The sequence below is a fragment of the Erinaceus europaeus genome, chromosome 11 (genome assembly GCF_950295315.1).
Source record: "Erinaceus europaeus chromosome 11, mEriEur2.1, whole genome shotgun sequence".
NCBI classification, from domain to species: Eukaryota; Metazoa; Chordata; class Mammalia; order Eulipotyphla; family Erinaceidae; genus Erinaceus; species Erinaceus europaeus.
This window is the reverse complement of record NC_080172.1, coordinates 12,740,230-12,812,318: the sequence shown is the minus strand read 5'-3', so window position 1 is coordinate 12,812,318 and position 72,089 is coordinate 12,740,230. Positions and strand designations below refer to the sequence as shown.

At 36.6% G+C, this 72,089-nt stretch overlaps 1 long non-coding RNA gene and 1 pseudogene across 1 annotated transcript; both read left to right on the top strand.

Annotated features, from left to right (window-relative positions):
• The first annotated feature begins 20,331 nt into the window (after positions 1-20,331).
• LOC132541302 (uncharacterized) lies at positions 20,332-37,785 on the top strand. The gene is made up of 3 exons (XR_009552464.1): positions 20,332-20,488; positions 24,182-24,285; positions 37,554-37,785. It is a non-coding gene; the product is annotated as an uncharacterized LOC132541302 (long non-coding RNA).
• Positions 30,468-30,604, top strand: LOC132541650 (U6atac minor spliceosomal RNA; annotated as a pseudogene).
• Positions 37,786-72,089: the final 34,304 nt, after the last annotated feature.

Below are 72,089 nucleotides of genomic sequence, written 5' to 3'. Positions count from 1 at the left end.
GCACCACTGCCAAGCCCCCAGTGTAACTTAAAAAAAAAAATTTTATACTAGTTTATTTACTTTTCTATAAATATATTACTTATATTTTTGTTTTAAGTCAGATATTGAATTTTAAAATTATGTAGCCAATGGAATTGTCGAACACATTTTACTTAACGAATGATTTTGTTATAGATTGAAATTTTTATTAAATTATATACAAGTATGTTTTAGAGATTACTAAAATCATAATTTATTTTTTCTCATTGAGTTTCTGTATAATAAAAATGAATTAACAGTTTGGAAAAAATAAAATGATAACAGCCCAAGTATTGATTCCAAGAACTTTAAGCAAGTTCATATTCATAACTTTGTATTTGTCTAGTGAGGAAATCAGTGTGCTCTGAAGGAAATATTTCTTTTTGACCAGTATTACTGGATGCATATGCAGATTGTAATATTGACTGAGAAGGTAGGATTATGTCCTAAAAGTCTAGTTAGGAGTCTAAGTCATCAACTATGTTGGCTAGTTATTAATATCTAAAAAGTGAAATCTATATGACATAAGGAAAGAGTACTACCAAAGCAAAAGGCACGATAGATTACTGAAAATCAGTTTTTGACCAAATGGTTTGCCATATTATCTCATTTAATTCTTACAAAAAGCTCAGAGAGTTAACACCATTTACTTCCATCACTTGGAGAAAATGCCACATCTGGAGCTGATAGGTTTGGCAAGTAATGTCTTAATAATCAAATAGGAAATGTATTAAATACACATGGATCTTTATATATCCATGTTATTAATTGTTACATAGTCTATAAATATGTAGATTTCTTATTGCATTTTTAATGTCAGTGACAGAATTTTTTTAAATTAAGATTTTTGTATGGAAGCTTATTTTTATTTATTAGTTATTATTATTATTATCATTTTTACAATTTTCAGTAAAGCTGCTATTTTCTAGTATGGATGAACTTCAGCTTATGTACCTTTCTGGGAGGAAGTAGATGAACATAGCTCAAATAAACAAGTAAAACAACAAACTCTTTTGTAATAAAAAATTATTTAGAAACTGAATATCATGCCAAAACTCACCCAGTTAGGTAGGTAGTATTTAGAATCTCTTTTTAATTAACTTTTCTTTAGTACTTAGTGAAGTTATTTTCAAATATGTCAAAGAAGTTTTCCTATTTTATGTTTCATTTGCTATTACAAATATGGACTTTTTCAGATAGAAATCCAAATGAAAAGTCAGAAAGAATGAAAGATCACAGTGCCAATTTTCTTTCACTTCATTGGGGGCCAGGCTCAACTTTGAGTCACACACATCGCAGAGCAGCACATGGTGGTTGAGTGCACAGGTTACCATGTGCAGAGCCAAATTTAAACCCCTGGTTCCCACGTGCAAGGTGGAAGTTTCTTGAGTGCTGAAACAGTGCTTCCGGTGTCTCTGTTTCACTTCCTCTCTACCTCTTCCAGCCTCAATTTATCTCTGTCCTATCAAATAAAAAGAAAAGGGTGTGTGTGGGGGGGAGGGGGATGGCCACCAGGAGTGTTAGATTTGTGCCCCAGTGAGAACCCTGGTGGAAAAAAAAAAAAAAACCAAAACATTTGATGGACTCAAATTTAAACAAAAATTTCAAATGAATTGGTTGATACTGAAGACTGGGAATCTTGGACTAGAGATCATGCTCATAGTTTCAAAAGGGCAACACAAAGTTGTATCAGTGATCTATGTCTTAGGAGCTCACTCTTCATATCACCTACAGGTGATTTACAGATTAAATCAGAGAAAACAAATACTTTCTTACTACATGGGTTTAGAACACTTGTTGAGCTTCACTATTTTAACTCAGTTGTATGGCACACAACTAAGACTTTGTGGCCTTGAAAAGAGCTTTTGGTAGGGCTCGGTGATGGTACAGTTGGTGAAGAGCACACCTTACAGTGTGCAAGAACCCAGGTTCAAGCCCCTGTTCCTAAACTGCAGCGGAAAAACTTCACAAGCCCTGAAGCATTGCTTCAGGGTTCTCTCTCTCCCTCCATTCTCTCCTTTCCCTCTCTATCTCTCTCTGCCTCTATCCAAAATCAGTCAACCAATCAATCACTCTATCAATAACTAACCAACTAACTCACTAAATGTTTGAACAAAACCCTTCTGTGATCTCTCTGAAAACATTTGTGCAATGGACATCTTGGAAAATAAGTTATTCTACTTTAACTGTGTCTTCACGATGGGATCAAGGTGGAAAGATATTTCATTTTTGGTGAAGTTTGATGAAAAAACTTTGATATATATTTTCAACTCTTTGGATCAGAGCTAAGTGACTAACACAAGGATTGGCTCTGAGAATACATCATCTGTTCAGTTTGATGGTGCAAATAATATCTGGAATAGATACACTCAGTCTTTTCTAGAGTTACAGCATTTTCTTTGTTGTCACAGTTCAAGGCTACATGTGTTGTATTTTTTCTCAAGACAAATGAAATAATTTTTTTGGAAGTATAAAGACTTAAAATATTTGTATAAATTGTTTTAATATCTTATTAATTAATTTATTTATATAGAAAGATGCAGGGAGAGAGACACAGAGAAACATCGGAGCACAGCTCAGCTCTGGCTTACGGTGGTGCAGGGGATTGAACCTGGGACTTTGGAGCCTCATGCATGAAAGTCCGTTTGCATAACCATTATAAAGATTTTTCATAGTACCATATAACATTGGGACAAATTAAAGGGTTGAAAAATAAAACATTCGAATAATGACTTAGAAACTAAGCTGACAATAAAAGTTATAATAAATTGCTTCTTAATAAATTCTGAATTTAGCAATCCTATTTTTAATATGGTGGCAAGTAACACCTTTATAATCAAATAGTATTTCATATACTACTATGAAATGTATTAAATGCACATGAAAATTTATATATTGTAGTATTGTTACATGGTCTCAGTAGTTGTCACTCAGTAGTTCAAAAGACTAAATTATTACTGAAAGATTATTATGAGGATAATATTATCAATACCTATTTAAATGATCTCAGGACAAATGTCAGAGCAAGTATAATAGTAATTTCAGATAACAAATATGTATTTATTTGTATGCTCAAATACCTTCTTATTTAGAAACAAGAACTCTCTAAATTGATTCTATTTTTACTTAAAATTTCTTTCTTTACTTATTATTTTTTTAATATTTATTTTATTTATTTATTCCCTTTTGTTGCCCTTGTTGTTTTATTGTTGTAGTTATTATTGTTGTTGTCATTGTTGGATAGGACGGAGAGAAATGGAGAGAGGAGGGGAAGACAGAGAGGAGGAGAGAAAGATAGACACCTGTAGACCTGCTTCACCGCCTGTGAAGCGACTCCCCTGCAGGTGGGGAGCCGGGGTTCGAACCGGGATCCTTATGCCGGTCCTTGTGCTTTGTGCCACCTGCGCTTAACCCGCTGCGCTACAGCCCGACTCCCCTCTTTACTTATTTTTAAATATTTTTTTAATTTTAATGAGAGAGATACAAATAGAAAGATACACAGAGTTCTGGCTTACAGTGGTGCTGGTGACTGAACTTGGGACCTCAGAGCCTCAATTTTTTGCATAACTATTATGCTGTCTCCCCAGCCCCTAGATTTATTTATTTTATAAGGTAAAGATAAAGATAGAGATAGAGAGAGAGAGAGAGAGAGAGAGAGAGGCAAGTGTACCACTCTGGCATACATAATATTGGCAATCTAATAGAATGCCCTAAAGAAGGGACCATAAATTTTCCAATCAAATATTGTTACTTAGGCCTGTTTTTGACTGACTGATTTTTTCCCTCCTCAGTCTTTGCCTTTTGTGTGGCATCTACATTGTATTATTAAAAATAGAAAATTCTCCATTTTTCATTATAACATTAACAAAATAAGATTCATCAAAATTAAAGCTACATGTATCTTGGTTAAAAAATAGTTTCTCAGGGAGTCGGGTTAGGTAGCGCAGCGGGTTAAGCGCAGGTGGCGCAAAGCGCAAGGACCCGCGGAAGAATCCCAGTTCGAGCCCCCAGCACCCCACCTGAAGGGGAGTCACTTCACAGGCAGTGAAGCAGGTCTGCAGGTGAGAGCTCCCCCCTTCTGTCTTCTCTCTCCATTTCTCTCTGTCCTATGCAACAACGATGACAACAATAACAACTACAATGAAAAAACAACAAAGGTAACAAAAGGGAATAAATAAACAAATATTAAAAAAATAGTTTCTCCCCCCAAAACAAAAATGTGAACAACCTACCACCCCCTACAGTACTGAGATACCGTGACAAATACATGCTATTCAAGTTATGTTCCCAGTTACCCCATCTCAATCTTCAGTGACCATGTGAACCTGTAGAGGTCAGGCAGGAGTGGACTGAGGATATTTTATTTGAAGAGCAAATTAAGAAGATCTAAACAGTGAAGCAATGCTCTGTGGAATTAATGAAAGCATTTGCATGAAGAAGCAGCAAAGAAAAATATGAAATTCATAAAAACTCTGCACAGCAGTTTTAGAGACTTGATAAAATATAAAATATCTTTAACCCTTTTGCTGTTCTTGCAAACGCCTGCAATTCAAGAAGTTTATTATTCTGGGCTAAAGTATTTTAAACCTCAATAACTGAATGTTTCCTTAGGGATACCTTCAGGCAAACTATATATTGATTTTCTCAGAATGTACTGTATTTTTCATTAGTACCAAGGTTTGGTGGGTATCTAGTCATTTGTTCATCAAATTCATCTGAAAATTAAAATGGACTACTCTATTTTGGCTGTGGAGTCTTCAGAGCATGGGCACTTTTTTTTTTCCTATTAGACGCTACCAGGATAAACAATTTTTGACATTCATCTTGTCCCAAGTAAATGCGGCCATTTACTTGGGACAATAGCATTCCCCATTTGTCACTTGAGCTTGACGTCAGATTTGTTATAGCCAAGATCATACTGTTTTACTTATTTTGTACACACACACACACACACACACACACACACACACACACACACACACACACACTGCAGTGCTGGAGACTGAACTGAGTATTCTTTATACCAAACAGGGTGCTTAGCAGTAGGGCTTGTATGATTCTGAGTTCAGGAATTTTTCATTCATACTATACCAACTCAATCACAAACAGAGCATTTACTTAAAATTGCTAAGCCCTTTAAAATATAAACCCAAACAGTTTAGAGTGTAGATGTACAGAATTCTGCAAATAGTGATTTTTCCACATACTCCATACAGCTCTGTTATAAACATTTTACTGTCTCCCCCTCTTTTCATTAACCTCGTTTTAAAAAATTTATTTATTTTCCCTTTTGTTGCCCTTGTTTTTTATTGTTGTTGTAGATATTATTGTTGTTATTGATGTCGTCGTTGTTAGATAGGACAGAGATAAATGGAGAGAGGAGGGGAAGAGAAAGATAGACACCTGCAGACCTGCTTCACCGCTTGTGAAGCCCCTGCAGGTGGGGAGCCAGGGGCTTGAACCGGGATCCGTTTGCCGGACCTTGCGATTTGCGCCACCTGCGCTTAACCAGTTTCGCTACCGCCCGACTCCCAGCTTCATTTTTCTTTTTTTTGTTTTTTCTCTAATCTCAGGATAAACTCCCCCTGATCTAGTCCTTTAAAAACTGGTGATTTATTTTTCACCTACTGATTGTGGTTTCTAAATGCTACTTTCCATGGGAACTTAAAGAAATGGGTAATTCCAGAAATATGCTTCATGATAATATAATAGCAGGCTGCTGGAGACCACTGAGATCATGTCGGTTATGTTGGAACGCCACAGGGCCCTGTTGCAGGGCTCTCATTGGTCATATTTGGGATAAACTGAGCATCAAACAGATATATTAAAACCTATGTGTAGGTGACAGTGGCCTCCTTCCACTAGTCATCTTTCAAGAATACCAGGAAATGTACTCAATTTTAAAATCAGCTTAAACAGATGACTTTTTAATAATTAATTATTTTTAGATGTTTTACTCATTTTATTTTAATAATTATATATATATATATATATATACAGAGAGAGAGAGACAGAGAGAGAGAGAGAGAGACAGAGAGAGAGAAGAGCACACTGCTTAGCTGTGGCTTATGGGGATTGGGGATTGAACCTGGGACCTCAGAGCCTCAGGCATGGAAGTCTTCTGTGTAACTATTATGCTGTTTCCCTAGCCTTTTTATAATGAACTTTTTAAAAAGAGGCAGAGGTAAACTGAGAGGGAAGGGGGAGATAGGGAGAAAGTGAGGGAGAGAGAAAGACACCTGCAGCAGTGCTTCACTACTTTTCCCTACAGGTGTGGACTTGGGGCTTGAACTTCGATTCTTGTGCATGCATGGTAACATATACTCTCTACTGAGTACATCACTACCTAGTTCCTAGGAAATCTACTCGTTATTCTGAAAATTGGTAAGTAAAAAGGAGGGGTTGAGAAAAGAAAGTTATGTCTTACCTATAAGGATTGTAAATCAGGATATCCAAAGAATATAGAAAATTTTCAACTAATATGTCCAGAAGGAATGATAGAATATCCCTTCTTTTAGGTCCATAATAAAATAGTGCATTTAAGTAATGATAGTTAATCATTGAAGAGACCAAACTGAGAATACCTGAATGCATTGATGAATTTAGTATCATTTAGAGACAACCATGTATTGTATTCTCATGACAGTCTCATCATACCTGGCTTTAGAATATTTCAAGTGTCACTAGTTGAATGTGTGTGTGTTCTAATTGTAAGCACTAGATTCTTAGATTTCAAGAAAAAAAATCACAATAATTTTGTAATAATAATTAAATGTTAAAATTTGAATATCTGGGCTAGATAAGTTATATCAATATAATTATTGTCATTGTTTCTTTTGTCTTTGTTTGCCTTTTAAAATGTGGCTTGCATTATAGTTCTCATTTATTCACAATTAAATCTTAAGTGACCAGAATAGTGTTCGACACATTGTCGTCACAGAGTAAATCTACTTGTGCAACTGAAGTTTTTATTAATTAAACTTATTTAGCTGTTTTACAGAATATCATCTACTGAGAAATTTCAGTTCCAAGTTGAGAGGAGCAACAGAAAGTGAAAATTGTGCGTAGAGACCATAAGTCTTAAGCAAGCACAATATTTGAGGAGGGCAGTGCAGCGTGAGTAGGAGACAGTTGTAACAAAAGAGGGAAGTTTGTTATTTCTTTTTTATTTCCTTTTAAAATTTTTATATTTATTTTCCCTTTTTTGTTGCCCTTTTTTTTATTGTTGTTGTTATTGATGTCATTGATGTCCTTGTTAGCTAGGACAGAAAAGGAGAGAGGAGGAGAAGACAGAGAGGGGGAGAGAAAGACACCTACCTGCAGACCAGCTTCACCGCCTGTGAAGCTACTCCCCTTGCAGGTGGGGATTCTTAACGCTGCTGCACTAACTACCGCCTGACTCCCAAGTTTGTTGTTTCTGATTTTGATCTCAATGACTATTCTCAGTCAGGGAGGCTCAATGAGGTTGATGAGGACAAAATAAAGGTGTTGATCAAGTTAAACCCACGTTACAAGACCTGAGAGATGGCAGAAACACTGAACATCTATCATTTGAGTGCTTGTTCACGACCACTTGAAGAAGCTAGGATACGTAAGCAAACTCAGTGTTTGCGTTCCTCAGGAACTCAAAGAAGTTCATTTGATGTGCATATAAACATTTGTGATATGTTCATTAGATATGAGGAAAACCAGCCCCCCCCCCCTTTTTTTGACGTGACTGATAACCTGTGATAAGAAGTGGATTGTTTACAACAATGTGATGTTCAGATGGTTTTGGTCTCGAATGACATGGAAAGCAGACATTCTCCTGTTTTAAGTGAAGCTCTCAGTATAGTGGGATTTTAAAGGTGTGTTTTCTGAGCTCCTTGGAAGAAACCAAGCAATCACTTCAAATGTATACTGTTGGCAATTGAGTCTTGGGAGTCGGGCCATAGTGCAGCGGGCTAAGTGCACATAGGGCAAAGTGCAAGGACCCGCCTAAGAATCCCGGTTGGAGCCACTGGTTCCCCACCTGGAGGAGGGTCGCTTCACAAGCGGTGAAACCAGTCAACAGGTGTCTGTTTCTCTCTCCTAATCTCCGTCTTCCCCTCGTTTCTTCATTTCTCTCTGTCCTATCCAACATCAACGACATCAGTAATAATAACAATAATAGCAACAACAATAACAATAACCACAACAAGGGCAACAAAAGAGAAAAATATAGCTTCCAGGAGCAGTGGATTTGTGGTACAGGCACAGAGCCCCAGCAATAACCCTGGAGGCAAATACATAAATAAATAAATAAATAAAATAAAATCTCCTTATTGTGTTTTCCCTTGCTTCACTTCTAACCTTTTAATTATGGCCTCTGCTTTAGATCCATTTCCAAAGTATTAAAATATAACCACTATAAAAGACCGATCTTAACAGAACTGTAATTAACAGCATGGCCCTGACTATCTCTGGCTATTCAGGTCTTACCATTTTTTTTTTGTTCACTTCATGTCAGTGGTTACCCAAATTTCTCTTTCAATGGACTCTTTAAGCATCTGTCTCATTACTTTGGTCATTATCATCAACATACTTTAAAAAGTATGTTTAAGGGAGCGCAAGAACCAGCGTAAGGATCCCGGTTTGAGGCTCCCCACCTGCAGCGGAGTCGCTTCACAGGCAGTGAAGCTGGTCTGCAGGTGTCTATCTTTCTCTCTCCCTCTCTGTCTCCCCTTCCTCTCTCCATTACTCTCTGTCCTATCCAACAATAATAACAACAACAATAAACAAGGGCAACAAACGGGAAAAATAAATATTAAAAATATATACTAAAAAAGAAAAAAGGGAATAAATAAATAAATTTAAAAAAACTATGTTTATAAAATGAGATGAATAAAAAATGAAAAATAAAACTGTTAAGCTAGAGGGTTTATAGGTGACTATTTGCAGAATATTCTTAAATATCGTATCAACAGTAAACAATACATTCATATATACATAAATAGATAGCAGATTAAGAATAGCAACCACACTAAACTTTCTGAGCTAGTGTTATTTTAAAGGCATATTTCACTGGCCATCCTTGGTAATCAGATCATTAATTCTGAAAACTAATCACTAAAGAACAAGAATTGAAAAGAAACATTCTATTTTTATAACCTCAGAAATTTAAAAATACCTGTTTTCTTCCACCAAATATTTAGAAACTTCCCTTTCCTACATTTGTTGTACTCCAGGTTTATTTCATGTCTATCACAGTTGTGTTGTTGACAATGTCGGTGTTCTAGGGACTTTACAGAATGAATTCTGTAGTATCTCAAGACTTTATCAGATTAAGGGGACAGCACAATGATTATGTAAAAAGCCTTTCTTTCTTTCTTTCATTCTTTCTTTCTTTCTTTCTTTCTTTCTTTCTTTCTTTCTTTCTTTTAAATTTTATTTATAAAAAGGAAACACTGACAAAAACCATAGGATAAGAGGGATACAACTCCACACAATTCCCACCACCAGAACTCTGTATCCCATTTATCCCCTCACCTGATAGCTTTCCTATTCTTTATCCCTCGGGGAGTATGGGCCCAGGGTCATTATGGGGTGCAGAGGTGGGAAGTCTGGCTTTTGTAATTGCTTCTCTGTTGAGCATAGGCATTGACAGGTAGACCCATACTCCCAGCCTGTCTTTCTCTTTCCCTAGTGGGGCAGGGTTCTGGAGAAATGGGCTCCAGGACACATTGGTGGGAATCATCTGTCTAGGGAAGTCTGGTTGGCATTATGTTAGCATCTGTAACTTGGTGGCTGAAAAAAGAGTTAACATATAAAGCCAAAAAAATTGTTGACTAGTCATGAACCTAAAGGCTGGAAAAGCTCATATGAAGACTTGGGGTGGGGACTCCATTTTACAAATAATTAGTAGCCTATTTTAGTTATATTCCAAGGAGCCCATGACTATACTAGTTTTTTTTTTTTTTCCCTGAGCCTGACATCTGATATGCAGGTGGATCCAAGTTATTGTTTGGGGAGATGATGTCATGACTGGAAAAAGAGACCAGAAATTAGGGTCTCCTGGCCTCTTGTGCTGTTATTTTATTTATTTATTTTATTATTAATTAATTAATTAATTACCAGAGCACTGCTCAGCTCTGGTTTATGGTGGTGTGGAGTACTGAACCTGGGACTTCTGTAGTTATTTTTAGATGAAAGAATACAATGATTTCCTTTAGAGACAATGAATTAGTAGGCTAAAAGAGGCAAACTGGGCCAGGTGGTGGTACACCTGGTTGAGCATAAGGACCCAGGTTCAAGTCCCTGGTCACCAGCTGCAGGAAGAAACTTTGTTACGTGGTGAAGCAGGGCTGCAGGTGTCTCTCTCTCTCTCTATCTTCCCCTTCCTTCTCATTTTTTTTTCCATCCTATCAAACGCAATTTAAAAAGAGGAGGACTAAATATGAAAAGTGAACCTTCCTTCTGTCCCCCCTTTTTTTGTTGCTATTATCCACTAGATTACTTAGAAAGCTGATGTCATCTTAATAATAGAAGAACTCCTTAGCTTCTTACAGGCCAATGCACTTTAGTTTAAATTCACAAGAACTTAGAGATCTTAAAAGAATAATTTTGGGCTGCACAAGTCCAAGGTTCCAGGGAATTTATAAATGTGTACTCTTGCAGACGTGAAATGCTAATACCGCCATCCACAAAAATCAAATCCAGGTTTAGATAAATTCTGACCCAGAGCACGTGCTTCCCTTCTTCCTTGCTCTTGTTACTGGTTTGGGATCTAATCTCAACGAGAGTTCTAAGCAGATTTCTTCCAGGGCACACTGCTTTCTCTGAAAGGAAAAGACAGGATCTTATTCTATACTTTTTTCCTGTCTTTGATGTAAATGCACTCACGCTCACCCAACATATTTCCTTGAAATAGTCATTTCTTGACAGAGATCATTAGCATATATAACATGCATGATTGACTCTGCCCTGTTTTATATACAACATGTATTCTTAAATTACTAGATTTCTCCCCAATTTTTTGTATAGTTAATGGGCATTTATATTTACTAACTTACTGTGTTTATAATCCTTCATGACTCTGAGTTCCAGAGTTTCCTCTTAGGTGCCTAAAGTGAATATTTGAGTGTTTCCTTTTTGTTTTCCTGTCTAGAAATTTGCTCAATCTTCATTTTTTCAGAGAACTTTTTCCCCTGAATTAGTAGCTATTTTATTGTATTCTTTGAAGACATATTTTTTGCTTATTTTCTTTGAGAAATAATGGCAGTTTATTTTTGTTCTTTTAAAAAATTTCTTTATTGGGAGATTAATGGTTTACAGTCGACAGTAAAATACAAGAGTTTGTACATGTGTAACATTTCTCAGTTTTCCACATAACAATTCAACCCCCACTAGGTCCTCCTTTGTTATCCTGTTCCAGATCCGAACCCACCCTGCAACCCAGAGTCTTTTACTTTGGTGCAATACACCAACTCCAGTCCAAGTTCTGCGTAGTGTTTTCCTTTCTGATCTTGTTTTTCAACTCTGTTTATGAGTGAGATCATCCCATATTTATCCTTCTGTTTCTGACTCATTTTTGCCTTTTTAAGAGGTAGTCTTTCATCCCTCTTGCTTTTTTTTTCTTAGTGATTCAGTAATGATTAACAAGATTGTAAGTTAACAGGGGTATAATTCCACATAGTTCCCACCACCAGAATGCGTGTGCCTTCATCTCTATTGGAAACTTCCCTATTCTTTATCCTTCTGGGAGTATGGGACAGAATATTTTCTTTAAAAAAAACAAACATTGGATTTATTTATTTATTTTTTTACCAGAGCACTGCTCATCTCCGGGTGAGGCCAGTGCTGGGGATTGAATCTGGGACCTTGGAGCCTGAGGCATGAGAGTCTCTTTGCAGAACCATTATGCTGTCTCCCCAGCCCTGGACAGAATTTTTTAGAGGGTGCAGAAGGTGCAAGGTCTGGCTTCTGTAATTGCTTCTTCACTGGACATGGACATTGGCAGGTCAACAGAAACTTAGCAATAATAACAACAAAGATCCCACTCATTGTTTTAAGATGTTTGTCCAGGGGAGAATGAGAGGACTGCACTTCCATACCTGAGGTTACAGGTTCAATTCCCAGCACCTTTACCAGAGCTGAATAGTGTTCTGATCTCTCTCTCTCAAATGAGTAATCTTAAATAAAGAAGATACTCACTTCTCTAGATTTCCAGAAGAGCTATCATGTTCCTGTTTTCTTTTCTTTTTTTTTCTTTTCCTCTTTTTTTATTGTTGTAGTTATTATTGTTGTTGTTGTCATTGTTGGATAGGACAGAGAGAAATGTAGAGAGGAGGGGAAGACAGAGAAAGGGAGAGAAAGATAGACACCTGCAGCCCTGCTTCACCACTTGTGAAGCAACTCCCCTGCAGGTGGGGAGCTGGGGGCCTGAACCAGGATCCTTATGCTGGTCCTTGTGCTTGGTGCCTTGTGCGCTTAATCCGCTGCGCTACCGCTCAACTCCCCATGTTCTTGTTTTCAATGCGTTTTCCTCACATTTCTCAGATGAACTATTTGCTCCTATGTCTTGTGCTGAGATGAGAGTTGTTTTAATTTTTTTATTGTTCCATTTATAATGGTTTTTAGTCATTCACTTACTGTTACAGATCTCACTAGATGACAATGTTTCTATTACAGAAGCCTTATATTATTTATCTTTTACTGTATCAGTGTTTCTGATGCTTACTATTGATAATATTCAATACACAGTGTTGAAAGAATAAAAGAATCAATAAATGGATAGATAAATGAATGGTTTTTAGTACTTTTGTTAACCTTTACTGAACAAGCTTTTACTGTGTTTATGGTATATTTTGTTTGTTTGTTGTTTTTACAGCTACTATGCACTCAAATATATTAAATAAAAATATGGTCTTCGATCTAAATAAGTAACTCTTACATTTAATTTCGCTGGAAGTTCAATCTGAGTATTCCATGTATTAGTAAAACATTATGGGGAGTTCACTTATGTTTGTCTAAGTTGGAAAAACCGAACTTGAATGCTACAAGAAAGCAAAAGTTAGGGTTAATTAATATAATTTTTTATGAACTTGTGAACATAGGCATTTTTATTTCTAATTTACTTCAATAGCTCTTCTTCCCTCCTTAGTAGACATTTTTCATCAGATGGACAGCTGTCAACATGCAAGCAACATTTAAAAATACTTTTTACTCATTTGACTGTAGTGAAGTCTGAAGCCAGATAGTGACTTATTACTTGGATATCCTCATTTTCTGTTCCTTTCTCCCTCCTGTCCTTGACATGCTTACCTAGTCTACCGTCCTTGTCCTCTTGTACCCACTTACAAGGGTTTGGCTTTGTGAATAAGTGTGTGGTTATGCATTTTGCTCAATTGCATGTTACTATTTCTCCTCCTCCTCTTCTCCTTGTTCTTCACCTTCTTTTTTTAAAAAGTAATTTATTATTTTAACTTGATTTGATTTGATTTGATAGGACAGAGAGAAATTTAGAGGGAAGAGGGAGATAGCGAGGGACAGTGACAGAGAGACACCTGGAGACCTGCTTCACCATTTGTGAAACTTCCTCCCTGCAGGTGGGGAGCAGGTGGGGAGCAGGGCTGCAGGAGCACATTCCTTTACTAAACCACAATCGTCTGTAGAGAGAGGCCAGAACACTGCATGGATTCACACAGTGCTGGGAATAGAACCTGGGGCCTCAGACTTGCAAAGCATACACTTTATCCACTGACACTCCCTGACCACTAAAGGTATCTTTTTGTTTGTTTGATTTGCTTTGCTGATTCTTAGACATGTGATTTTTTTCCTCCTTCTGTGGACAGTACAAGTGCAAATAGATTTATCTGATTCTTGTTACTGTTAGATAGAATGTGTTACAAAGTAAAAGGAGTAATTCATTACTATTAATTGAAAACTTCAATACTTTAATATCTATCATTTAGTCCATTTTAGAAGTAAGACACTTTGTCTAAAAAGAGTGTTTTGTTTTAATCTTACACATGCCAAAACTTTTCAGTAACATTTCTATAGAGATACTTAAATCTTTCTTTCTTTTTTTCCCCCCTTGGATAACAAAGCCATTACACACCAGAGATTAGAAGCTACCGAACTTCGCTTTTCTAAAGTTCTCTCAGGCATTAACATTCTGAGGCCATTTTCTTCTGACAAAGACTAATAAGAAGAGAAAATGGCATACCCTGGATCTATCTGAATGATAAAGATAGAAGTGGGAAATGAGTAAAAAACAAACCTACCTGTTCTCATTGCTATAGTGCTAAAACTGTCATCAATTACAACCACTCACCACATTCTAAATGGAAGACTTTGCTAGTAACTTCTCTTCAACACTCAGTCTCTTTTAATCTAGGACATATGTGAAATATATATGGAAATATATTGATAGTGCTTACAGATGGCCTTCTCTTCACTTATAAAAGTATGTACTGAAAAAGAAATGATGTCAGCATATAGTAGCAAGGTTCCTATAAGGTAGTCATTTCTGTTTTATTGCCTTTCATCTTCTGGGAAACTAGTAAATATTTCAGACAGATTTAACTTCCATGGTTATCTATATATAGATTTTTTTTTTTTGCTTTTGTTCCATGTGCAAAAATGTCACTCTGTTTCCTCCCTGCCCTTTGCCTACGACCTGTTGTTTACTCAAATGTTTTGTTTTTTTTTATTAAACCAAAGAACTGTACAACTCTGTATTATGATGGTTCTTTGGAACCGCCTTTGAAGACTTAGCCACAAAAATCTCTTGTGTGTATCGCACCAAAGTAAAAGACTCTGGGGTGGGTGAGAGTACAGGTCCTAGACAAGGATGACAAAAAAAAAAAAAAAGAAAGAAAGAAAAGAAAAAAAGAAAGAAAGAAAGGGATGACAGAGGACCTAGTGGGAGTTGTATTGTTATGTGGAAAACTGGGAAATGTTATGCATGTACAAACTATTGTATTTACTGTGATTATAAATCCCCTAATAAAGAAAAAAAAAATCTCTTGCACTACTGATGGAGCTATCTCCATGGCTCCTTGTGTTTGTTTATTTATTTATTTCTATTTGACTTGACTCATTTCTCTCCTTTTTATTTCCTTTCTTTGTTCATTCTCAGCAAGTAATTATTGGGTTTATGCTGCCCTAGATTTATTTTTGGAGGAAACAGAGTGACATTTTTGCATTTTGAACTACTACTGCTTGTAGCTAGAAGTTGGGAGGAGGAATTCAAAGAGATAAGACGCTACATATTCTCTTCATATATCATGACATTCTCATAATTTTTATTTTTTATTGAATTTGACTCTTATGTGTATACATCTGTGAGCAAAATTTAATTGCATAAGTGAAGAATTTTTTTTTTTTACAAATGTTACGAAGGAGCATCTCTAGTGTTTTAGGTTTTGGCTGAAAATAGATAGCTATTAAAAAAAATTAATATCGTGGCCCCGGAGGTGGCACAATGGATAAGGCACTGGACTCTCAAGCATGAGGTCTTGAGTTCAATCCCTGGCAGCACATGTATCAGAGCGATGTCTGGTTCTTTCTCTCTCCTATCATTTCTCATAAATAAATAAAATCTATTTTTTTTAAAAAAAGCTAATATCATTGAGACTTCTTAGTCATCAAGTAGGCACAACTGTTATGTGAAAACTAAAGCTGTTTACATACCTTGACCAAATTAAGCTTTGATTAATTTACTTTATTAATTAAAACATTTATTCTTCTGCCATTCTATTTTTCAAAAAATAACAGAATTGTATAAAAAATTAGCTTTAATGATGGATTGGTTTTCCTCTTATCGGATGACCTTGATATTAAGGCTAGATCGAGGCAAGTACTGGAAATAAAAGCATAGTGCAGAAATATTTTCTTGGTGACTGCTAACAAAATGAAGTCATTTTTCAGAGTTAATTAATTGTTTTTAGATCGAATAGGTGAAAACTGTTGATTGAGAAACTGCATTCAGAAATTCCCTGAGGAAGTGTTAAGAAGGCTCTTTTTTTTTTTTTTAATTTTAGTACTGCCTTGGTAGATGTTAGCTTTTATACAGTTAATATGATAATCAGATCCTTAGTGATCCTTAGGGCTTGGAGCCCTGTGAGAATTCAGTGAAAAAAGATGGGATTTACTATAGAAATCATTTAGAATGTTTTATTTTATTCTCAGTCTTCTGCTTTTAGAGAAAAATGTAGAAAATAGAAATTTATTTAAAACTGAAATTAAATATTTTTGTCCTGTTCTATGGAATCATTGATTTGCTCTTTCCATTTTTAAAAAAGGAATTAAAAAAAATATTTATTTTGGGAGTTGGGCGGTAGCGCAGAGGGTTAAGCCAAGTTGCGCAAAGCACAAGGACCTGCCTAAGAACCCCCGGCTCCCCACCTGCAGGGGAGTCGCTGCACAAGCGGTGAAGCAGGTCTGTAGGGGTCTATCTTTCTCTCCCCCTCTCTGTCTTCCCCATCTCTCTCTGTTTCTCTCTGTCCTATCCAACAATGACGACATCAATAACAATAACTACAACAATAAGATAACAATAAAATAAAAAATAACAAGGGCAACAAAAGGGAATAAATGAGTAAGTATTGAAAAATGACATCACTATTATAAAATTATTTATTTTACTGGATAAAAACAGAGAGAAATCGAGAGGGGGAGGCAAGACAGAGAAGAGAGACATCTGCAACACTGCTTCACCATTCAAGAAGATTCCCCCCTGCAGGTGGGGACTGGGGACTTGAACCCAAGTCCTTGAGTACTGTAACATGCATGGTCTACCAGTTTTGCCACAATCCAGTTCTCCCTTAACTTGAAATCATTTTAGATTTATTGTAAGAAAAGCAACTAGTTGTTTTTCTGCAAGAAAATATAATAAAATGTACTTTTTTCATTGCCACCACTTTTATATCTGAGGTTTGCTGCCTATAGAAGGAAACCACTGCTCCTGGTAGATGATTTTTCCATCCCCCCTTGCTTTTTTTTTTTTAATATTTATTTATTTATTCCCTTTTGTTTCCCTTGTTGTTGTATTGTAGTTATTACTGATGTCGTCCTTGTGGATAGGACAGAGAGAAATGGAGAGAGGAGAGGAAGACAGAGAGGGGGAGAGAAAGACACCTGCAGACCTGCTTCACCGCCTGTGAGGTGACTCCCCTGCAGGTGGGGAGCCAGGGCTCCAAGCAGGATCCTTCCGCAGGTCCTTGCTCTTTGCGCCACCACCCGACTCCCTCCCTTTTGCTTTTTATTTGGTAAGACAGAGAAATTGAGAGTGGAGACCAGAACACTGCTCAGCTCTGGCTTATGGTGATGCTGGGGACTGAACCTGAGACCTCAGAGCCTCAAGCATGAGAGTCTTTTGCATAGCTATTATGCTATCTTCCCAGACCCTGAGAGAAACTTAAGATATGATACTGTTTAGTGCTCAACAGGGGAGCCCATTGTGGGATAGTAGACAAATCTTGTTGTTTTTAAACACCAACTGAAACTTTAAAAAAAATGTCTTTATTGGGGGAATAATGGTTTACAGTTAACAGTAAAATACAACCGTAGAGTACTTTAGTGTTGGTATGCTTCTAGTTCTGCTTCTGGGATCCCTTCTGTTACATTGCTTGACGTTGTGGTCTATTTACATGGTCATTCTGTTACATTGGTTTGGTCTCACTCCCCCTGCCTCCGGGAGATTTTGGTTTAGTCTTTGCCTTTTCTGGCTTATTGTTTCTCCCTGCCCCCTATCCTACATACTTCCTGGGTTCCTGACTCTGCCCACCAGAGGAGAAAAAGGCAGGACAGGATCTTATTATGATTAGGTGGTTGGACTGCTTGCCCGCTCATAAATAAAGATTAAGCTGCGTTCTCAGCTCAGCCATGAGTTTCTGGTTGTCTCTGTCTCCTGCCGGCGAAGCTAGCCCGGCATACTGGCACCCTGAACTTTGACTGACACTTTAGGACAGGCAAGCTAGCTTGTCTGGAAAGACCGAGCTTGCTAATGCATGTGTCTCAGGTTTGAGCTTAGTCCCTGCCATACTGGGGTGAGTTTTGATACTATGATATTCTCTCTCTCTCCTGTTCTCTGTCTCTTTCTACTTGAAAAAGTAGATCCAGAGTGGAGAAGCTTTGTTGATCACCAAAACAACAACAAAACAAAAGACAAAACCATAAAAACCCTTAGTCAACAGTTAATGGGACCAAAGTAATATCCAAAAATTTTGTTCTTTCATGATCTCTAACAACAATAGAGATAGTAGTATTTGTTTACTTATTTTTTGAGAGAAGTGCTCTGCTATGTCAGAAGTAGTGCTAGGATTCTTATACGTGTGAAGTCCTGTGCTCTCTACCTGCTAAGTTTTCTTTCCTTTCACTCTGCTTCTTTCTATTGCTGATAGGTGAAAATATTTCAGTTAAAAAAAATCTATTATTACAGTGTCAATTTAGTGATCATTTACTTAGAATGACTGTAACATTCTTTATTTTCATGGGATCTGGAAATACACTAAGACATCATGAATTGTTTAGAATGCTTACTTGCGAATATAAAATTTCCTCCAGTTTTTAAATAAATCAGACCATTTGGTGAACTTTGAGTGTGGAAATAACTTTCTCTGATTATTTCTCTAATTTTAGCATTTTAAATGATTGTCATTTTAGAAGTATTCCAGAATTAATACATAGAATATCTGATGGCATGTATGTAGTGACTACATATACCTTTCTAGTAATTTCCAAATGAAAAAGTAATTATATATATGCATATACATTATACTTGTAGATTTGCTTGATCATTTTAAGAGTGACTATAATGCATATAGCTTTAATATAACTGAAAATTCATTGGAGTTTTTAACACAGGAACCGATGAATAACCAAATAGCCTCTAGTCATAGCTTTTCTGTCTGTGAGCATAGAGTTTAGCAAACTTTCTATGTGAGAATATGAAGCTTCTCATGGAGAGAATTTTTTTTTTTTTGCTAGCTACTTGTATCCCCATAGTGATAGCAGGTATTAAATTGAAGCTAGAAAGAAATTCCTTACTTTCATATGATCTTCAAATAATTTAAAACCAACTAAATTCTTTTCAAGCTTAAACTTCATATGTTCCAATAACCCTTGGCTCCTTTTTGAATCTTGTTATCACAGGGTATGTTATTTAGGCAATTCTTTCATTTAAGCCATAAAATAAAATGTACTACTGCGATAGCACAGATACTGCGTGCCTATGGATTTAACATGAGCCAGTCTTCTCTCACCTAACACCATTGTTGGAATGGAGTTCCCACTGAATTACAAAAGCTGAGAGATGTATTTTATATAAAAGTCTGTTACTATTTCCACTATGCAGGAAATGGTTTGCAATCTCACTGTATTCTAAGAGAGAGGGACCTACTAGTTCCCATCAAGTCACGTTTAGTTAACTAGCGACAGACTTGAATATCAATGATAGGTCTGAATTGTGGCCTGTGCCTATACTATAAAACAAAGTCAAGTAAGACATCTGGAAATTTGATTTGCACAAATGTGTTCTCCCTTCCCCCCACTCAAAGTCAATGATACAATTCTCTATAATATTTTGGGGTACATCCTGTATTATTGATTTTTTATAGAAATTTATAGTAATAATCCACTAGTACTATTTTTAAGTAGTTTTTTGTTTTGTTTTTAATTTTTTAAAAATATTTTTATATTTATTTTTATTTATTTATTCCCTTTTGTTGCCCTTGATGTTTTATTGTTGTAGTTATTATTGTTGTCATTGTTGTTGGATAGGACAGAGAGAAATGGAGAGGGGAGGGGGAAGACAGAGGGAGAGAAAGATAGACACCTGTAGACCTGTTTCACCGCTTGTGAAGCGACACCCCTGCAGGTGGGGAGCCAGGGCTTGAACCAGGATCCTTATGCGGGTCCTTGTGCTTAGCACCACCTGCGCTTAACCCGCTGCGCTACAGCCCGACTCCCTTGTTTTTAATTTTTATTATATTTATTTATTGGATAGAGACAGAGAGAAATTGAGAGGGAAGGGGAGAGAGGGAGATATTTAGAGAGATACCTGCAGGGCTACTTCATGAGTTGTGAGGCTTCCCCGCTGCAGGTGTGGGGGGGTGGGGGCTTGAATTCGGGTTCTTGTGCACTGTAACATGTGTGCTTAACCAGGTGTGCCACCATCCCCCCGTTAGTACTATTAATTCATTCTATTACAATCCGCAAAGTGTTAGAGGCAGGTAGTAGTTAAGCCTATTCATTCATTCACTTACCTATTTTCTCACCCATTCATTCAATATATATTTTTTTCCTTTAGTGGAGTTTGGGTCTTGTGCATATGCAATTTCACTGCTCTGGGTTGCTTTCTCATTCAGATAGAAGGGGAGAGAAAGAGGAGAGATGCCACAACGCCGTAGTATCTGGTGCCCAGGTATTCTCCTTGGGCCACACACATCAACAGTGCCCAGGTATTCTCCTTGGGCTACACATGTCAACAAGGCATGTGATTTTCATGGTAAGCTATTTCACCAAAATTACTTTGCCATTTTAGTATGTGTTGGGTTTTGTGCTAATTTACAAAACATCTCAGTTATGTGGGAAAAAATAGGTACTTTATTCTTAGTTGAATAAATCCAGGTAAGTGGAGGAGGAATTAATAATGTAATAATAATTAATTATCATTTTATTATTAATATAACAATGATAAAACTTTTATAAATGGCATGTTTTCATGCAAAGCATATGCATGTTTATTTTTAAATTATTCTTTTTTGTTTATTATATATTAGAGAGTTTCACACAAGACAGAAAGAAGAAAGAACAAGAGAGAGAGAGAGAGGCTAGAGCACTTTTACAGTACATGCTGTGCCAAAAATCAAACCAGGAACCTCAGGCATTAAAGCCCAATGTTCTATCTCTTGAGGTATTTCCCCAACCACTTTTGTATATACTATAACAAATCAATGTGAGAGTGTCTTTTTTTTAAAAAAAAATTATTTATTTTCCCTTTTGTTGCCCTTATTGTTTTTTTATTGTTGTTAGATTGGACAGAGAGAAATGGAGAGAGGAGGGGAATACAGAGAGGGGGAGAGAAAGATACCTGCAGACCTGCTTCACTGCTTGTGAAGTGACTCCCCTACAGGTGGGGAGCTGGGGGCTCCAACCTGGAGCATTATGCTGTCCTTGTGCTTTGTGCCACGTGCACTTAGCCCGCTTAACACCCGACTCCCGTGAGAGTGTCTTATTTGGGAGTGAGGTGGGGGTGAAGGAAGGACCTACTGAAGGTTGAATAAAGTAGAGTATGAGAGAGTCTTCTGACTCTGAAAGAAAAAGCATTTGTGGGACTGGGCAGTGGTGCACATACTATAATATACAGGGACCCAGGTTCAAGCCCCCAGCCCTTTCTGTAGGGGGCGAGTTTTACTTGGTGAAGCAGTGCTACAAGTATCTGTCTTCCTATTTTTTTAAACTTATTTTTTTTCTTTTTAAATTTATTTATTACTGGATAGAGACAGAAAGAATTTGAAAGGAAAGGAGGAGGTAGAGAAGGAAAGAGTCAAAGAGACACCTGCAGCCCTGCTTCACCACTTGTGAAGCTTTCCTCCTACAGGTGGGGACCAGGGGCTTGAACCTCAGTCCTTGCTCACTGTAATGTGTGCCCTTAGCCAGGTGTGCCACTGCCTGCCCCCGACTTCTTTCTTTCTCTCTCCCTCTCTATCTTTCCTTCCCCTCTCAATTTCTCTCTGTCCTAGCAAATAAATAAATAAAACAAAAACAAAGAAACAAATAAGGAAAGCAAACAAACTAACAAAAAAGATTCTCAATAATCCTATGGAGAAGAAGGTGATAAACTAGGGAAACTTAAAAAAGAAAAAGAAAAATGTCAGATAGTGTTCAGATAGGAATGAAGGTAAAGTAACAAAGTCTAAGTTAAACCAGTAGCCCAAATCAGTCAGAGGATTTTAGACAACTTCAAGCTTTGGTTTTCATTCCAAGAGAAAATGGTGACAGAGTGAGAAAGGAGGTATAGTTTAAATGGGATACCTATCAAGAAATAGTGAGGGAGTTGGGCTGTAGCGCAGCGGGTTAAGCGCAGGTGGCGCAAAGCACAAGGATCGGCATAAGGATCCCGGTTCGAACCCGGCTCCCCACCTGCAGGGGAGTCGCTTCACAGGCGGTGAAGCAGGTCTGCAGGTGTCTATCTTTTTCTCCCCTCTCTGTCTTCCCCTCCTCTCTCCATTTCTCTCTGTCCTATCCAACAACAATAATAACTACAACAATAAAACAACAATGGCAACAAAAGGGAATAAATAAATAAAATAAATATTTAAAAAAAATTAAAAAAAAGAAATAGTGAAGACCTAATCCCTTAAAATTTGTGAATTTGACTTACTATCTTAAAAACAATTTTAATATTTATTTTCCCATTTGTTGCCCTTGTTTTTTTTTAAATTGTTGTTGTAGTTATTATTGTTGTCGTCGTTCTTAGGACAGAGAGAAATGGAGAGAGGAGGGGAAGACAGAGAGGATGAGAGAAGACAGACACCTGCAGACCTGCTTCACCGCCTGTGAAGTGACTCCCCTGCAGGGTGGGGATCTACGGCTCCAACCAGAATCCTTACGCGGTCCTTTGCTTCACTTAACCTGCTGCGCTTCTTCTTCTAGCGTTTGCCCTTCTTCCGTAGCCAGTCAACAGCGTCAGGCTGAAAGCTGTCAGGAGCTACTTGTTGCTGGCTTTGAAAGTGACTGGGATCCATGTGGATTCAGTCGGCTAGGAAGGATCGTCAGTTTCCCCAATGAATGGGTACTCACGGGATGCACCACCGCTCGACTTCTGCTAAACATTTTTGTAAAGGTTTATTTATTTATTTGATAGGACAAAGAGAAATTGAGAAGGGAAGGCCAAAGAGTGAAGAGAAAGACACCTGCAGCACTGACTAATCGATTATCAAGTTTCTACCTTGCAGGTGGAGACTGAGGGCTTGAACCCTGGTCTCTGAGTATGGAAACATTTATGCTCAACTGGATGTGTTATCAGCTGCCCCTCATTTTGTGAAGTTAAAAGGTTTCCTGAGGTAGAACGAGGTAGCCTCTATGATAGTAGGCCGAGTGCTGCTCAGTGCTCATGTTCTGTCTCTGAACTCTGCTGCTTTTAGTTTTTCCAAAAGCTGCTAAACATCTCTCACTGTACACTCATTATCAGATCTATTTATAAAGAGCTTAGCAGCTGCTGGGAAGATGATTCAATAGACCGAGTGTTCACTTTGCAAGCTCGGGCCCTTAGACTTGAACCTAGGCACTGCATATGACTGAGCAGTGCTCTAGTCTCGCTCCTAAGACAAACAGATAAATATGCTTTTTCAAAATTGCAGATATTCGTGCAACTCTTAGTTAAGAACTAAATAATGAGTATAGATTATTATCATGGTTATTTCAAACATGTTAATAAAAGTCTTCAATCTCTTTAAAAAAAAACAGTTGTCACTGTTTAATCACTTTAATTAAACTCTCTGAACCAGCAATAGCTCAGTTTATTTCACAAATGGGGTTATAGTTTCTCCCAGGGATGTAAGACAGAAATCCTAGGTAATGAAGAAAGGTAAGATAGTCAGTGTTTTCAAATAGCCTACTCCTCCGTTCAAATAGATTAAGAATGAAAAAAATCACACTGTGTTTAAAATAGTATGCTTCAGAAACATCTCCATGCCACTATACATAACTGTTAGTTTTATAATCTCCTTTCATTGTCTATAAAGAGGAAAAATTCTCTCCTGTTTCTAACTTCCTCTCTGTTCTTTAGATGCTTCTGAAAGTTGCATTGAAGACTTTTCCTTTATAAGATTGTTCCTTAGTAAAGTATCATTAACGTCAGTAATGACTAAATCCTACGTTCATACTGCTAGAGAAACATCAACTCTCAGAACAATGACTTATTTCAGTAAAGATTCATTTATTTAAAACTCCAGTTAAAGCTCAGCCAGGTTCATCTTTTCTTATTTTATCTGAGAAATGCAGTGTTTATTTGTAAAGTGGACATGAATTTTAATATTGCACTTCTTACTGCTGTGGGGCTTAGAGCTGACTTCATATTGGTAAATGCATGGGAGAATTAGTATATTTATTTGCATGTATGCTATATCTGTATTTCAAAGCAAACATTTCAAAGGAGTACCAAAATATGTATGTAAACTTTGTATTTGCCTCCTAGTAATGTTCATACAGAGGGTATGCCCTACACAGATGTGGGTTTGTAAGAAGAAATTGGACTGTTTTGGAACTCCATTACCCAATTTTTCATGGACATATATGTAGGTGAGTTATATATGCAAAATTTGCAAGTGTTTCTAACAATTTTGAAATCTGACAATAAATTGGTTTAGATCAAATTTTACCCACTGGTGACAATACTGGTCAGAGCGGTGCCTTTGCTTTTCTGTATTAATAATACAGAGTGAAGACACACAGGGCCAAGTTTTTCAGACACATTTCACTTTATAATATAGATGCTTTACAGTAAATAACCTGAAACCTAGAACATATTGGAAATAGTGCCAGAGGGCTGGTATGCCATTTGATTTCTCTAGAAATGTAAACATTTTTTAATTAACTTCAACATAGTCTCATTTTTATACATACTTGCCAAGATTTTAGTTCCTTAAATTTTATCATAAATAATTTTTTAGCCATGATTTAAACACATGAGGGCCTGGTTGTACTTTGATAAGTGCATATCTGATTCCTATGGAAGTTAATGGGGTTTTTGAATACATACAGAAGGGAGAATACACCTATCACCTCTAAAGCAAATTTAGAACAATTTAAAATGCCCTGCAGTAGTAAAGACTCAGTTTAAGGGGTCAGTAAGAGGGTAAATATATGTTTTGAAGATTATTTTTGTGAAAACTCTTGTGGCTTATGAGGCCCAAGGGTAGAATAGGTGGGTGTGAACAGAAAAAAAACGGGGGGGGGGGGAGGTAAACTAACAATTATGCCTAGGGTAAAAGTGTAAATTACAGTTTACCTTGGCAGAAAGCATGTGCATTGTAACATTTTTTATGAGAGCTATTTATATTTCCTCGAGCTGTGTAACCATTGTTTATCTCTCAGAATGTCCTTGTGAAGTGTGTGTTTCCTATCAGTCGTATGTGACAGTGACATGGAGATGCATTTATCATTCAGTTTCTATGGCCTAATATTTTAACTGATCAACTGAAGGTACTGTCAGGATGCCCCTGTGCAAATGAAAAAACGGAGAGTTAACAGGGGTTTAGAACTTTCCTCAAACACTTGAGTGGCAGCATTTGGATTGGATTTTGTAAGGAATAATTCTGTTGTGTTATCTGAGGGACACGAAACCCATTTGTTGCCATGTACTGTGCCCACCTCCCACCCTCCTACATTATTCTTTTGCAGGGTGCCAGGAAAATAGAGGCATTGTACTTCAGTTTCAAATGTTTCTCAAATGCTGGCAATCCTGTCCTCTTTTTCAAAGTCACCAGGAAACATTAATTAGAGCAGTTTGTTAAAAATATCAATGAAAGCACTACAACAATGAAACAACAAGGGCAACAAAAGGGAATAAATAAATTAATTAAAAATTTACAAAAAATTAATGAAAGCAATAGCCAAATACAAACTTTTATGGTCCCTTTAGGTAGCAAACTAGAACCTAATGCCAATACCAGTTGTATGATATAAAAATAGACCACCTACTTAGATCCAGCAGCATGTTGTAGAGAACACATTGATGAAAATGAGAACACTTGTGTTTGAACAAGTATATATTAATTCTACCCATTGAGAATGCCTGATGAGATTTAAAAAATTACATACGTAAGAATACCCTTCCTCTCTTCTCCCCCCCCACCAAAGATTCTCTTTAAATTGGTTTGGAGTGAAGATCAGGCATTAATTTTTTTATAAGCTCCTCAGGTGAGTTCTACTTTCCATTGTCTAATGTCTACTTCTCATGAATTGCTTTGAAGAAATCAAACCACCTTAAGCTGCTAACTTCATATCTCTAAATTTAAAGCAATCCACAGCTAAATGGTCTCATAGAACTCTAAAAATTAAAAGGAAAAAGTTTTCAAAACCAACCCATGCTGTACAAGCATGTGCCATGACAATGAGTTAGCTTTTTAATAATTTAAAGAAGTTAATTTGAAGAAATCTTTTGGAAAACTTTGCTCTCCCATCTCTAGTTTCATTGTTTTTGCACACTGGTCCAATAGCTTTTCCTTAGATATATGTTATGTATTTGTTTAGGTGATTTCTGTAAACTTAGCTTTTTATTTTTTAATTTATTTTTCTTTACTGAGGACTTAATGGGTTATAGTCGACAGTAAAATACAGTAGCTTGTACATGTGTGACATTTCTCAGTTTTCCACATAAGACTCTAGTTCCCACTAGGTCCTCTTCTGCCATCATGTTCCAGGACCTGAAAGTTTTATGGGTAGTGGAAAGTTGCAAGCTTTTCAGCAGGCAGAGCTTAAAACTTCCATCCTGAGTCCCCATCTCTGTTCAGACCTGGGCACCACATATGCCCAAGGAGAAGAGTTCTCTGATCTCTTTCACTTTCAGCAAATTTATTAATTAACCTTTTAAATATAGTGAGGACAGCTGATATACATGATATATCAGCTATATATATAGATGTATTTTCTTGTGTGCTCACATTTGAACATATATCTGGCAGAAAGATCTTGCTAGATTTAAAAAGTGAATAATGATAAACATATTAAAAGGCATTTGGCCAAAGCATGTCATAGTTTATTCATTCATCCAAACAAACAAACAAACAAACTGTTTTTGAGGGATAAATATGTGCCATTCCCTCTGCCAAGGCTTAGAAGCAGATGACATTGTCAACGCCCTTAAGGAATTCACAGGCAATTGACAATGTCAGAGAAGTAAAACAACACTTATAATACAGTCATGAATGCTGCAATTGAATATTTTTTCAGCATCCTGAAGTAGTTTGTAGAAGGAAAATGAAGGGCATTGGAATGTGCTAAGGTATATGAGAACAGAGGAAACGTATTTTGAAGGACACAGAAGCAAGTCAGGTGGAGAAAGGGGATGGGTCTTCCAGGCAGGGAAAAAAATTAGGAAGAGAAGCTAGAGAATGCCTTTTATTTAGAAAAGTACACACAGTTTATAAGTGCTCATGAGAGTACATTTTAGGGCCTAGTGGTGAATGAGGCAGGAGAGAGGTAGCCAGGAGCCAAACAGAGGTGGGTTTGTCTATTATTCTAAAGGGCATAGGAAGACATGTTATTTTACATAGGGGAGTGTGAATTCAACTGCTTTTTGGTAAACTCGTTTTTGTAACCATGGGGATGGGAGTAAGAAGTTTAGAAGGTCAAGAGACCAAACATTCATTCATTCTTGATGTAGTATGGAAAAAAATTACAAAAGATAGAACTAATGCAATAGTAGTAAGAACTAGTCTCATAGACTGAGTCACTTAACAGGGTAGAAATGATAAAATTCAGTGACAAATGAATGATAATCACATTAAATCTGAAACCAACACATGAGTTGCAAGATGTTCAAATGGAACTAACATAGATCGAATAGTGTCCCTTCCCAAGAAGTTCATGCCACAATCCCTGAAATCTATAACTATGTTTTTTAAATAGCAAAAGGGCACACACACATACACACACACACACATATATATATATAAATTTAAATTAGTGATTTTGAGATTAATATGGCATGATGTAAGCACAAAGATCTCTAAGCTATGTAGTAGGAACAGGAAGGTGAGAGTCAGTATTAGAAGTGAAAGGAAAGCAAGAGGCTGGAATGATTTTAGGAAGGGATTATTAGTTAAAATGTGTGGGTCTCCTGTTTTCCTCTATCTCTAAACCTCCAGAAGGAAAATATTACTGCCAATAAATTGATTTTAGATTTCTGACTGCCACAGCTATAACAAGATGTTTTAAAACCTGAAAGGTAGTGGTAATTTGTCACAGCAGTGATAGGGAGCTTATTCAGGCACTTTTCTATTTGCATTGTCAGCTGAGGCTAATAGATATCAAAATCATATTACGAGGGACAGACACATGCCATGTCCCCCCAATCCCAATTGGAAAAATTTACTTAGAAAGGAGCTACTATTTATATATCATTATTAGGTATTCCCTGCTTCAGACTGACATTTTCCAGGTAGAAAGAGACAGAGACAGGGAGTGAGAAAGACACCACAGCACTGCAATGTCTTCTAATAGATGAGGGCCCAGACTCTAACCTGGATCATGTACAAGGCAAAGCAGAGAAACTATTCAGCTTTTTTTTTTTTTCTATATCTTTGCCAGCAGAGCTATTTCCTAGTCATGGGCATTATTTGGAGAAATTCTGAAGTAGATCCCCCAAAGTTAGGATTTACCAGGTATGTATTTGATTCTTGACAAGGAAAGCTGTGAATTGATTTTCAAATACTATATAGGCAATCTTGACAATATGGAAATGGTTAATTAACCCCTTGGCTGTAAGCCAAGCTTACTGTTACCATATACAGATAGGATCCTTGGGCTTTCTATTCTCTGTTCATCACCTTCAACACCCACCCACTGACTATTGAAGTACAATATTTTCTGCAATTACAGCACCACTGTCACCTAACATTTCTTTTTATTAAACTATACTGTTAGAGCCTAATTTCTTGGACTCTATATTCTTTTTTTTTTATTTAAAAATATTTATTTATTTATTTCCTTTTTGTTGTCCTTGTTGTTTTTATTGCTGTTGTAGTTATTATTGTTGTTGTTATTGATGTCGTTGCTGTTGGATAGGACAGAGAGAAATGGAGAGAGGAGGATAAGACAAAGAGGGGGAGAGAAAGATAGACACCTGTAGGCCTGCTTCACTGCCTGCTTCACTCCCTGCAGGTGGGGAGCCAGGGGCTTGAACTGGGATCCTCTCCCCAGTCCTTGAGCTTTGGACTACTGCCTGACTCCCTGGACTCTATATTCTTATCTTTTTTGAATTATTTCTTTCTTTAAGAAAAATTAACTTATTTTTGTCTAATCATTATTTTTATAAGAGGATGGGAGAGCCGTAAGAGCACCACTCAGTTCTAACATATGTGATTCTTGGTATAAAACCTGGTCCCTCAAAATGTATGGCTCTTGTATGCCTGAAGATATATATATATATTTCTCCCTTACACTTGAGCCATAGTTTGGCTGGGTATAAAATTTCAGGTTAAACATTATATAATACCCAAATTGATGATTTTTATAATTTCCTTCTAACATCAGTAATAAAACTACCATATATATATATATATATATATATATATATATATATATATATATATATTTGTTTATTGCCAGTAGTGTTATTGCTAGAGTTTGGTATCTTGGTGATGATGAACCCATCACTGCTGGGGCTTCCCTCCTCCCCCTTTTTTCTTTAATTTTTAAATTTTTTAATTCTATTTATTTACTTATTTATGGGATAGAGATAACCAGAAATCAAGAAGGAAGGGGAAAATAGGGAGGGAGAAAGAAAGAGACACACCTGCAGTGCTGCTTCACTATTTGCAAAGCTTCCCCCCTGCAGGTGGGAACCAGGAGCTCAAACCTGGGTCCTTGCACATTGTATCCTATGCACTCAACCAGGTACATTACCACTTGGCCCCCCTTCTTTCTTTTTTATACAGTCAGAGAGAAATTGAGAAAGAAAGGGGAGAGAAAAAGAAACACTTACAGCATTGTTTCAACACTCATGAAGCTCCCATCCTACAGGTGGTGAGCAGGGACTTGGAACTCCAGTCTTTTCACATGGAAAAGTGTGTGCTGTAATACATGCATTACTGCCCAGCCGCACAATTCCCTTCCTACTAAGACTTCTTTTGAACTCCTATTCCATACTGGAGGATTTCAAGAACCTACCTTGGAATCTTAATGTCAGACTATATATACTATATGTCCAGTATTATTTCTTTAAAATAAAAAACAAAAGAAAAAAAACAACATTCTTCCTATTATGTTGTAGTAGTTCTGAGTTGTAGCAACCTGTCACCAATTTTGAATTTTTTATTCTACTTCTTTCTCTTTTATAAAACACTTTACTGAGGAGATAATCATTTATAGAACTGTTGTCATAAGGATAGTTTTATATTTCCTCCAAATAGGAACAACTCACCCCACCACCATGTCTTCATTTCTTCCCCCTTTATTAAAAATAATTTTTGAGCAGGGGAGATAGCATTGTGCTTATACAAAAATACTCTCATGCCTGAGGCTCCAAAGTCCCAGGTTCAGTCCCCAATACTACCATAAGTCAGAGCTGAGAAGTGCTTTGGTAAAATTAAAAAATAATAATTTTTGGATATTGTTACATACATATTACACTTCTAGTCTTTTTACATCACTTAATTTTCTCCTTTAATTTGTTATATATTTTTTCTCAGTTTGTGTGATATATTCTCAACTTTGTTTCAGTTTCCAACTGAAATGTTTATTTCAAAGATCATATTTTGGTATTGTATGAAAGGAGAGGTTACCAACCACTCACTTTGACAAGAATGGTAGAGGCTTCAGCCTGCAACATACACAGTTAAGGCACTGTCACCTATTTCAAATAACATACTTTGAATTGCCAATACTAGTTTATTTCCCTCTCCCTCTTTTCCATAGCTGCAATATCTTCATCTTATACATGCATTATTATACTGAATCTCACTGAGGAGAGGATACCAACTACTATTTTTAAAAAAATCTCTGTTATTTATTTTATTTATTTATTACTAGAGCACTGCTCAGCTCTAGCTTGTGGTGGTATAGATTTTCCCTTCTTTTTATCAAATCGTCTCTAGTTTCTCATTAGCATGCAGGAGTATTTTTTTTTTTAAATAGAGTCTTCTTGAGATAAAACCTAGAAAAGCAGGGCAGAGGATGAAAGGCAGCATAGGACATAAAAGGAAACTGAAATGTAATAAATTTCAGTGATAACCTCAGCAGAATTTCAGGGATTTTTGAAAGTGGGAGACTGTAGATTCATTATCTGTTTTTTTTTTGTTAATTTATTAGTGATTTAAAAATTATAAGGTAGTAGGAGTATAATTCCACACCATTCCTACCACTAAAGTTCTATGCTTCCCACCCCCAAGAGATAGTTCTCCCAAGAGATCATATATATATATATATATATGGGTTGACTATATATAAATATATACTTTTTTCTTTTTTCAAGTTCATGTATTTCAATTCTCTATATTCCAATTATGAGTGAAATCATCTCATAGTTGTTCTTCACTTCCTTACTCACTTCATTAAGGATAATTATTGCCAGTTCCATTCATTTATCACAAAGGGTACATTATAGTCTTATTTTTTAACTTTTGAGTAGTACTCAATTGAGTATTTGCCCCATGACACTTTTTTTTGTGTGTTTGTAAGACTCAAATTAGTGATTTTTATTTCATTGTCAAAGGCTCCCCCAACTCTATCTAAATATTACTCATTTTTTCTCTTAATATTTTAAACTTTTAATCAGGAAAATGAAAAAGCATGCACCAGAAAAGTATGTGAGACATTTAGGCAAAGATGGCTGAGCCCATGTGGAAGTTGATGCTCATTTTTATTAGCTTCTAAGGCCCTACCTTCAGTTCAATCTAAGCCATGCCTACATCTGGAATTTGGTGGCTGTAGGCAGTAAAATATAAAGCAGGACAAAATGTTTAATTAACAGGGACCAAAGAGTAGAAATAGACCCAACGAGAATAGGGACCCTAAGGTAGACAAAACTAGGATGTCTAATTTAGGTATGCTTTTTTTGTTTGTTTGTTTTTTTAGGCACCAGGGCTTCAGCACTCCCCAACCCATCCTTTATTGTGTTTTTTTTTTATTTAAGAAAGGATAAATTAACAAAACCATAGGGTAGGAGGGGTACAACTCCACACAAATCCCACCACCCAATCTCCATATCCCACCCCCTCCCCTGATAGCTTTCCCATTCTCTATCCCTCTGGGAGCATGGACCCAGGGTCATTGTGGGTTGCAGAAGGTGGAAGGTCTGGCTTCTGTAATTGCTTCCCCGCTGAACATGGGCGTTGACTGGTCGGTCCATACTCCCAGTCTGCCTCTCTCTTTCCCTAGTAGGGTGGGTCTCTGGGGAAGCGGAGCTCCAGGACACATTGGTGGGGTCTTCAGTCTAGGGAAGCCTGGCTGGCATCCTGATGACATCTGGAACCTGGTGACTGAAAAGAAAGTTAACGTACGAAGCCAAACAAATTGTTGAGTAATCATGGACCCAAAGCTTGGAATAGTGGAGAGGAAGTGTTAGGGGGGTACTCACTACAAACTCTAGTGTACTTCTGCTTTCAGGTATATATTTTGCAGTAGTTTATGGATACGTGTGAACATATGCTCTCTCTCACAGAAAGTGGTGTATATCTAGGTTTTGGGATTTTGTTAGAAAGTGAACCACCTGAGATGGAATTAGAGTATACTATGAAAGGAAAGGTCTCACCCGAGTAATGAAGTTGAAGGGTTGTCATTTCTTTATGTAAACACTAAATCTGAAGAAGACATCCAGAAATCACTCCCATTTACTGTTTCAGCAAAATCAATCAAATACCTAGGAATAAAGTTGACCAAAGAAGTGAAAGACTTATATACTGAAAACTATGAGTCGCTACTCAAGGAAATAGAAACTGATACCAAGAAATGGAAAGATATCCCATGCTCATGGATTGGAAGAATAAATATCATCAAAATGAATATTCTCCCCAGAGCCATATACAAATTTAATGCAATACCCATCAAAGTTCCACCAAGCTTCTTCAAGAGAATAGAACAAACATTACAATCATTTTTCTGGAACATGAAAACACCTAGAATTGCCAAAACCATCTTGAGGAAAAGAAACAGAAATGGAGGCATCACACTCCCAGACCTTAAACTATATTATAAAGCCATCATCATCAAAAAAGCATGGTACTGGAACAAAAATAGGCACACAGACCAGTGGAACAGAATTGAAAGCCCAGTAATTTAGGTATGTTTTAAGGAGCCCAGGACTCTAGTAGTTGATAGCTTGATAGCTAACATGGACGTGTACTAGAAATATTGTCTAGGATGGTGTCAGAGTGTAGAACAGACCTTGAAAGATGGGTTAGGACAGAGAGTGGATCCTAAACTTGAAAAAAATATATACATACAATTAACTATTTACCATATCTATCTGACTTGGGGGCCCAACTATATTCATATTAGCACAGGAGCCTGTGTAACCACCTAGTCCTTGGTCACAGCTAGGCACATTCTAGGCCCTGCAGATTTTCCCAAGTTTGGATGAGGAAGTCATGACTTTAGATCTTTGTGTTGATCAGGCATTGTATGTGACTCATGCTAGGGAGAATTGTATGGTCTCTCTTCAGTCACTGGAATTCCTTTGGATCTTTCTGTTGCTAGCTCTCTGAGTAAGAAAAGGGGGATCTCTATGATTCATCTTAGCTTCCACTACATTTGTCATGTCTTCCTTTGTTTTTTTTTTTTTTATGGCTCATCCCACTTCCGTTTATCTTGTCCATCTCCAAAACTCTCTCCTTTTACACTGTCTGAACTGGAAGACTCTTTGAAGAGGGTTAAACCGGAACGGCTGCTGGCTATGATAACATCACCCCAGAACTCATTCTTAACTTGGGCCCCGCGGCAAAGAAGTGGCTCACTACATTCCTGTCCCACATCTTGGAATCTGAGTCTATGCCCAAAATTTGGCGTCGTGCCAAGATAATAGCAGTTTTGAAACCAAAGAAAGACACAACACTGGCCGCCAGCTATAGACCAATTTCTCTCCTCTCCGTGTGTTACAAACCCCTTGAGAGGCTGCTTCTGTCACGTATTTCTCCTCTTACAGAGAAATTCCTATCACCCGCCCAAGCTGGTTTCCGCCCAGGAAGATCTACCTGCGAACAAGTCCTGGCCCTCTCAACTTACATTGAAAATGGATTCCAGAAGAATTTAAAGACGGGTGCTGTCTTTGTTGATCTCACAGCAGCCTATGACACGGTCTGGCATCGTGGTCTCCTAGTCAAGATCTCAAGATGCCTGCCTCCATGGGTGGCCAACACTATATCGTTTCTTCTCCAAAACAGAAGATTCGGGGTGCATCTGGGTGACAAGTCTAGCAGATGGAGACTTGTCTCAAGTGGCCTCCCCCAGGGCTCTGTTCTGGCTCCTACGCTATTTAATATTTACATCAATGACCTCCCAGAAACTTCTTCAAGGAAGTTCATCTACGCTGATGACATCTGCTGTGCAACTCAGGCATCCAAGTTCGACATCCTCGAGGAAACACTCACGAAAGACATGTCTCTGATATCTGATTACTGTAAAAAATGGCGACTAATCCCTAGCACTGCAAAAACGGTATCATCTGTTTTCCATCTACACCATGCCTCGGCCTTGCGTGATCTTAATGTGCAGCTTGACGATATGAGAATCCGGCATGAAGCCCAGCCAGTCTATCTCGGCGTTACTCTCGATCGCACCCTGTCATTTCACGAACATCTCATAAAAACTGCAGCAAAGGTGGGCGCGAGGAATCACATCATTGCAAGACTGGCCAGCTCCTCATGGGGCGCGAGCGCTTCCACACTATGATCATCATCTCTGGCATTATGCTATTCCACTGCAGAATACTGTGCCCCAGTATGGTTCCGTAGCCCCCATGTCCACTTGGTTGATTCCAAATTATATTCCTCCATGAGGATAATTTCTGGAACCATCCGTTCCACCCCGGTTCCATGGCTGCCAGTTCTTAGCAACATCGCCCCGCCAGATATTCGTCGGGATGCGGCATCATCTAAGTTCATTTCCCACGTCTACACTCGACCGGACCTGCCAATATACGCGGATATCTTCGCCCACCCTGTCCAACGCTTGACGTCTCGTCATCCAATCTGGTCCCCTACGCCTACACTGAACTTCTCTGTTCCAGACTCTTGGAAACAGAGTTGGCAGTCAGCTGAGGTCAAGAACAAACACCTCATCACAGACCCCTGCGAGCGTCAACCCGGCTTTGACCTAGCACGTTATGAGTGGGCCCTCCTCAATCGCTATCGAACAGGCCATGGCCGGTGCGCCGCTATGTTCCATCGCTGGGGAGCCAGAGATGACCCGAACTGCCCCTGCGGCTCCAGACAGACTATGACCCACATAGTCAACGACTGCCACCTCTCCAGATTCAAAGGAGGTCTCGAAACTTTACATCAGGCTCAACCTGACGCTGTTGACTGGCTACGGAAGAAGGGCAAACGCTAGAAGAAGAAGATGGCTCAATTGCCAGTTTCTATTTGTCTAATTTTTTCCTTTACGTTATTATTTTTCCTTAAGTTGTTGAATGAATTTAGGGTTTAGTTTATGTCTTAATGAAAGTATAGGCACTGAATAAGCCAATTCCCTCCTGTAATAGGTTCTTCCTTGCGTAAGTGGACTAAGAGAGTTTTATGTATGTAAGTGGGTCATGTAGACTGCTAGGTCTCATTTTAAAATGCTCTGACAGGGAATTATCTGGCAATCCCAAATGCTGGAATGAGGACAACTATATTCTGGGCTGCTATCTCTGCTAGATGTCCTGGGTGACTGATACACTTTTAGAAATTAACTACTTATTTTAACCCTGAAGAATTAATGCTAATCTTGAATGCCAAAGTGATCTCTGGACAATGGGATGGGATTCCTGTTTAAAAAAATTGCCCATATTTCAATAGTATCCAACACTTTTGTTTATAACAATCATCTGGAAATATTGCTAAAAATCTAGAATTTTGGATTGTATTGATATTTCCGGACTTACTAACCCAGAGTACACAGGGAAGCATCCTGAAAGTTTCTGTGTTAAGAAGGAATTCATGAAGCATTATGATTAACCTAGATTGGTAATATCACCTAGAAACAACCCTGGAGGGACTGGCAGGTAACTGGCCTAGTAAAATAAATAATTTATTATGTGGTAGGATAGGACCTTGAGTTTCTAGCCACCACAGAATTGCCCACGTGAATGAGGTTAGCCTCATGAGCTGTGGAGACAGTCTGTGAAGCATCTCTTTCTTCCTCTCTCCCTATTTGTTTCTTGCATTCTATTCTTTTTTTTTTTTTTTGGTAGGGGGAATCCACTGAGAGTGGTGGATTGAAGGAATACTGTGGTCTCAAAACCTCAGGGGCAATACATAATTATTTAAAAAAGAAAAAAGAGACGATCTCTTTTTTATTAGAGAATTAACAGTGTTTCACAAAAATCAGTTTTTACTTTTGCTTGTCCCCATTCTATGGCATTGAGCCTAGAGACGTGACCATTTTATCATAGTTTTTTTTTTTTTTTACTTCTTTCTATGGAGGAGGCTGATGCTTTATAGTGTAGTCATTTTCACATGAGTATAATTTCATTAGGCACCAGGAACCCAAAATTCTCTTCCACTCTTTCCTTCTCACTCCTTCCTCAGATTCTCCTGTTTTGATAAAGCATTCCCAGTACATATTTTATTTTATTTTCTCCCTCCCTATCTTTATTTACTAGGTCATTCTTTTTTTTAATTTAATTTTTTATTTAAGAAAGGATTAATTAACAAAACCATAGGGTAGGAGGGGTACAACTCCACACAATTCCCACCACCCAATCTCCATATTCCATCCCCTTCCCTGATAGCTTTCCCCTTCTCTATCCCTCTGAGAGTTACTAGGTCATTCTTATGAGTGAGATCATTTAATATTTGTCCTTCTCTTTATGGCTTATCTCACTTAGCAGGATGTTTTTAAGTTCCATCTAAGATGATGCAAAGGAGATAACCTCAATTTTAACAAGTGTGTAGTATTCTATCCTGTATATATACCACAGTTTTTCAGACAAGATCAGGCATGTTCAGGGTGCTAAGGCCATAGACATACCATGTTTTTTTTAATAGAAGTAATCACCATCTAGGTTTTGGGAAGGTAATTTCTCCATATCTTATCTTCATTTGCACTGAACTTAAACCACAGTATATTTTGAATGAATCACCTAAATTTTCTACAAATTTCAGGAAAGCTCTACAATTTGCCCCTTAAAAATAGAAAGATTGGTGTCTGGCGGTAGCACAGCGGGTTAAATGCACATGACGCAAAGCTTAAGGATCCGGGTTAGGGCCCCCGGCTCCCCACCTGAAGGGGAGTCACTTCACAGGCCGTGAAGCAGGTCTGCAGGTGTCTGTCTTCCTCTACCCCTCTCTGTCGTCCTCTCCTCTCTCGATTTCTCTCTGTCTGATCCAACAACAACAACATCAATTGCAACAATAACAATGACAACAACAAGAGCAACAACAGGGGCAACAAAATGGGAAAAAAAATGGCCTCTAGGAGGAGTGGATTCGTGGTGTAGGCATCGAGTCCCAGAAATAACCCTGGAGGCAAAAAAAAAAAAGTATATCTATTTCAATAAAATGCTGATTAAGCTGTAGTCTGTTTACAGTGAGGATTTTACCACTTATGATAACTGAAATTGGAGAGAAAAAACTGAACTATAATTTAAAAAAGTAAAAAAAAAAACAAAAAAACCCAAAACCCTGTCTCTTTATTTTTAAATGTAGGTAAACAAGATGATGGCAATTGGGGTTTAAACTGGAGGTGGATAATTTATTCTCTTGGAGTATTTACTGCTTCAAATATCAAAATGAACAGACTGCTGGCTATGCTGGTACCAAAAGTAAGTGATATCTTTTTCAATACACAAAAATTATCTGTCTGATTTCTGCAGCATTTTACAGGGATTGAGCCTCACAATACAGGGTTACCTAATAAAGTATACCATATAAATCTCCACTTAACTTACTCTAAACTATAGATGTCTGTCTTTTAATCCTAGCAGCTTCAATTTCTCCCATTAATATCAAATATTTGTTTTAAGCAGAAGTTTAAATCTAGTTAGTTCTTCTTCAGTTATTCTTATATTAGTTAATGTATTTAAATTAGAAGTCTGCATTTACTATTTTGAGGTTACTTAGCAATTTGACAGTAAAAATTGCAATGATGTGTATAGCTCTGTGGAATGGTCTTTATGTATCATTTACACTCCAAAGTTTTGTAAAGTAAGCAGTATTTCAAGGCTATATAGTTTGTAGAAGTCAAAACTGAGACATGACCCCAAGCAGCCTGGTTGCCAACTCCGTCCTCTTCCTACTGCAAAATCTTGCCTCCCTCTAGAAGTGTTGTGTAAAATAGACCCTTAAATTTCACCAAAGTTTGAAGGTCTTTGAGAAGTCTGGGATTCATGTTGCTACCTAAGGAAGTTATTTACCCTATGAATAGAAGGTGGTTTTCTAAACTCACTTGAGAGCTGCTACAGACTAGCCTGACCAACCACTTTATTCATCTATACTTAATATCTCTCTCCATATATACATATACATTCTTTATTGGGGGATTAATGGTTTACATTGAACAGTAAACACGGTAGTTGGTACATGTGTAACGTTTCTCAGTTTTTCACCTAACAATCTAACCCCCTCTGGTTCTTCCTCTGCCATCATGTTCCAGGACCTGAACACTTCCCCTCAACACTAGAGTCTTTTACTTTGTTGCAATACAGAAAACCCAGTCCAAGTTCTACTTTGTGTTTTCCCTTTTGTTCTTATTTATTACCTATGAGTGATATCATTCCATATTCATCCTTCTCTTTCTTTTAAAAAGACTCTTTTTTTAATATTTTATTTCTTTATGTATTCCCTTTTGTTGCTCTTGTTGTTTTATTGTTTGTAGGTATTATTGTCGTTGTTGTTGGATAGGACAGAGAGAAATGGAGAGAGGAGGGGAAGACAGAGGGGGAGAGAAAAACACCTGCAGACCTGCTTCACCGCCTGTGAAGTGACTGCCCTGCAGGTGGGAAAGCCAGGGGCTCGAACCAGGATCCTTTTTTCCCCCCTTTTGTTGCTCTTGTTGTTTTATTGTTGTAGTAATTATTATTGATGTCATTGCTGTTGGATAGGACAGAGAGAAATGGAGAGAGGAGGCGAAGACAGAGAGGGGGAGAGAAAGACAGACACCTGTAGACCTGCTTCACCGCCTGTGAAGCGACACCCTTGCAGGTGGGGAGCCGGGGGCTCGAGCCAGGATCCTTAAGCCAGTCCTTGAGCTTTGCACCATGTGCACTTAACCTGCTATGCTACCGCCCAACTCCCTCGAACCAGGGTCCTTGGGCCAGTCCTTTAGCTTTGCACCACGTGTGCTTAACCTGCTACACTACCTCCGGACTCCCCATCCTTCTCTTTCTAACTTATTTCACTTACCATGATTCCTTCTAGCTCCAAGATGAGGTGAAGAAAGTGAAATCACCATTTAAAATATTTATTTATTATTGGATAGAGAGAGAGAGAGAGAGAGAGAAACTGAGAAGGGAGGGAAAGGTAGAGAGAGATAGACAGAGAGACACCTGCAGCACTGCTTCACTATTTGTGAAGCTTTCCCTCTGCAGGTGGGGACCAGGGGCTTGAACTTGCACCCTTGTGCACTGTGATGTGTGCTCTTAACCAGGTGATCCTTAGCCTGGCCTCAAAATCACCATTTTTAATAACTAAGTAGTATTCCATTGTGCATATATACTACCACTTTCTCAGCCACTCATCTGTTGTTGGACACCTGGGTTGCTTCCAGGCTTTGGCTACTATAAATTGTGCTGCTATAAACATAGGTATATACAAATCTTTTTGGAAGGATGTGTTTGGTTCCTACATTATATTTTATATAGACTATTGTGTTTATTGTCTGTCCTTTGTCTAATTCATTTCACAAATACTGAGCATTCGATGAATTAGACTAAGTTCTTATTTTCATGGAGTTTATAGTCTAATATCCAGTATGTGAGAAAAGATAAACATGAGAACTTTCCTCCCACCTTCCCTCCCACCTCCTTTCACCAGGAGCATTATCACGGGGCCTCAGTATTTCTGTGAGGATTCACCATTACAGTGGTCTTTCCTTCTTTCTTTGATAGGAGATGATATATAGGTACATTGGGGAGAGGGGGAGAGAAAAGAGAAAGAGAAATGCAACACTGCTTCTCCTACCCAGCTCCAAATAAAAAGACCCTCCCCTCACAATATTCTATTTGAAAATGTTTGAGAGCAACCACTGTAATTCATAAACAAATGCCCCCAAAATGTTGCTTTTTTTAATATCAAGAAAAGAAGTCAAGAAGTTTCTATGTCACAATTTTTATGGTTTTTCTTTTTGTTTCTTTTTTTATAATTCATACGACTCTTTTTATTTTATATTTTTATTGATTTTATTGTGATTGACACATCCATAGGATAAGAGAGGTACAATTCCACACACTTCCCACCACCAGAATTCCACATCCCATCCCATCCTATCCGTTGGAGGCTTTCCTATTCTTTATCCCTCTGGGAGTATGGACCCAACATTAAGATATAAAGCAGAACAGATTGTTTGGTTTGCACATTTCTGCCATAAAAGGGCACAACTATGGGGCATTTCTATAGTAACCTGAAGTACAATGTCAAACTTTTAAGGCATTTCTATAGTAATCTAAAATATAACATCTAACTTTCAGAGGGGATGGAAGAGCAGTAGCAGTCCTTTGCTGAGTGTCCCTTCCATCGAGAGGCTTCCTTGTCTTTCATTACTATTCAAGTCATCAGGCATGGGCTCAAACTCATTTGGAGAGTATAGGTTTCATATTTTTTTATATCAAACTCTACAAATAAGAAGGAGGGGGAAATGACACTTTAGTAGTGGTTGCCAATGACAAAAAAGTAAAAAAAATTCTATTGCTTTTAAAAATTATTTAATATTAATTTCTCAAATTATATGATAACAGGGGTATAATTCCATACCATTTCCACCACCACATTTCTGTGTTCTCATTCCCACTGTTGGAAACTGCAGTAGTGTTCCTAAGGTCACAGATATGGGTTGACTATTATTTCTATAATGTATTTATATATATTTACCCATTTTTTTCCTATGGCCCTACCTTCTCATCCTTTTATTAACCATGATGTATAGATCTTATTGCTTTCTTCTAACTTTAATTTTCTGTGTTCTATATTTCCAATAAAAGTTTTAACTGATTTTTATAGTTATGATCCACAAAGCTCTCTTTAATAATTCACTAAAATATGGATAAATGACCCATTAATTATTTTATGGTAATATGAAAATGCATATGGAGTAAATATTGTGTTAACAATCACCATCAACCAACCAATTGGAAATTCTAACTACTACTACTATAATATAACATTTAAAATAATTGAAGTACAATTATCTCTAGGTTATTTTCAAGGCAATCTATTTAAGTTATTTAACATTTATTCTTTGTTCATACTTATAGGTAGAGTTATTTTTGAAAGGAGAAAATTAAATTAATGACACAATAAAGAATCATATAAAACATTTTGAACTTTAAAAAAGTAATTTTTTTCATGAATATGTGTAAAATTTAACTTGACTATATTTACACAAAAATTATTCACCGATGCCCTCATTCACTCAAGTTGTGGAAAAACAGTTAGTTTGTCTCTATAATGCAATTTTGAAGTCATTTGTGGGAAACTTTCTTATGTAATAGAAGACTAAAAATAAAACTTTCTGTTATGTTAATAGTTTAAAAAATTTTTAAAGAGCCAAGACTCAAACTGATTTAGGATTTTAATTCTCATTCCAGTATTACATGATATATCATTCTTGGACAACTTTATTTATTTATTTCAACTTAGTCAACTCATTTAATCAAGCAGACCTCTTATTTATAAAATAAGGAAAACATAATAATTACAAACTTGATAAGATCTGATGATATAATGTATACAGTGCTTATTGGGCTTTAAACTAGGAAATCAATTCTTCAATATTATGCAAACATTTATTCAATTATGTTAAGTAATGGGGACATTTCTTCAACAGAATATGGTGCTAGACTTGATCTCATATTCTTAAATAACTTTTTACTACTTTATGCATTACTGATTTTATATTGATAAGTATTGTGGGGTAGCTTGCTCTGGGCTCCCCACCTTACCAGCTGTTGGGTGAAGGAGGATCACAGCAGGGGGGCCCCCCATGGTCCTGGGGCAGCTCAGCATGTTGAGGGCGACGTGCACAGGGAGACATGCAGTCAGCCCTGGGAAAAACCTTGGAGGGCAATTCGTTTATTTGAGAGAGAAAGCAAGTACATATACCCATTGCCCAGGTAGAAGGTCAAGGTCATCATTAACCTAAGCACAGAGCAACCCAATGCATAGCCATGTGTTGACCTATAAACTATTTGATCACAAATGAAGAATTACCATACAAGGTTTGATCACAAGCTTCACAATTCATATTTCCCTGGAGGTAAATTACAGGCACCTCAGGGTAAATTACAGGCACTTCAGAGGAAGGGGGAGAAGGAGGGGACAGTTGAGCAAGAATGTATGTTTTGGCTTTCAAGTTAGGCCGAACACAATGTACAGTAATTCATGGTTTTTGTTTTAAGGGGAGAGGAAAGGCATGTGCAGAAAGGTAGTAGCCCCCTTTCCAGAGAAGCCATCCATCATTAGTTCAGAAGGCCAGGGGGACCTGCTCTCTTCTCAATCTGAAGGGAGTTGGGGGTCAACCTGCTTGAACCTCATGGAAACAACAGCCTGGACTTCCCAGGACAGTGGGACAGTATGCTTAAATTAATAAAACATCATTGTTATATTCTCATATACTATTTTATTGTCTGCCAAAACCCATAATATTAAGGTATTATCTTATCTTACTTAATCTGCTTGCTCTTGTGGAATTCAAGCCTTAAATTAATCTTTAGATATGACCAGTAGGTGAGTGTCTGGGCAAATTCAATGAAGGCATTAAGTGTCCAGTGATAAAAACAGGACTTTTCAGCAAATGATGTTGGAGAACTGGACAGACACATGTCAAAAAATGAAACTAGACCATCACTTAATATCATACACCAAAATTAAATTAAAATGGATCAAAGACCTGGACATTGGAACTGAAACAATAAAATACATTTAAGAACTTGTCAGTGAAACACTTAGGGAACTTAACATCAAAGATTTGTTTGGAGACCTAACCCCGTGGGCAGGTGAAATCAAAATAAGACTAAATAGATAGTACTACATCAAATTAAAAAGCCTCTACACATCAAAAGAAAACTCCACAAGGATAAACAGGAAGAAGATATGTGTACATCACACATCTGACAAGCATCTATAAAGAACTCATATAGCTTGAGAGAAAGAAAAGGAACAACTGAAGAAAAATTTGTGGGCAAAAATATGAATAGACAGTTTTTTTTTAATTTTTTAAAAAATTTATTTTATTTTATTTTATTTTTTAAAAATATTTTATTTTATTTATTTATTCCCTTTTGTTGCCCTTGTTGTTTTTTTTATTGTTGTAGTCGTTGTTGTTGGATAGGACAGAGAGAAATGGAGAGAGGAGGGGAAGACAGAGAGGAGGAGAGAAAGACAGACACCTGCAGACCTGCTTCACCGCCTGTGAAGTGACTCCCCTGCAGGTGGGGAGCCGGGGTTCGAACCGGGATTCTTATGCCGGTCCTTGTGCTTTGCGCCACCTGCGCTTAACCCACTGCGCTACAGCCCGACTCCCGAATAGACAGTTTTCTAAAGAAGACATACACATGGACCCATAGATATATAAAGAAATGCTGCACCTTGAGATTTCACCTCATACCCATGAGAATGGTCTGTATCAAAAAAGGACACAGTAAGTGTTAAGAAAAGCTTTGGGGGAAAGAAGAGTTCTGCTGCACAGCTGATGGGATTATAAACTGGTGCAGCCATTATGAAGAACCATATGAAGAATCCTAGAGCAAATGAAAATGGAAATACCTTATGACCCTTCAATACTATTCTTAGGTATTTATCTAAAAGATACAAAAACACAATTTTGAAGGGACATGTGCACCTCCATATTGATAGATGCATTGTTCTATGAAATAGTCAATATAATGGAAGTAATCTAAATGCCCATTGACAGATAATTGGACAAAGAAGTTATGGGACATATACTCAACGGAGTACTCTCAATGCTTGGCAATTAAAAAAGATGATATTGTGTTCTTTGGGCAAAGAAGATGGAACTGGAGGTGACTGCTGTTTGGTGAAGTAAGGAAAAAAAGAAAAGATGGCTACCAGGTGATTTCACTTACATGTGATTTGAAATACATGAACTTGGAAAAAAAAAGTAGACAACCCATGTCTAAAAACTTGGGGGGAAATATGGTAGTTATTCGTAGAACTTTGGTGTTTGGAATAATAGAACTATATGCCCTTGTTAATAATAAAAACAGGAATATATATATATATCCTTTGCAGTTTATGATCCAGTTGGACAAATACACATCACACTCAAAACAATGGAAAACACCTGGACTAATATGTAAGTGATAGCTAGTTGATGTTTAACTCTGGTAGGCTGAAAAATAATAGACTCAAGTACCTTCAGTTCAGATTGTTTTCTGCCTGGACACTATTTCTAGTAGTTAGTCACAGTATATCTGAATGCCATGAAATCATGCTTTGAAACTTTCCTATTTTACAATTCATCTCTCTTTTAGTTCCTTTCCTATTATTCTTGTCTTGAAAAATACCCACATTATACATTTGTAGATTATTTATAAATTAGCTAATATAATTTCAGACTGAAGAAATTACATATACATTCTTCTTCATTCTATTCTAAAGTAGGAAGAAAATCCATTCTGTAAAGTTCTACCAGAGAAATGATTTGTTATGTCTGGATTGAAATAATTGCACTTGGTAGCAACTGTTCCTTTGTTATACAATATAAAATAAATAAAAAGATTTCACTTGGTTACACTAAAAAAACTTAAAGTATGTGCTTGAACAGTCATACGTCAAAATTAATTAATTAGTTAATTAATTAATTAATGTATTTTTGCCAGTAGAGTTATTGCTGGACCTTGATGCACATGACTCCAGAGTTTACAGTGACCTTTTCTTCTCCTTTATTTTTCTGGTAGAGACGGAGCTCAAGACAGTAGAAAGAGAGAGAAGGAGGAGAGGGGGAAGAAGAAGAAGAGGCAGAAGAGAAATCAGAAGGAAATGAGGCAATGAAGAGGAAGGGCAGAGAGAGGAGGAAAAGGAGGAGGAGAAGGAGGAGGAGGAGGAGAAATGGAAGGAGAGACATCTACAGTAGTGCTCCACCTCCTGGGAAACATCCACCCTGAGGTGGGGGCCAAGGGCTTGAACCTGGGTCCCTGCACATGGTAACATGTGTGCTCTACTGGGTGCACCACCACCCATCCCTGACCAATCATACTTTAAAAGTTATAATTTGTCTAGTCACGAAAGATGGGACTTAATGAGTTCCAATAAAGTATTGTTGGTGGAACCAACAACATCATGAAAAACAAAATATGAGAGGTCCCAAACTTTTGGTTTCTAGTCTCTAAATTGTATTTAAAGAATATACATATGGGGTGGGGGCGGGCGGTAGGGCAGCGGGTTAAGCTAACATGGCGGGAAGCGCAAGCAGTGAAGCAGGTTTGCAGGTGTCTATCTTTCTCCCCCTGTCTGTCTTCCCCTCCTCTCTTGATTTCTCTCTGTCCTATCCAAGAACATCAATGGCAACAAGGGCAACAAGATGGGGGTGAGTGGGGGGGGCCCATGGGGATGGCCTCCAGGAGCCATGGATTCGTAGTGCAGGCACAGAGCCCCAGCAATAACCCTGGAGGCAAAAAAAAAAAAAGGAAAAAATATATGTGGAGAGAGAGAGCAAGAGCAAAAGCAAGAGAGAAACAGCAATGAAAGAGAGAGAGACATAGATAGATAGATAGATAGATAGATAGATAGATAGATAGATAGATAGATAGATGGATGGATGATAGACCCAAGTCCTCACCTACTCTGGTGTATACGGTGCTGATGATCAAATCTGGAAACCCATGCATGCAAGCCTTGTACTAAGTCACTTCCCCAGCTGCACATACTTCTTGCGAATTGGTGGTCTAACGGACTGAATTACCTCCTTGACCCAGGGTTTGGATTCTTATATCAATGTCACATAGACTTTAGAAAACTCTGCACATGTAAGGGGATGGAAACAAAAAGAGATACAACATCTTTATATTTTATGACCTTATGAACTTATTGAAAGATCTACAGGATATCAGGGGCCTTCAAACTAAGCTGATGGAACCATCATGGGCTAAGTTATATATACTATGGCAGTATATAATCTTCATGCTTTACCAACTGAGTTTGAATCTTGTCTTATTATAATATCCATTGTGAATCAGTTGAACATTCTTTTAGCATATCCTGCACTCTGGGACCTAATTTGGTGGCATAGAAACTCTATAGAACATTACTGATAACTGTGGCAAAATGAAGAGAAAATTGGGGAAATGCAGTCTAATTCTCAAAACTTGCCTCTGCAAATCACGTCATTACTTCTGTTGCTTACATTTTCTTAGCTAAAGTAATTCATATGTCTTAACCTAACTTCATGTAGGCAGGGTGGTATAACTCTTCTAGGTACACAAGGTGCTAGAGAACAATAGTGCTTCCTACCATACTAACATCTTAAAACAACACACAACACTATTGTGTCAAGTTGTTAGATGCTCATGAACTTTTGTGGTCAGAGTTTGATACAATGATCTTTATCTTTGTCTCCAGACTCGCTCTTTTGCAAGTTTAAAAAATTTAAGAAATTCCTGGCATAAATTCAGTGTTTAATAAACACTCAGTAAATATGGAGATAAATATATGACAAAATATAATTTAGATTTGGCTAAGATACTTATGTTTCTCACATTTGAAGAATGTTATGTCCCAATACTACTAATATTAATGTTAGATCTGGGAAGGATTATATTAATTATTTAGCACAGCCCATCATTTAACAAATGATTTTGTTGAAGTGTGAAGAAATTAAGTAACATTATTTCAATCCTAAATATGGAAATCGAGCTAATTGTGTCAAATGTGTGTTTTGGAAATAATATTAAGTTTTGGAAGTCTTCTAGATAGGTCTTGATAAATAGCCAAATGATATCATCTCACAGATTTCTGCATCAGAGTTGCATGTTGTCCAATATTTAAAATTTCTAGAAACTTCAAAAGAAAAATTAAGATTGCTTCAGTGTAACTATAGAATAAAAATTATTTACTTTGCTTCCCTTAAGATGTCACTGGTGCCAGGTTTGAGCCCTCGGCTACCCACCTGCAAGGAGGTCACTTCGCAGGCAGTGAAGCAGGTTTGCAGGTGTCTATCTTTCTCTCCCCCTCTTTGTCTTCTCCTCCTCTCCATTTCTCTATGTCCTATCTAACAATGACAACACCAATAATATCTACAACAACAATAGAAAACAACAAGGGCAACAAAAGGGAAAATAAATTTTTTAAAAAAAGATGTCATTGGTGTAAGAAATTTTTGTTAATTCTCTAGCTCTATACAGCCTTTTTCTTTTTCCGCACTTGAGTATCACTTTATTGAAGAAGTGACTATTGACAGGATTGTTGTTGTCAGGAGGGTACATTTCCACATTTCCTCAAGATTGGTGTCAATACATTTCACCTTCTATCAAGCTATTACCAGTCCTACACTGTGGGGAGCAGTCCCCAAACTACTCTTAATGCTCCTCTCTGCAGCCTTGAACTCTTTCTGAATACTGTTTTGTTGACGGCTACTGCAGAAACTGTATCAAAATCATTTATGTTCAAAAATATCTTGTAGATAAGAACCAAGTTATAGGAAATAAATTGCCAAGATGTAGATAACTGCTCATACCTCCAATAATGTAATTAAGCATTTGCATTTTATTTTTGCTAATTGTAGAGCCCAAAATGCTAAATTTACATAAAAGAGACTGATTATGGACAAATAAATAATGTGCATATCCCCATAGGACAGTAACAATCAATGAAAAAAAAAGTTTGCATTCATATGATACTTTCCTCCTAAGAAGAATAGATTATTTTAATAGAATTTTGCAGTAGTCCAATAAGAAAAGTGGAGGGACAAGTATTCCGTTTTCAAAGAGGAAAAAAAGTCAAGGCTCTGAGGGGCTGGGTGGTGGCGCACCTGGTTGAGTGCACATGTTACAGTGCTCAAGGACCTGGGTTCAAGCCTCCAGTCTCCACCTACAGGGGGAAAGCTTTGCGAATGGTAATGCAGAACTGTAGGTGTCAGTCTTTTTCCCTCTCTGTATTCCCCTTCCTCTCGATTTCTAGCTGTCTCTATCCAATAAATAAATAAATATAATAAAATATAAATTAAAAAAATAAAAAAGTCAAGGCAGAAACAAGTTAAGAAGTCAGAGGTTAAAGAGTCACTAATAAAGTCAAGAAGACATAATACTTTTTTCAAATGGTGCCCCAGATGTATAGTGACTGTACCAATGATTTTACATCTTGACAAATAATAAAAATGAGAAGATAATCTTGGTCAAACTATCTGAAACAAAATCCAAACTCCATATATGGAAATTAGTTTTTCAGGAAACAAAGATTCATCCATTCCTAAAAGCATGCTCCCCTATATCTTATTTTCCCCATTTGCTTTCTTAAAAAAAAAAATCTATTGTCTAACTTCAAATAAATGCAAATATAACTAAGATACAAAGTAGCATTTTTGCCACTAGTACCATTACAAACCCTCAAGTGTGAATGGCTGTTTAATTAGCCTGTAGTAGATTAATCCCATATCTCCTTTGGTTAAAACAAATGAAAAGAGGGAGGCTCTGTCTTGGGAATAGACATTTAAAGCTCAATGTAACTTTCCTATTTTTCTATGTGGTCGATCAGCTAGGACTTCCTTTTAATTTGATGAAAATTTGGTTTGTAAATCAAAAAACCTTTTAATTGCAAGAAATGCAAAGCAGAATTTTTTTTTAAGGATTGACATTACCTTTGTCATTTGATAGATGAAAATGAGACCCATAAGGGACAACTCTAAACAATGAGCTTTAGATAGATAGATAGATAGATAGACAGACAGGAGCTTGCTCCTTGGGCCTGCACAGAAATTCAGAAATAGGTTTGGAATCAACACTGAATATTTCTAGTATAATCATATTGCCTAGGTAGCAGTAACATAATTGTTTATAAAAGGTCTTAAATGTCATTTCCTAATGACATTTTGAGGTAATTTGAAAATCATTGCATATAGGTTAGAGTTACTGTATAAGAGAAGATTTACTTCCAATTTCAACAATGTTGAGAATATACATGTGAATTGAAGTAGTGAAACCTAATTTTTAAATCAGAAAAATATTCCGGTCGACATGTAAGTTTTGCTTTGTCACTGTACTGTATGCCATTCAGTAGAACAAAGACCTGATATCAGGCATAAAGAGCCAATGTAAATGAAGTCAAATCAGCAAAAGCATAGTGGGGGAGGGGAAGGTGTAAAATATGACAGTCAGTATAATGACCAGGGAGTAGAGAATTTAAATGTTTAATGCCTGCACATTCAGATTCATTTTTCTGTCATCGCTTTGAATGGGTAGACTGAGGTGCTTCAAAGTCCAGAGTGAAAACATCCTCTGGACCAAAAGAATTATTAATATTATTTAATAGTTCAAATATGATCTGCACTCATAATTATCTTCTTTCTACCACTTCCTCTACCCACCTCAGGGGAAAGAAAGGGACCATGGTTATAATTAGATATAATTAGAAAATACTCAAAGTGTTTATTTGGGGCTGTTTCTCTTATCCTCTTGCACTGCATGCCAGTTCCTCATCTCTCAGCCATGATAGAAAAACTCAGACACAATAGGAACACAGCAACAATATGAATTGCAAATACATGTATATCTTTCTGCACAACCTATCTTATTGACTCTTAATAAAATGAGTATCTTCTAAAAAATACCCTGAGCTGTAAATTACTTTACTACTGATGACGGGCTTTGGAAAAATACTATACAAGCCTTACAATCAACTAGACAGAGTTGTGTTAAACACAATTGCTTAGCTCTTGTCAGAAAATTACTCCCCTCCCTCTCCAATAAAGGAATGAATCTTGCTTAATAATCTATGCTGTTTAGCATGCGTTATAACTGTACACGTGAAAATCTTTGTATTCTGCATAGCCTACACTATAGGACTATAACAAGTCTTTATCATAATGTTTTTGTTTTGAGCATTTCCCTACATAGACGGTGAATTTTTAGGAATACTGACATAAAGATCATTTAATGCAGTGTCTCTCCTCCCCCCCGCCCCCTACCCCCAACGCCATTTCATTTTCTCTTGTGTGCAATTCCAAATTGTGGCTGTCTTGAAAGATATTCATAAATTCATTTCGCTGTCTAGGCAGTTTAACATACAGTAATTAAACTGGAGCTATAAACAGCAAAGCATATACATGAACCTCTCAGATTTCAATATGACATTAAACTAGAGGATATTAATCATTAAAAATAAGAATACTGAGAATATAGAGGTGGAATTCTCTAGAAGGGAGGAAATAAGAAATGAATAGAAAATTAATGTCAACTAAGTTGAAATTCTGGTGTTGGTGTTAATTATACAAAACAATTTTTGTTTTCATAGCTTTAGGAAAAGGGGGAAAGAGAGTTTTTTTTTTTTTTTGACACTGGTGATGTGTACTAAAAGGTTTCTCTTAAACCAACTCCCAGAAAAGGAGGGGCTACTGTATTGAGAATTGAGGAACATAGAAGCCTAAATACTCATTTTATAGCTATTTAAGATTTTTTTTTTAAAAGCAAGTATCTAAAGAAGAAATGAAATGCCAGCCTTTTACCTTTGAACCCTTTTATAAAACATCTTAATGTTGCCAAATGTGAATAGAGAGAACTTAATCAGTGAATTTGACTGAGATTCATAAACTTTTTCATTCTAAATGCATTTACATATACACAAGCACATATGTACATAAATTTATTTTATTGCTTCCATTTTACACAAACTGAACCTTAAGCAGTTGAAGTACTAAAAAAAAAAAAAAAAGCCAATCAAAATACTCTTCATATATCCTTAAGTCCACAAACCTGTTTAAATCGTCTCTTTTAAAAAACAGTTAAATTATGGAAATGCAGACTGCATTACAGAATATTTGCCAGTTATATCTTGATTTTTATTTGAAATCCCCACAAGAATATAGGTATGACAGTAATATAAACCATAGAAACAGGCAAAAAAAAAAAAAGTAGAACACAGGGACTTGTAAATAAATCCATGAATATCAAGAAGCACAGATGCTAAGATTATGCATTTTTACCAGTACAGTTCTGTGCTTGTAAACTATAAGACCAGACATTTGTAAGATGCAGTGTAGCAGGCCCTGAAGAGGGAGGGAGAAGGAGAGACACTGAGAAAGGTGGGGAGGAGGGAAGAAGGGAGGGAAAGTGAGTGAGAGGCAAAGGGGGGAAGAGAGATTGAGAGAAGCCAGACACAATATAACGCATAATAATGTTAACATTCCTGCATGTCTAATGGCTTAAATATGCTGTGTGCCTCCCTCTAACCCCACACAGCAGCTGATGTCAAAGAACCATTTAATATTTTATCAATAGTCTTTCTTTGAACCCCCCCAAATTTTTTTTTCTATTGAAAGGATTCAGGGGTTTCCAAGTATGAAAAAAAAAAAAAAGAATTTCTTGAATGGCAAGATTTTAAGACCTCCTCATATTCCTCAAGACCTCATATTCCTCAAGACTCACACCATTTTTCAACACATGTTACATTATTTACATCTTAGCAATATCAACATATCTTATTTACCAAAAAAAAAAATTGTCCCTTTTTTTTCACATTAATGTATAGCTTCATTTAAAAAAAAATGTAAATGAAAGCCACTGATTGAATTATCATAATATCAGTTGGACTTTTCAGGCATTTTTGGGGTGGAAGGGGGTTAGAAAATATTGTTTTCTTGTTTGACGTAAACCATGCCTGTAACAAAGAGTGACTGAATTGTCTTAACAAAAGAAGATGAATTCATGGCTGTATGTGTTGGTTACAATAGAATAACCACCTTCCAGATCTCTTAAATCCACAATATATGTAGTGTGAGTCCTGAGTGGCTTTTGTTTTCAATGTCTTTTGTAAGCTTTTAGGGTTTTTTCTGCATCAAATGTCAAGTTAATTTACAGGGCGCTATTACTGATATGTTTCCTTGGTTTGTGGTTTTCTGTGAAAGGCAGGCAGCTGAGACCAAGTCTTAGGCTAGGGGGGAGGGGCAGCTAGCGAGCCCATAACACTGTGCCAGGGTCTGTAAATTGGCTGCCTGTATGACAGCCGGCCCAGGGAAACCTCTAGTCTTCATTTGCATGCTGAAGAATATCCAGGATTAAACCGGACTGATTTTCATACAGGATTTAGACCTGACATTTATTATTCGGTTCACAGACCTCTTGAAGGAAAGTTTGTTTTCCACTCTTAGATGAAAAATCTTCTAAGATAAATAAAGACTGGCTTAGCAGTAACAGTAAATAAATATCTTTCCTGTTTTCCTTATGAATTTATCATATATGATTACCAGACAGATATTTGCCACCAAATTATTATATTTTTCTTTTTAGCAATGCTGAAGAAAAGTATCTATCAAAGACATTCAGTATTTACAAAATGAGTCCTTTTAATTTCAGAATTTGATTTTTTTGTAAATAAAATTTAGAGATAGGCATTTTATTTGTAGAATGAATTATAACAATATTGGCATAGTAAAATACTCATTTGTTGCATGTGTTTTTATGAGAATAAAAAAAATTTTGGTTATACTGTAAGCACTAACTATATGTATTTATATAGGACATGAAAATTTTAAATGAATGCTACCTCTGAGCCCTAGCTATCAAATGTATAACATAGATAGTTCATTTCATTGCCAAATAGATCCATAAAATATTCCAGTGTCTCTGAATGTCTAGGTATTAATTGTCCAGACAAACATTTATGATACAATATTTGGGTAATATTTTAAAGAAACCAAGGTTTAATTTCTAATATTCCAATAAAATATATTTTGACATAGTACCAGCCTGAAGAAAGAATTGCTTAACATGTTGTAGAATGCATTTTTCTATATGGGCCAGAGTATACTTCAAGTAGTTATTAAGCAGACTCAAAGGAAATTTGGGATTTCTCAGGTGTGAGTAAACCCAAGAAACTTTTAATTCTCTGAAAATATGCCCTCTACATTTAACAATATAAGGTAAAACAATACAAATATTAGAAATAAAAAATATTGTTTCTGTCAATGAAAATGGAGAAACACTGCAAAATCTTTGAGTTTTTAATATTAGTGGAACTTTAGAAAATGTATTCCCATATATAATTTCTTTATGAATATTAATTTATTCATGATGACTCTTAGTCATGGACAATGTATGATGTATTCTTTTGAAAATTTTGTTTATTTGCTTTACTGAACTATATTCTAAAGCTATGTAGATATCACATTTACTTCTTCATAACAGTTTATATTAGCTATTAAGAAGTATATGTAGTTAAATTTTAAGAGAGTATATCAATAAACTTTCTACATTGGAATATTATCATTATGTACACAAATTAGATGATTAACCAAGCACTTACTATATGAACAATGAGTCCATCTAGTTTTGTCTTGACAAGTACCATGTATAACATGCACATGAATAACAAGAGTTACAAAACTAAGTAGAACTAAAGATTAGGAATTACTTCTATGAAAAGATTTTGGTCATCTTTTGTGTAGAAATATGTTTTCTTAATATTCATATAGATTACAAATGTTAACATAAATATTATAAAATATGTCTACACATTCAAAATGAAGAGAAGGCATTTATTTGAACAATTTGAACCAAACCCCTCTCTTTTGCTTGCAATAGATAATTGAGGCAAAAGTGTTTTTCTCTTGAATTATCTGGATGATTGCATCAATTCTTCACTTTGCTTTATGTGTGTATGTAGACCTAACAATTGTGTGACTAAGAGAGTCCCAATTTAAAAACATGCAAATCCAGAAAAAATTCATTTGTGATATTGCTACCTTATAGACTTAACACACCACTGAATTTATTTCTAAAGAAGAGGAGGGACTGAATTTATTTTTCTAAGTGATTACTTCTTATGTAACATATAGTGATATTTAGATGTAACATACAATTATATATGCTTCATGAAAACTAGGTTTTTTTGAATCTACGCTGGCATACTAATGTCCTACTCTTCATTATTGTTTCTATTAGCAGTATACTTGCACTGAAGGCCCTCCTAGTTGTCCAGAATGCATTCCCAGTATTGTGTTTCCAATAGAGTGCTGAGTATCAATTAATTGTGAATATTTAGCCCTCAACCCGAAATCTTGAAAATATATACCTGCAGAACAGAAAAAAATTAGGAATATATATATATATATTTGCTTAAAATACCAAAAATGATTTTCAGTCAAACTGACTTTTAATGACTTTATTGTTAATATTCTTAAAATATATGACTGACTTAGTGACTGGAGGTCATAGTTATTTCATCTTTTTTATTTTTTTGGTGACTGCATCAGAAATATTAGTTGGCCAGCCATTTAAAATTCTTGATACAGTTCACATTTTTTTTTCACTTTAAACTCAAAATGTCTCTCAATCAAATTGTGGGGCTTCTTTTATTGTCAGTGTAATTAATACCATACAGAGTTCATGACAAACATATGAACAAGGGAAGAGATTCCTACTTGGTAATCATTGCAAATATGAAATTGTCAAGCTAGTCCTAATTAGTCACTGAGATAAAGATAATATACAAGTCTTTAAGAGGTGCAATAGACTTAGAAGAAAATTCAAATATGCCACAATTAGATTATTGTTTCAGATGCCTCTGTTTAATATAGTTGGTGGGCCATGTTTGCCAAATAATTCTGTCAGGCAAGCAGTCATGGTTTAAAAGTAATTAAGCAATTCAGCCCCCTCTTCAAATGGTAAGTGCAAATGTCCATGCTTTTGTTGGTTTGGAATACCTAAGATGCATGATGAAAGTCTTACTTAAGAAAAAATTCAATGTGTTATGCTGTTTAAATGTCAACAGGTAGGGAGTAATTTTTAAGCTTACTTCTAAAAACATTCTAGTAAAGCCTTTGATTGGTTAGCATTTATATTATTCAAGTTCTTACTATTTCACACTGCTCCCTAGGGAGGGGCCAAGAAAATATTAAAAATACTAAAGAAATATAAAGGATAAGATATTTGTCATTCTCGTTTAAATTGATGTATGCTGTTGTCCTATAAACGTCACATCGGATAACCCTGAAAAATTACCATGAATCTCCATAATTACGCATATTCATGATACTGTTTTGCATAGTGCTAACAGCAGACTGCATGTGGGGTGGGACATGCAGGGGGGTAGGAGTGATTTGACAGATTAAAATTATTACCAGTATCATGGAAATAGACGTAGCAACAGTTCCATTTTGTTAGGTCTTAGAAAACAAAAGCATCATAAAATTGCGTGGAAATTAAATAACTAAAAATGTTTCTCATACATATTTCACCATAAAAAGTTAACAGCGACATATTGAGTAGAAATATCATTGTCACTTGAAATGTGCTTATACTTATGTGAACTCCTAAGTACAAGACAGTGGCAACTGAGAGGAGCAAGGAGCTTTTGAACTTTTTTGAGTGGGGGAGGGGAGGTTAGGTGGTGGGGAATTTTCAAGCCTTGGGAAGTAAGTGGCTTGAAAGCGCTTCTTGAGCTGAGTGCAACTTATGTAGATACATTTGTTTTGATAAATATGAAGGCTGAATCATACTTGGTAAACTGTTAAGAGATTTTAAGATTAAAAAAAGTTTGGTGCATATCTCAATAGCTTGTGTGTGTGTGTGTGTGTGCTGAGGCAAAGAGCAGAGTTAATCAGGGACTCTAGAAATAATTATCGACAGAGTTTGGGTAATACAAATGCTTGGGTAAACAGCGATTGTTCTTTCCACAAGATTGCGAGTAGAAACAACAATACTGGTATTGTCCTCCACTTCTCATTAAGGGGACTCAGAGAGGGAGTGCTGCCCTGCGAGGCGGATGGGAAACTGACAGGCAAACTGTGCTCTGAAGGACTCTCTCCTGATCCCACTACCACAAGCTCTGGCTTTTGGCATCAGGAGTGCCAGCTGCATCAGGAGAAGCCAAGCCTGTCATACCATCTTCACATCAAATCTTCAGGGTACAAGAGCTAGAGAGCATAGTTAGAGCTTAATGAAGAAACAAATACAAAAGGGAAGATTAGGCCTTGTTAACACTTGCATTCACTTGTTCTTATAGAAATTGCACTGGATGGGTTTTTTTTATAAAACTCATTCTTTTTTTTTTTTTCTTTTAAGCAGAAAAGTTACACTGAGGATGCCTTTAAGAATATTGTAAATACACTGGGGGAAAAAAATCTTTCAGTTCCTTTATAACTATCAGCCAGCAAATTGTTTTGTCAAAAATGCCACTTGAAACAGTGATGTCCATGACAACTGTCAAAATTGGTAAAAAAAATACTTTCTGATTTTTTTATATTAATAATATTGTACTTCTTGGCTCATGAAGCATTTTCTTGCATGCTTAACTGGTACCATCTCATTTCTTTTTGAAAAATGGGGGCGTGAAACTATTATCTATTGTTATTAAATAACAAACAATCTCTTCTTTGGGGTGAAACATTTGTTTCATGGTACCATGAAAATGTTTACTTTTATCTTCAGATTAATTGTATTTTTGAAGTTCACTATAAACTAGCCAGAAAGTTTGACAGCAGAATGCTACAATTATTTTTTATTATTGTAAGCCATCAGTCAACTGTACAAAGGTGTATTGTGTACAGCTGCAATGTAGAACCCATTTTTGTTTATACTACCTGACATCCACTTACTATGGTTAAGGTATAATCTAAGTGATATTATTTCAAAGAAAAAAAAAAGATAACTTTAGAGGAGTAACATACATTCTGTTTTATATTTGGTGTGTAGGGTCTACCCAAGAAAGGTTAATCTGTGATGCTTAAACTTCAGATACATGAAGAAAGGAGAAAGATGATTTGTTGTGGACTCTAAAGAGAGGAATGAACAGCCTCTTTGTAGGGACTAAGATATTTGATTTTTACACATTCTCACATGTATTCAGGTGCAAATTCAGTAAGATCCTTCATATGCTCCGCCTTACCCACGATGGAAACAGGAATATGAATAGATGGGTATAGTTTGAGATAGAGACTTTCTGTTGACACATGGAAGATAATATCCAAAACACAATGCAGCTTAATTACTAAATAACTTATTATGATAAAGGAATTTTAAATAACATATACTATTGAAATAACCAAAGGTCAAGGCACTTTATGTAAAACAAATTAACCCAAGGTAAAATTGCATATTCAAGACATTTTGTAAATTAAATTTTGTACTGTATAAATAATAAGTACCATTTCAACAGAAGTAAGACTGTACATCTTGCCTGATACTGTCAAATCATTATTTTTTGAGGAATATTACTTGAATTTACACTGGGTTAATATGAATAAGTTCTTTTTTATATTGGTAAGTTCTGAAGGAATACAGTCTTTTCAGTATGGTGGAAATGGGTCCCTTTGCTCTGGCATCTGAAAACAACACCAAATTAGAACCATGTGCTCAGTTCAACTGTTTGGGTGACACGGTCTTGTTCATGGCATGTACACATCCAAATAACAGTGGACCTTGATATACTCTACAGTGTCTCACACTCTCAGCACATATACTTTCCAGTGTGCCAAACTCAAACACATCACCATCTTAAGATGCTTCATAAAGCATTGGGTAGCTCATCTGATTATAAATATTTTTCAGAGAATCTGTTGGAATTAATTCATTGATTAATCATTTGAATGACACGTACTGCTGATATATGATGATTCTCATGTTTTCAGACCAAGAACAGTGAAAAACTAAATATTATTTTTATTTGTTAATTTTATTAGTACTTTTCTCAGTAGTTTGTAATTAAATATGACAATTTAATATGGTGTTTCAAATGCTTCAGTTTACAATAGCATTAAAATTTCTTTCGTGATAACAAGTAAAATGAGACTATAATTTTTCTCCTAAGCAATAAAATTATTTTCTAGGAATTATATTAATAATTTCAACATTAATGTACCTACATTATCACATTAATTTCTAAAAGTGTCCAACTTATTCTAGTCAAGGCAATCAACTATGATGCGCATCAATAAAAATGTCTTTAGAGACAGGCTGGGAGTATGGATCGACCTGTCAACACCCTTGTTCAACGGGGAAGCAATTACAGTAGCCAGACCTTCAACCTTCTGCATCCCACCATGACATTGGGTCCATACTCCCAGAGGGTTAAAGAATAGGAAAGCTATCAGGGAAGGGGATGGGATACAGAGTTCTGGTGGTGGGAATTGTGTGGAGTTGTACCCCTCTTATCCTATGGTTTAGTCAATGTTTCCTTTTTATAAATAAAAAATTAAATAAAAAATGTTTTTAGATTATAAACAAATGAATTCTTACCTCTAAAATTTAATGAATCTTAGATATAATATTTAAAATGTAAACTTAATTAAAATATATAAAATTTGAGTTTTGAAAACAGTAGAATGATAGAATACAGTAAAATGTGTTCAGACTGAGACGAAAAATCACAAGAACTAAATAACAAACTTATATTCTACTATATCACAATCACCACATGTATTTATGTCTATTTAAATTTTCTACCAACTAAGATGAATATGTTTTTTACTTGAAAAAATATGAAACTGAATTGAAATTATAGAGCTTACATGAGAGTAGATAGCTTTGTTAGTATTAACATTATACACATTTACTTGAAATATCTGACTCAATTTTGACAAAGTAATATTTAAATAAATTTATACTCTCATAAATTTTAATGTCAATTTGCACAGTTCTGCTACTTAGTCAAGCAAAAACAAATGAATAAAAGCTATTCTTTCATTATGATCAGAAAAATTCACCATGAATTTAAATTTTCCCTTAAGATGTGTTGATTTAATATGAAACATGAACTACAATAAGAAATACCAACTTTTTAATTTTTTAAAAATATTTATTCCCTTTTGTTGCCCTTGTTGCTTTATTGTTGTAGTAGTTATTATTGATGTCCTTGTTGGGATAGGACAGATAGAAATGGAGAGAGGAGGGGAAGACAGAAAGGGGGAGAGAAAGATAGACACCTGCAGACCTGCTTCACCACTTGTGAAGTGACTCCCCTACAGGTGGGGAGCCGGGGACTTGAACTGGGACTCTTATGCTGGTCCTTGTGCTTTGCGCCACCTACGCTTAACCGCTGTGCTACCACCCGACTCCCTAGAAGTACCAACTTTTTAAAGTGTGGAGAATTTTTTTTTTGGTATGGCTAGAACAACTTAATGATATTAAATATATAGAAATATTTAGTATTCAAGTACTGGATATGTTTCTTATAAATTATTCTCAAAAGATGTCATCTTTGACCAAGAAGAATTCTGGAAGAATGAACTTGCTACATTATTCTCACCTACCAATTGCCCTCTAGCAGACTGAAGACTACACTGAAGGAAAGTAGGCATATTTATAAGTAGAATCCTGACTGGGTCTAGTAACATCCCCATTTCCTAGCATCTTAACTTCAACTTTTATTAAAACGAGGCATTATTCTGCTAAGAACCCCTTCTGATCTCCACTTCTGTTGTAGAAAAGAAAAGTCTGGTTGATAATTTACCAAAGGGATGAAAGAGGCAAAGTATCTAGTCAGAGTGCTTTGAACTTGCGTTCATACTCACATGTACTAGTCACGCATACCTTTCCCCTCTCCTTTCCGTGGGCCTCTAAATGTAGGGAAGGTAAAGTTAAGTCTTACGTAGAGAGGGAGAGAGAGAGACACGGCTATAACTCTGGCATAAGTGGTTTTGGGGGATCATATCTGGAGCTTCCTATATGCAAGACCTGTCCTCTACTTGAGTTACCACCACAGACACATAGGAACCTTTCAAGGAAACCCCTTCATCTGAATTTGAGTTTGACTAACGTTCCCACTCTCTGTAGATGCTGTTTGGTCTAGTGAATCAGGTAGTCATTTGGGCATGTGTTAAAAAAACTAGCCTTGGTATTAGAATATATATATATATATCATGTGAAAAAATAACTAGTGGTCTGGGTTGTTCCTTGGGAAAAACTGCGTTGTCCCGAGAGGTATATGGGGCAGGGAGGTGAGCAGTGATAGATAGAGGCCCTTCATCATCTGGGAAAAGTGCTCAGACTCCTCCTTAGGTTGCTGCCTGATTCTCATATCAGAGTTCCAATTGAATAGAATCATGCTGAGTCTTCCCTTATAGTTACAATTCAGGCTAGAGTTGAAAATGCGACTCTTACAAACACAAACAGTAAAGGTTGGCACAGAAATTCAGTGGGCCTCTCTCCCTTCCTTTCTCCCTTCCTCTTTCACTCCTACCTTTCTTTTTCCTTCTCTCCTCCCCTCCTTCTTCTCACTCTCCATATTTTCCCTCCCTCCTTCCTTCCTTCCTTCCTTCCTTCCGCCCTTCCTTCCTTCCGCCCTTCCTTCCTTCCTTCCTTCCTTCCTTCCTTCCTTCCTTCCTTCCTTCCTTCCTTCCTTCCTTTGTCCCTTCCTCCCTCCTTTCCTCCTTTCCTCCTTTCCTCCCTTCCTTCTTTCTAACATAGAATTTGATAGATTATGACTAGTAAGGATATAATGAGTAAATATATGCATGAATAACAATGAATTTTAAAAAATGTCTAGTATTTGGATTTTTAATAACTTGAAAGTGAGCAATGACAAGTTAATCCTCACTCCTGTCCTCTCTTTTCTTTCAAGAAGTTAAGGGCATTTAAGTAAGTGAAGGTCACTTTAAAGCCATCATATTTATATGTTCACTTATGTTGAAGAGGAACTTATTTGATATACACCTTTATGGAGTGTAGTTTAAATGAAAAGAAAAAAATATTAATACATGTATCTTGTACTATTTTTCCCATAAGTTCTGGCATATATTCATCATACAATAGTTTATAATTTCTCCATAGAAAATATATTCATTTAGAATATTTCTCATATAATGTGGTCACACTGTTTATTAAATATGTACTTTAACCAATATGTGAAGGAAAATGTATTTTCAGAATCCCCACATAGGATTTAGTCAAAATTGCCGCTGTCTGTCGGCCAACAAGAATGAGTGCCTCAGCTTTAGGCATTGTGCTGACCTGTTAACCTGGATTTCATTTCTGACTACTTTTGTATTTAGGTTTAAATTCCATAGCCTACATAAGCACGGAGGACTGACTCTCACTTGAGAGTCATTTTACTAGTTTAAAATAACTGTTATGACAAAAATAGGTGTTCATTTCAGCTGTCAACTTTTTCAAGATTTGGGAACAGTGTTAGAGCTGCTTTCATGAGTAGAGTGAAGAGGAAACTTAAAAGTGTAAGACCAGAGAGTCGGGCAGGTGCTCAGCGGGTTAAGCCCACGTGGCGCAAAGCGCAAGGCCTGGCAAGGATCCCGGTTCCCCAGGGGAGTCGCTTCACAGGCGGTGAAGCAGGTTTGCAGGTGTCTATCTTTCTCTACCCCTCTCTGTCTTCCCTTCCTCTCTCCATTTCTCTCTGTCCTATCCAACAGTGACATCATCATCATCATCATCAACAACAACAACAAGGGCCACAAAAAGGGAAACTAAATAAAAAAAAAAGTATGAGACCAATAGGAGTTTGTAGAGATACTTCAGAACGAATAGTGGCACCTGAGGAGTCGCTTCTTCTCTAGCCTTCACAATGATTAAACTACACCTATATACATTTTAAGTGCTAACATTAACATGAGCATTTTCTGAACGACATTTTTCTTTTAAAAAAGATTTTATTTATTTATGAGAAAGATAGGAGGAGGAGAGAGAGAGAGAACCAGACATCACTCTGGTACATGTGCTGCCTGGGATCGAACTTATGACCTAATGCTTGAGAGTCCAATGCTTTACCCATTGTGCCACCTCCCGGACCACTAAATGACATTTTTATAATTGATGTCATTATAGTTTTTAAAAATCTTTCTTAGTATTTTTGGTGGCTTAGTTATCTTAATAACATTTTCATAAAATGAATATTCTGTCATTTTTAATTAATTAATTAATTAATTTATTTACCAGATCATTGCTCAGCTCTGGTGTTATGCTAGTGCTGGGGATTGAACCTGAGAACTAAAAGCCTCAGACATAGAAGGCTATTTGTATAACCCTTATGTTATCTCCTTAGCCCATAAATGGAATATTCTAACTAAAATAGGAAATCAAGATGACATGCTTGTCTTTGCTGTATAATTAATAAAATACTCTGATAAAAATAACCTTATTTTCAATGCACTGTAGTCTGTCAAAGCAGACTCAGAGATCCAAGAGGAAGGAAGGAGGATTGCTAAGAGGAGGTTGGGAATCCAAGTTCCTATGGGGGAACAGAACAGTTTGGAGGATGGTGAAATGTACTGATACTTATCCTGGAGAAATATGGAAATGTATCTTTGTGACAACAATAATATTGTAAATCGAATCAATACTTCCTCGATACTAAAGTTGGAAAAAGTTTATACTAATAAATATATAAATAATGAACTTTGTGCCCATGTTTCTTAGATAAGAAACATTTCTCAGACACAAATGTTTATTTTTAAGATCTTTTCTAATTATGCTTTAAACATAGGTGCGACTTTTAAAAAAAGTTTATTGAAAAATCTTTGCCAACATTCTGCTTTTTTTCTAACACAAATATATCATTCAAGAGTTTTTTCCTCTATATTATAAAGGATATATAAAGAAACAAATAAACAGTCAACTATTTATAGTGTATGAGGACTTAAACTGTGGAGTAACATGAAGAGAGTTGTATCCCACTTATGTTGATTTCTGAGAACAATATATCAAGAAGTATTTTTCTTTTCTTTTTTACTTTTTTTCCTGATGGTTAGAAGTCAAAGGTGTAGTATTTAAGTATCTGTGTCATACTTCATATCAGTCCATAATGTTATTATAAATTTTTATTCATAAATCTTTATAACTAAAGTTAGTATTTTTTCCCATATGTTATTTATTTTAGCAACTGTAGCTTTTTCTTTAAAATGACCTATAATCAACTTCTAGTGCTATTATATTAAAGGGGTATTTTCACACCAAAATAATATTTGTAGTCCTTCCTATGATACATGCATGCCTGTTTTCAGTGTTACTGCTTTCTTCTTTATACACTTGATTATGCATTTCTCACCAATCAAAATCATTTTTCCCTATCTTTCTCCACCATTTCTCTTCCTTTCCTTCTTATTTCTTGCAATCTTTCTCCCTCTCACTAGTCCCCTTCTTTTGCTGCCTTCAGTTCTTCTCTGCAGAAAACAGTGAACATATTAAGAACACTTAGTTGTGGTTGGGTTTCTAACCTTGTTCAACTCCAGCATTAGCAAAGGGATTCAGTTTCTTGAATTCATTAATAGTGTTTTGCCACAAAAGGCTTTGTAGTTCTCTCTTGAATACTGAGCTTCACTTAATAACATTCCATTTATGTTAAAGACACATTTAATCTGTAAATGTGACCTTTAGAAGAATTCTCTTGTTTTTCATTAAAGAAACACTGCATTACAAATATTAATTATTCCTTGATGCCATATTTTAATTAACTAATCATGTGCTATTTGCAGCAATAAAGAGTGCGGTAATGTATGTGTGATACTGCTATGTATGGCAAGATTGATATCAGAATCCATGGCTACAGAAAAGACATGTTTTGAGTATCTTCTCTGGATGAATTTACTTATATGAAACATTTAGTCTAGTATGATGCTTTGTTTTGCTCTGTGTTTCATATTTTTAAGTGCCATTGGAAGTCTGATTAAAATGCTGAACATATCGTTAGCCCCATCACTAATAAGTGAACGTTCACTGATGCATATTAGCAGGGTCTAGCAATGTGGTGAAATTGTCACTTAAGTGCTTGGAATTTGAACACAGAAAATGACAGGCAATGCCGAAGGTCCAGCTCCAGTGCATGTCTTCACTGTAGCTGGAGTCACTAGAATGGTGAAACCAGTTTAGGTTCAAGGTCGCTGCTGACATTCAGCTGTCATGGCTTCATTGTCTGCAGGCCTTCTCTCCATTGACACATTCAAGAGTACTTTATAGCAACCACAAAGAGCCAGTCAATTGATACCATTACACTTCATGCACACACAAACCACAAGCCTGTTCAGGACTGTTGATACAGTCTAACATTTATTCATTAAGGGATCTATTGAAAATGCAACTTGCCCAGCCCCACTCTTAACAACATAGACTTAATTGTTTAGTCCAAACATTTAGCTACGTCTTTTTCAAGTTTTGCACAGCATTCTCTAATTGAGGTAACATTATCTGCATTTTAATGCTACACCATTTATGTCCAGTGAAAGATTACCTGAAGAACCCTGCCATTACCACACTAGTTTAAATATGGGCAGTCATATAGAAAAAATATACACAATAGATGTAAGCAGGGGGAAAAGGGAGATATTTATTTGTTCTGGGAGTGCCACGGAAATCCAATTGCTCAGAAATGAAATAAGAGTCTGGAGTGAAAGGAGGGAAAACCCAAGCTTGGGTCAGGGAAGAGGCAGTGATTAGCTCCATTGTTAGGAACTCTTTGAGCTTCATTGGTTGTAAAGAAAAACCCACTAATGAATCTATTCAAGCTTGCCAGAACTCTGTGTAGAAGACAACTTAAGTTATGGTGCTTATCTGAAAAATGGCAGTAAAACATGTGGATATATAAAATAGCATATATGTTTCTTTATTAACAGCTTGTTCATAAAAAACAAAAATTGTTTAAGGATTTTCTATTGCACATATAGCTTATTTGATATGCACAAGTTTAATACTCACAGATTTTGAAGAAATGACTTGAATGATGAAAAGATATAGGAGAATTTGTCTTGTTTAATAGTTTTTTAAAAAGACAGGTAAAATAGGCAGATGTTTATCTAACTGGTTTGTTCTTTGGGTTCTACCAATATTTATTGAAGAAGTTCAGTTTTGAAGTCAAGAGAGAAAGGCTATTTCATGTTTTAAGTATTTTAAATATGCTGAGAATAATTAAGAACTGTAAGCAACTAAACTTAAAAATAGTAGAACTGAGGAGGGCAATATGTCCATGCACTACTTTTAGTAAAAAATGTTTATCATTCTTTCATCATATATTACTTTGCTAACATAAAATTGAGCTTGTTTGCGGTTTGTTATTTTGCATTTCATATCATCTCATTGGGGAGCTAATGATTTACAGTATAGTTGTTAACCCTGGGCACACTTTCCAGTTGCTTTTTGCTAGGTGTCTGAAGAATACTCTGATCCTCAACTTAGGTGACTTTTCCAATATCGAGCACCAGGACCTCAACTTAAATTTTTTTTTTCTTTTGCCTCCAAGGTTATCACTGGGGCTTGGTGCCTGCACCACGAATTCAGTGCTCCTGGAAGCTATTTTTTTCCCTTTTGTTGCCGTTGTTGTGGTTATTATTATTGCTGTTATTGATGTCATTGTTGTTGGATAGGACGGAGAGAAATGGAGCTGGGGAGCCGGGGGCTTGAACCTGGATGCTTACTCTGGTCCTTGAGCTCTGTGCCGTGTGCGCTTAACCACCTGCGCTACCACCCGACCCCACCCCCAACTTAATTTTTAAAGATTTATTGTTATTGGGGCTAGGCGGTAGCGCACCTGGTAAGCGCACATAGCACCAAGCGCAGGGACCAGCACAAGGATGCGGGTTTGAGCCCCCCGGCTTCCCACCTGCAGGGAGGTCGCTTCACAAGCCGTGAGGCAGCTGTGCAGGTGTCTACCCATCTCTATCTTCCTCTCCCCTCTCAACTTTTCTCTGTCCTATCAAAAAAAAAGAATTCCGAAGAAATAACCACAGGAGCAGTGGATTCATAGTGCAGGCACCCAGGCACCCAGTTCCAACGATAACCCTGGAGGCAAAAAAAAAAAAAAGAGAGAGAACCTGAAATGGAATTGGCGTATTGCACCAAAGTAAAAGACTCTGGGGTGGCTGGGTGGGGAGAATACAGGTCCATGAAGGATGATAAATGACATAGTGGGGGTTGTATTGTTAAATGGGAAACTGGGGAATGTTATGCATGTACAAACTATTGTATTTACTGTTGAATGTAAAACATTAATTCCCCAATAAAGAAATAAATTTAAAAAAAAGAGAAAGATTTAATGTTGTTTTATTTTTTACTTATTGTTATCATTTAATGGGGGGAGTTAATGAAATAGTTACAGATGACTATTTAAATCTGTAAAATACATTGTACTATCTAAAATAACACTATCAATAAGACTATCCTTAAAATACGAATTGAATTTTGCAGCATATAGTTGAGAAAATAATTAATTAATAATATAGCTGAGAAAATAATTTTGGCCATTTACTTACTCAAATCTTTGTTGATAGCTAGAAAACACACTGTGTAAAGGAAATAGAAATTTTAGCCTAAGTTATACTTTTGTCATATTGAAAAGGCCAAGTTTGGAAACTGTATGAGAAGAGGTCTCATTAGTAAGCCTCACCTGAACTGTCAAACTCATCCATGGCTCCATGACTTTACAGGAAAGGAATTAGTTGCTTGGGAAGTATGGTTCTCTGTCTCTGAAGAGTTGTTTATTTGATAAATAAACAAGTGTTAAGTCAATGACTATGCTTTTTTTTTTTTGCAGGAACACTAAAGCATTGTTTTTTCAAAGCATACAATTGTAGTGTCAATAAGATGAACCAACTGTTTCAAAAGGGGCTTTAATTTGGCATTCCAGTGTTCAAGGTGCTGGGAGACATTTATGCAGATTATTTTGTAGTCGGCCTGAATTTTTTTCTCTTTAAACCACTGTGTAATAAGAGAAGATACGATTGTTGTAGTACTGAGCAACTTTTTTCCAGATTTCAAGTTAATTGCTTCAGCAATCATGCAAAGGCTAAATTAAAATAGTTCTATGGGTATATCTTTTTCTCAGGTTCAGACCATTAAGAATCAATTATAATCATTATTAAATATAATCATTAATCCATTAGGAGTCAACTGTAATAAAATTTGTTACCAAGAACATCTCTAGTGATATATTATTTTATATCAGGAATTATGACTTATCATTGACAAACAGCAATTTTAGGATGAGAGTTGAAAGAACTTTATTAAGAACTGAATAGGAGGGGTGGGGGTAGATAGCATAATGGTTATGCAAAAAGATTCTCATGCCTGAGGCTCTAAAGTCTAAGGTTCTGTCCTCTGCACCACCATAAGCAAGAGCTGATCAGTGCTCTGGCTTAAAAAAAAAAAAAAAAGATTCAGTAGGTAAGGAGAATCAATACTTCCAGGATATCTACTATATTCTAGATGTTAAAGTGGACACTTTATTTGGCCTTCAAGGCAATTCTTTATACTTAGGCACCACTATTATTTCTTCAAATGGGAAGACAGAAAATTCTGAGTTTTAAAAAACTCAGGACATAGGTGGACGGGCTGTAGTGCAGCAGGTTAAGTGCACTTGGCGTGAAGTGCAAGGACCCGCATAAGGATACTGGTTGGAGTCCTGGCTCCCCACCTGCAGGGGAGTCGCTTCACAGGTGGTGAAACAGTCTGTAGGTGTCTATCTTTTCCCCCTCTCTGTCTTTCCCTCCTCTCTCTATTTCTCTCTGAGCTATCCAACAACGACGACAACAACAACAAGAATAATAACTACAACAATAAAAAACAACAAGGGCAACAAAGGGTAAAACAAACACACAAACAGAAACTCAGGACATATAGAAAGTTTGTTGGAAATTGTGATTTCAACTCCAGACCTGAGTTTCCTGAAGTTTATATTATCTTAAATACCTATCTCAACAAAAGGGTTTTGGTAAAAATTGGCTAATGTTGCTAGCCTCATTTATGACACATACTTCCTTCTTCCTTCTTCCTCTCCTTCCTTTCTCTCTTTCTTCCCTTTTTCATCCTTCCCTTTCTTTCTTTCTTTCTCTCTCCTTTCTCTTTTCTTTTTCTTTCTTTCTTCCTTTCTTTCTCTCTTTTTTCTTTCTTTTCTGCTTTACTTTTCATAGTCATTCCCTTTGTTGAGCTTAGCACTTACATTTCTCTTCTTTCCTTTGCCCCTTGAGAATGTCAGCTATTGATCATCTTCTATATCAGACAGCGTCCTTATTAGTTTTAGTAGAAGCAACTTCACTAATAAGTGAAGATGATCTACCATTTTTCCCCCAACTATTTCTATATAACATCTGTTCTCAAGGAGATGAATATGAAGCTGTTAATCTGAAAATTCTGGTTCTCTGTAAATAGTCAATAAAATCATTAATATATATGTATTACATATATATGTATATACTATTACATATGTATCTTTCAATCCCACTGCAAACCTTTTCTTACTTTTTGTAAAGATTTTTCTAGGTCATTTCTTCTGAGGCAAAGAGAAAAGGTGTTTTATTTTATTTTATTTTATTTTATTTTAATTTTTTATTTCCAGTTCACTATTCAGCTCTGGCTTATGGTGATGTGGGGGACTGAACCTGGGACTTTGGAGCCTCAGGCATAAAAGTTTCTTTGTATAACCATTATGCTATCTACCTCTCTGCCTGAAAAAGCTTTTTATAGCAAGTTACCCTATATTTCCAAATTTTAGATAAGAATATACATATATTTTAACCTTTGTTGCCTTTATCACAGTATTCGTCTTCATATTTTGTTTCTATGTGTGAGTGTAAACTTTCAGGTATAACCTTCCTGCCTCACATCTAGTCATCCTCTGCTTTCATTACTTTTGTATGGGGGAACTTTAAACTTGGTAATGAGACTTTTATTCAGAAAAATAAAAGACACTTTTATTCAGAAAAATAAAAGACACTCAATGGAATAAAAATTACTTAAATATTGTGGTCAATTTATTTGGAGTAGTTATACATTTGTATGGCAAAGAAATTATTCTATTTATTGAGTGCAATGCTTTTGTTACAGATGAGTTAATTTTCTTTCATAATGCCATTTTTTATTTGTCTAATTCCACTCTAAAAAACGATTTTAAGTGGGATCTTTAAGAAATGTCTTACTATTGCTCAACAATTTGTTTGGCTTCATATGTTAACTCTCTTTTCAGTCACCAGGTTCCAGATGCCATCAGGATGCTGGCCAGGCTTCCCTGGATTGAAGACCCCACCAATGTGTCCTGGAGCTCCGCTTCCCCAGAGACCCACCCTACTAGGGAAAGAGAGAGGCAGACTGGGAGTATGGACCGACCAGTCAACACCCATGTTCAGGGGGGAAGCAATTACAGAAGCCAGACCTTCTACCTTCTGCAACCCACAATGACCCTGGGTCCATGCTCCCAGAGGGATGGAGAATGGGAAAGCTATCAGGGGAGGGGGTGGGATATGGAGATTGGGTGGTGGTGGGAATTGTGTGGAGTTGTACCTCTCCTACCCTATGATTTTGTTAATTAATCCTTTCTTAAATTAAAAAAAAAAAAAGAAATGTCTTACTAAATATGATACTACGTTATATTTAAAGAATAGCAGAAGGGCAATAACCAGAACAATTAATTTTACTTCTCGAACTGTGTTGAAACTAGATAGATATTTCTACTTTTAACAATGTAACTGGGTCAAAAGCATTACACTGTATATCAGGCAACAAAGGTATTATCTGGAATTTGTGCCCACTTGTGGTGCTGTTTTTTTTTTTAATATTTATTATTTATTTATTTATTCCCTTTTGTTGCCCTTGTTTTTTTTTTTTATCGTTGTAGTTATTATTGTTGTTGTCGTTGTTGGACAGGACAGAGAGAAATGGAGAGAGGAGGGGAAGACAGAGAGGAGGAGAGAAAGATAGACACCTGCAGACCTGCTTCACTGCTTGTGAAGCGACTCCCCTGCAGGTGGGGAGCCGGGGTTCGAACCGGGATCCTTATGCCGGTCCTTGTGCTTTGCACCACCTGCGCTTAACCTGCTGCGCTATCGCCCGACTCCCTGTGGTGCAGGTTTTTACTGTTTTCTCTTAATACAAATTTAAACAAATAATATGTAGTATAGTTACTACTAATATTTTACCCTTCTCGATTTAAAAAAGATTGAGTATTGCAAATAGTCTACAGCAAAGTAGTGAACTTTTAGAAAATGAAATAGACTTTGAAGCTATAGCTTCATTTAATTTCTAATCGTGGAGGAAGCTTACTTGGTAGCTGTATACTCTAATTAGTGAGGTCAATAATCAAGACAATTTATTTTATTAGAAAAGCCCAAAGGCTGAAGACATCTGGCCAAGATGACTCTGACAGTAAAATTTAGAATATGCCTAAATTTACTTTGAGTTGTGACTCTCTTCAGAGGGGTAGGAGATTATATAATCTGCGTGAGGACAGTGCTATGGTATCAAAATGGAATGATAGCTGCTTTCTGGCACTTTGGTGTACCTCAATGAATACTAAATCCTTGTTGATCAGATACAACCACATGCATACACACATACACCCATGCACATGGCCTGTAGTAGTTGAGAAATTAGATTTTGCATCTATTAAAAGGTCTGTCACTTTTAGTTCAGAGAGGGGTTTTGGAGGGATAATCTTCCACAATAGAAAACTCGCCTGACATCAGTGGTGTTTTAGGGTTGTTTGTTGTTTAGCTTGTTGATGATGTTTAGCCAAGGAGACACTTCCTTTCAGATCCTGTCTTCCAAACCCCAGGGCTCTGTTCTGGGCAGTTCAGCCTAATGGAATTAAGCCTGACAAGTTTCAACTCTATTTCTTTATAAACTAAACATAAAACAATGGTTTAGATTTCTAATAAAACTCTTGAAGCATGTGGGACTCCCAACTTTCCCTGTTCTTTACATGTCTGTAAATAAAGCACATAAAAGAAGAACACAACAGGATAAATCAACATAAATTTGAAATCCACTGCAGCATATTAAATGGCGTAGTCTCAGTCAAAGAGAGGCTGACCCCGCAGCTTCGTGCGGTTTGAAGCTAATTGTTTTCGTCAGGATGGGAACGTCTGGAAGTCCATGGCTGTATTCCACCAGTAAGGCTCCAGTAACTGAGCTGGCCCACAGAGAATGGACCCACTTTGTAGCGACACAGCGGGCTCAGACACCACCTATTCTGCTCTCCAAACTGTCATGCATAACAACTTTATTGTGCTAAATTGAACTTGAAAGCAACCAAAGGCTATGAGAAGGAGAGGCTATGAGAAAAGCGTGCTGTCAGAGCTGGCAAAGGCTGACCTGGAAAGTAGGCTCAGAGACAGGGGAATAAAAGACCGGGCCCCATGAACACAGCATATTGTTTCATTTTAAAGTATGATTCCCATACCAGAGAAAGTAGCAAATGTGATGTAAATTTATTTAAATAGATTCGACCGCTTAAAAGTTTGCCAGCCGCTCTTATCCAACTTTCCCAGCTCTCTGATTCGTTACTTACAGTGGGAATATAATGACATATAGTCATCATTGTAACAGCTTCTTTGCAGGGGCACAATGATGATTAATAGCCAGCAGCAAATTTTCACATGGGCTCTGAAGCACTATGGCATTAAGCAGCCAAACAGTCTCAAATCCCCCTTTTCTGTTCCGCTGAAAAGTCCCCTCCTTGTACCTTGCAGATAGGAACAAAGCCTATCTTAATTCCAATCAGCTTTTCCTCATTCAAAGGGACCTTCTCTTTTTCATAATTGATTCATGTGCATTTTTTAGTGTTTCCCTGAGCTGAAGCCACTTTTCTCCTTTTCTCTATTCTGCCCCTATACCCACTCCCCCCCCTTTTTTTTTTGAGAGTATAAGGAGTAGGAAACATTTCAACAACAACTGAAAAACAGTGTGTTTTTTCTTCCCCAAATATTTGCTAAATAGATTTCTCAATTAGTATTCATTTGTGCTTTACATCGAAAGGGCTTAAGACAAAAATTCACTCCTGGATTTCTCTTTCCTTGGAAATGGAAAAAAAAATAAAAAAGAAGAGAAAGAAAGAAAAAAGAAAAAAAAAGTATGAGCTCACTGAAATAGCTTTGGTGAACCCCCCCCCCCCCCCCCCCAGGATGCCCTGTTTCCTTGGAGGAGTCTGAGTAGCTTTCATTCC